The sequence below is a fragment of the Neolamprologus multifasciatus genome, chromosome 18, assembly GCF_963576455.1.
Source record: "Neolamprologus multifasciatus chromosome 18, fNeoMul1.2, whole genome shotgun sequence".
Taxonomy (NCBI): Eukaryota; Metazoa; Chordata; class Actinopteri; order Cichliformes; family Cichlidae; genus Neolamprologus; species Neolamprologus multifasciatus.
The window spans coordinates 30,118,196-30,178,817 of NC_140456.1; the positions used below are offsets into that span (position 1 = coordinate 30,118,196).

General features: G+C 39.8%; 5 protein-coding genes across 6 annotated transcripts; 3 read left to right on the top strand and 2 right to left on the bottom strand.

Annotated features, from left to right (window-relative positions):
* Positions 1 to 28,858: 28,858 nt before the first annotated feature.
* On the bottom strand, positions 28,859 to 30,990 carry tmem53 (transmembrane protein 53). Its single transcript, XM_085141071.1, has 3 exons — positions 30,681 to 30,990; positions 30,350 to 30,453; positions 28,859 to 30,203 (listed from the first exon to the last, which is right to left on the bottom strand). Exons 1-3 carry the CDS (start codon positions 30,733 to 30,735, stop codon positions 29,502 to 29,504), a joined length of 861 nt encoding a protein of 286 aa, XP_084997197.1. The 5' UTR covers positions 30,736 to 30,990; the 3' UTR covers positions 28,859 to 29,501.
* A 1,276-nt stretch (positions 30,991 to 32,266) lies between these two features.
* On the bottom strand, positions 32,267 to 39,210 carry toe1 (target of EGR1, exonuclease). Its single transcript, XM_085141069.1, has 9 exons — positions 38,977 to 39,210; positions 38,750 to 38,897; positions 38,590 to 38,630; positions 38,391 to 38,487; positions 38,010 to 38,168; positions 35,949 to 36,062; positions 34,809 to 34,957; positions 33,409 to 33,571; positions 32,267 to 33,227 (listed from the first exon to the last, which is right to left on the bottom strand). Exons 2-9 carry the CDS (start codon positions 38,861 to 38,863, stop codon positions 32,472 to 32,474), a joined length of 1,593 nt encoding a protein of 530 aa, XP_084997195.1. The 5' UTR covers positions 38,864 to 38,897; positions 38,977 to 39,210; the 3' UTR covers positions 32,267 to 32,471.
* Positions 39,211 to 39,317: 107 nt separating this feature from the next.
* Positions 39,318 to 44,886, top strand: LOC146498344 (uncharacterized). Its single transcript, XM_085141070.1, has 5 exons — positions 39,318 to 39,757; positions 40,003 to 40,162; positions 40,605 to 40,780; positions 40,964 to 42,292; positions 43,342 to 44,886. Exons 1-4 carry the CDS (start codon positions 39,608 to 39,610, stop codon positions 41,345 to 41,347), a joined length of 870 nt encoding a protein of 289 aa, XP_084997196.1. The 5' UTR covers positions 39,318 to 39,607; the 3' UTR covers positions 41,348 to 42,292; positions 43,342 to 44,886.
* Positions 44,887 to 46,429: 1,543 nt separating this feature from the next.
* selenop2 (selenoprotein P2) lies at positions 46,430 to 51,557 on the top strand. Of its 2 annotated transcripts, none has more exons than XM_085141072.1 (5): positions 46,430 to 46,554; positions 47,169 to 47,427; positions 48,148 to 48,360; positions 49,225 to 49,333; positions 50,559 to 51,557. In XM_085141072.1, exons 2-5 carry the CDS (start codon positions 47,201 to 47,203, stop codon positions 50,823 to 50,825), a joined length of 816 nt encoding a protein of 271 aa, XP_084997198.1. In that variant the 5' UTR covers positions 46,430 to 46,554; positions 47,169 to 47,200; the 3' UTR covers positions 50,826 to 51,557. The 2 variants fall into 2 exon arrangements, with proteins under 2 accessions (XP_084997198.1, XP_084997199.1); XM_085141073.1 differs by having other exon boundaries at positions 46,457 to 46,554; positions 47,173 to 47,427.
* Positions 51,558 to 51,638: 81 nt separating this feature from the next.
* elovl8a (ELOVL fatty acid elongase 8a) lies at positions 51,639 to 59,274 on the top strand. Its single transcript, XM_085141074.1, has 8 exons — positions 51,639 to 52,008; positions 53,958 to 54,024; positions 54,122 to 54,309; positions 55,050 to 55,130; positions 55,754 to 55,810; positions 55,900 to 56,014; positions 56,133 to 56,260; positions 57,990 to 59,274. The coding sequence occupies exons 1-8, from the start codon at positions 52,003 to 52,005 to the stop codon at positions 58,155 to 58,157; spliced, it is 810 nt and encodes a 269-aa protein (XP_084997200.1). The 5' UTR covers positions 51,639 to 52,002; the 3' UTR covers positions 58,158 to 59,274.
* Positions 59,275 to 60,622: the final 1,348 nt, after the last annotated feature.

A 60,622-nucleotide genomic window follows, 5' to 3' on the forward strand; every position in this document is an offset into this window, starting at 1 on the left:
TCTCTTTCCTCCTCTGTCTCTCTCAGCTGGAGTGCCAGGCAAGCTGCTCTGCAGCGACCCAGAGATGAGGAGTGTGACAACAAAGAGGTGGAGGACAAGGAGGTTTTAATGCACACACACACATGCACACACATACAGCAGTGTGCGGTAGTTATGGTCTCGACAGCTTTAGCACCCCCATATTGTAAACAGAGGGGTGGTGACCGCCTCCCTGTGCTTGTTAACATCATCTCCGTCATTCAGCAGACGCGGCACTGTCAGCACCTTGCTGTGCCCCGACACAATCAACATTAACTATGACACACACACATACTTGCACAGACACACTGACTATGTACGTTGATACAACAATGCATTCAAATTTACACACACACACACACACACTCCCAGCAGCAAATTTTTCCACGTATACTATGATAAATTTACACACAAATATTCACACACACACACAGAACTGCATATATGGCAGACCCCATGCAATCAGCATTATCCATGTGAGCTCTTTAATGGGCACCTCGTAAAACACACGACAGCTCTGCTACCAAGAACATCCACAGGAGAGACAAACTACCTGTGCTGACACACACACACACATGCAGCGCAACTGTGTGTATATTTCTGTATGTGTGTTTTGGCTATCATTGTTGTACTGTAGTTACACTACTACGTTGTTAACCGAATTTAAAACCTTTCGATAGCCATATGTTCTTCTCATCTTATCTCTTTTCACTGTGTGAAAGGTACTCGAAAGGACCACCATCAGTGGCAGTGACAGGTAGTGTTGCCAATGTTCCCAAATCTCAGTAATAATTTTGGAGAGAAGTGGTTGGTGCGGCAGTTAGTACTTATTTTTTAGATTATTTTTACTGTGACAAGGCAGGCATTATGAAGCCTCTTTTATTTTATAATCAAAACAATAAGTCTTGTTTTCATGGACCACAGCAGAGCATTTTGAGACAGGCAAAAATGATGATTACCAACTAGTAAAAAGTACACTTTTAAAATGTGTTGTGACATTCGCTTTCCCACAAGCCAAAATTAAAAGGCGCAGGAAGGACAGAAAGTCAGCACCAGTGATGCACTTCAGGGCTCAGCTGAGCGGAAGATGCTATCAGGTAAAGCTGGTCCAGCTCCACCTGGTGTGTGTATGCTTGTGTGCATAGGAAACTATGATTACTTTGACATCAAAAGGGAGCATGCCACCCATGTCAGATATGTTGCCCTTTTTGGTAACGGCTCCAGAGGCCAAAGAGGCTAACTGCCGTTACTGCCCCCACCTCTGTCACCCACAACCGCGCATAGCCTCAATCCCATTGTCCAATGCACACTCACACACTGGGGCATGCTCAGGGCTGGCTGCAGCCCTCACAGTGATGGTCATTCTGTCTCCAGCCAGCTAGCGGCGACGCTTTTGCCGCAACTCAGAGTGCATTTGACCTTTATCCTTCCAGCCCTAATCAGATTGTGTCCCTCTTTATGAAATCAGACGCTAAAGGTCAGCAGGCTGTTTAACATGGGATGGAGGCCCAGAGCTATGGAATTTGCCTTGGCAGTAAATTACCTTTATTATGTTTGGTCCGTGTGATTCTATACCCTCCCAAAGGCCGTAGGGCTGTGGATGTGGTGATACATGGAGATGAGTTACATGGCTGCAGTTTTCATCAAAACCCCAAAGAAAGACTTCACAACAAAACCCAAGCTTGAGTTTAGAGTGGTGATACACAGTGGCTTACAACACACTAATTGAAATATATTCTTTCACTAATAATTGCAATCAACAAGTTGACAACAATTTAGTATTGTAAATGTAGCAGCTAATTATATGACATCACTCCAGGAAAACTCCAAAGATGGAAACTTTCAACAGAGATCGATGTGGACCATAGACTCTATAGAAGATAGGTGTAGCCATCACTGGTTTGTAGACTACTATTTTTAACCCAATAATTCCCTGCTTTATCATTCATTTATGTTAAACAGGAATACTGTTTATTTGTTTTGTTTTTTGGAACACCCTGCTCTATTAAGTAAGATTTTTAACTAGATCAAAAGCATAAACTCATGAGGGCATTGCTTGCTGTGAATTTAAATCAAGTGAAAAGGAGTTTTCTTTTCTCATAGGCTTCTATAGATTGAGTCTTCATTTTGCAACCCAAGAAGTTGCTCCCTGCATATAATGGATGTTTAAGGACTTGAGCTTCGGCTTCATTTCTTCATGCTACAATTGTTAGTCTATGGGCCTGATGTCATCTTAGCATTGGAGATGGATGTTTGATTGGAATTCCAAATTATTATTAAAACAGTTAAAGTAACTCCCTGATAAAAAGCCACACAGTTTGCCCAAAAAATTGCTTGAAAGTGTTTCATAAGTAATAACGTATAGGCTATAGGTTAATTATATACCTAATAATTTAAATGCTGTTTAACAAAGCTGGCAACTTCCATTGGATCTGCTTTATCATATATTAGCACTTGCTATCCCAAGACTAATTTGAAAAGAATCCTCCATTCACCAAATTTCACATTAAAAAATTCCATTTCATCCAACAATTTTTTCTTTAAATACTAACGTGACCTGCCATCTTTTCTCACACTCACATAGAAAGTTAATTAATATAAATGAATGAATGGACCCTGAATCATGGCAGCCACATGTGCAGTCTCTGTGGATTTTACCTTTTGTTCTCAAGCATTGCTCCCCAGAGTTTGCAGACTATGTTCTCTAGACAAAGTTATGTGCCACCGACCCTTCCCTCACATCAACTCTGAAACCTCACAGTCATTAGCAGCCGATTGATGAGGGAAATGGTATTAGTCTGGAAACATTTGCAGCTCATCCTGAGAAGGAGCCATTTTTACAATTGGTTTAGGGGGTTATGAATGTGCACATGTTCTGTTTGAAATAGGCAATGTTCATTTTTTATCTGTAATTGTTTCTGTAGGAGGCTTTTAGTGAGAGATGAGTAAAGATTCTATTATAATCCACTATCTGCTTTCTTTCTTTCTCGTGCTTTTTCTTTTAAAAAAAGAACAAGAAAAGCCCAATTCTTTTTTACTAATTAACAAGATAAAATAACAAATATATGCATATACATCAAAAAAAATCCAAATATAATTAAATCAACCACTGAACATAAGGATAATGATGTTTCACACAATAACTGTTGTCTTCGGTAATGCTCATCACCATCTGGCTTCTTTTATGTTACTCACTGTGTGTAAAAGGCCATCAAAGGTTTCCTCTTTGATGTCTGCACGTATCAGTTTCATCTCCATCATCATTCTGTTAGTGGCCCGGAGTGCAACGAATGTCAACCTCAATATATAAACCTTATCTGTTCATTCGTGACACAAACACATGTATTGTGTACCACACACATACATATGTCCAGTTTAAGGTAGGTACAATGTCACGTGAGTGACGATCACCAGGTATGAAGGGATGAGGTATAAGGAACTGTCTTGTGTGATGGATCAAAGGGTTACATGACAACCAGGCAAGAACTTTCTGCTTCACGGGAACATTTTTCAAATGGACATCACGACAAATCAGACATGATGTGTGTGCATGTGAGAGAAACAGATCAGCCCCTAAAATAGACAGAGTCCAGTATCTGGGATGATGTGTTTTCTTCATCTCAGGTCAGTCTGTCTGTCTGTGTCTTCATCACATCTTTCCTTTTGTCTCTAAGTACAAATACACACGTGTGTATCCCAGGACATTTGACATGCAAAACTGTCTTTTTGGTATTATTTGAAGGTCCATGTACTTTGCTGGTCAGCTGGACATGTTTTTAACCAGTCACTAATACTGCAAGCCATAAGTAGCCATGTGACAGTTTTATTTAACGGGTAAATTGCAAGTAGTTTGATCTCATGTAAGCCCTACAGTATGTATCATTTTCAAAAAGCTCTGATAAACAATCACAGTGAACATTTTTGTTTTCTAGCTTAACCTCTTAAGCACACACGCACCCAAAGATGGGCGCAAAAGGGAGGAGATCGTGGAGATCAGAAACCGCTTGGGGCTTAGCAGGTTAGAGGGCACCGAGTCCTTTTGGACAAATAAAACGATTAAAACCTGTTAAAAGTCTGTTCAAACTAACCTGATTCAGATGTAGGGGAACATTTTATCACCATTTCTGGAAAAAAAAATCTGTCCACACTTAAAAATGTATATGAACATTCACACAGTGTGTGTTGGTGTAAATGGCAGTAGAGAATTGGTTGCTTTGTTTTAGAAATGACTTTGAAAGAAGAACAACAATAAAAAGTAAGGCTAGATTTTGACAACCAGATTTTGATAATGTAATTTCATTTCCAGGCCATCAAATAATGTCACTAAGGTGTTCTGTGGCTTTGGCACCATAACTACAACAATACTGGGTCGGTGGCACAAGATTGTCAACCATGAGGCCACCGTTGATGTCTTGTGTGGGAGCTTTGTTTTAGACATCCCAAAAAGTTGATTCACATCATCTGGAGGTTGCATTTCCAGTGGGCGAAATTCATCACTCATCCAACTGACTTCTTTAATCTCAGCTCACTGCAGGTTTCTTCAGTTGGATAACGATCCAAACAGATACCATTTCATAACAATGAGCCAAAAGATCAGTTTCATGATCACTGATATGCAAATTGCCATAACCCATAGTTTGTATGGAAGATACCAACTGGGGAGTGGGGAGTGCAATCACTGTATTGTAAGACATTAAAACTGTTAGACCCTTTCCTCAATTCAGAGATAGCTGTTTCATTTTTGCCTAAATGGACTCCTTGACTCTTCGCACAATCTACCTTTACTCCCAGTCCAAGAGGTGTAGATCCTCATCACTGAAAGAGTGGCCTCTAGGTATAAATAGATGGCAGTCCTGGACAGTTACTTCTTCTATTTTCTCCCATCCACTTAGCCAGAGGTCTTTTGGTTTCCCCAGTTTATAATTCACAGTAATCCCCTTGACAGTCAACTCTGTACACTATTTTGCTCTGTTTGTGTCAGGACCAGTTTCCAGTGTAGCGGTCACATGCCACATACAGGATTACCAGTGGTTTTTGTTTAGGCAGCGGTTGTCCTTCTCCCCGGGATCATCTGGAGCATTACTTAGGAGTCTTCCCTGCTTTGACAAATGTCCAGCTGGGATAATTACATTTACAGGGCCCCTGAGATGACTGACCATGCATCGCTTTACTTGCTGGTTTGTTCGTGCTTAGGCACTACAACTACTTGGTTCAGTTTAGGAAAAGGGTTTGGTTAAAATGTTAACAATGCACATTAAGAAGTGACAGTAAAGAGTGCCCTTTGCTTTCAGGTCACATCTAGGCTTTGACAAGGGCCTTTGACCTATTTTGCAAGTCCAGCGGACAATCTTAAGACCGAAGAAATTTAAGGCCAAACTACATTTAAGGGGGTTGATTTAAAGGGTAACATTTTATAGTAGAAACTATGCTTATTTAATGTGTTTAATGCGTAAAGTGACAGAAGGTGAAAGCTTCTCATGGTGGCAGAAATCCAAGATATCATGGGTCATTAATGAAAGACCAAACCATGAAGCCAACGTGTGTGTCCACACCACCATCTCCGGTTTCTGCCAATACAGGCTAAAATGCATTCATGTTAAAGGTTTTCCAAAACAGTGTTGGCATCACTTCCACGAGTGTCAGTTTATTATGTCCTTCAATAGGACACCATAATAGGACGCAAAATTGTATCTAAGGTTATATGTGGAAAAAATGAGTACATATGAAACTGGTCGCAGAAGGTGATGTCCCCAAAATCTCCTTGTGATTGCTTTAGTTGCTAGAAGATTGCCTAGCAGACTGTTCTCTAGACCTGTGCAACTGAGGCCTTAGTATGGGCATAACCTGAAACGATGGCTTCACCGAACCAGTCAAATTCAATAAATTACAAGATGCTTGGTTTTTCTCTCTCAGCACTTCACATACAAGTTCTTGAATCAGGCCCCATCACATCTTATAAACCTCATAGGACCATAGAAACCAAATAGAGCATTTTAATGTCAGACTGCTGGCTTACTTGTGGTTCCGAGCATATTAAAAAGTAGAATGGGAGGCAGAGTCTTCAACTTTGAGGCCCCTCTTATGTGGAACCAACTCCCAGTTTGTAATTCGCAGACAGACACCCTCTCTACTTTTAAGATTAGACTTAAAACTTTCCTTTTTGATACAGCTCATGGTTAGGGCTGAATCCAGTGACTCTGAATCCTCTCTTAGTTAGTCTGTTTTCTCTATTGTAGGGGCTCTTATATTGAAAAGCACCTAGAGGTGATTGAATTGAATTGAATTGCATTCAATTGCATTGAATTGAACATGATCTTTGCTTTGACTAGACCAGTGATTCACAGCCTAGTGCAGGAACAGCAAATGAGGCAGAAAAAGTTTGGCAAAGCACAACAAAACACTCATTAGTCTGTTTCACTCATAAAACCAGAATACTCTAACTTGAATTTGAAAAAAGCTCATTTACACATTAAACGCTCTACACTTGTTAAGCTTGGACTCTGTTATCATTACAAAGTCCACCACTTAAGCCTACAACATAAATACAACTACAGCGGGCTGTACAGTAGACACTTGAGTGCATATGCCTTCCATCAAAAATTAATTTGAGTAGCTTTGATAATTATACAAGGGCGTAAAATATTTAACAGCGAGTGGTGGGAGAGCTGTTTAGGAGAGCTAGGATGAACATCAACTTCATCCAGAACAATAATAATTACAAACTGCTGACTGCTCTCTCTCAGCCGCTGTGCATCTCACTGTGTCTCACTTATTCAGCTCTGGTTCTCTCGCTCTTTGGTTCTCTGTGGACATGACTCTTTCTGCACCTTTCTATTTGCATCTCCCTCCCGCTCTGCAGCAAAGAGGCGGTGGGTGGGGAAGGGAAGGAGATGATTTAAGGTAATGAGAGGAGTAAAACATCATTAGTGCAAATTAACTTTTGTCAGCTGAGGTGATCTTGGTGGGGGCACTTCTGCCACCGGCGGCAGCTCGGATAATGGCAATTTATGCATTAATGTGTGTTATAGTGTGTGCGCATGTGTAGGTGTGTGTGGTGACGGCCACCAAGGACGCTTTCAGTCTTAAAGGGCAAGTCCAATCTTTTCAAAGGCCCTTCTCAGACACCCTAAATGTTTTCACGAGAGTTTCTAATTCTCTAAGTATTTTCCACTCTGTTAGTTCCCATTTTATAATATCAGTATTCCTAAGGGGGCTTTTTTAAGTTTAAATATGTTACCTCCCTTCGTGCTCTCAGCACTAAAATGCCTTGTGAATTATTTATGTTACCTTACAGCACCAGTTACAAGCCAGCTCTTGCATTGCCACATTTTGTGAATATGAATCGTAAGCCGACACGGACTCATGCCTGCAACTTAACTTAAGCCAGCTTTAAGCCAACTATAAAACAAGCTGTAACCTCTGTGGCTAAAATGTGAAGCCAAAAACTGCAGTTCTTCAGTGGCTGCAAAGCAAGCTAATCACCATGGACTCGCATGTTAAAACGTCCAACCTAAGCCAAGCAAATAACATGTTTGCCTCTCTATGACACAGATGGTATACTTTTATACCTCACTTATTTAGATTCTGCTTAAAGTTTAAAGTTTGAGGTGTGGTCACCAGAGACACTGCAGTGGAATTATTTGTCATTTCATTTCTTGCTGTGTGGTACAACTTGTCCAAGAAGTTTCAGTGTTGGTAAGTGAAATTTTAGGAGTCTGTTATTTAGCATTTGTGTCTTTGTATTATATCCGTTCAGCTTTTAGATGTGGTTGGCCAACTATGTCAGCTGATAGCTTATTACTCCACCCTCTAAATATGATCATTTCTGCTGAACATGCTTCTTTTACGCACTCAGTCTGCACAATACAGTTGCCTGGAGAGAAAATACCTAAAGTCATTATGCACTTCTGATATTCAGAATCAGTTGTTGGCATTTGTATTCCCTCTTTTACTGGAAACGTAACAGGTGCATGTAATGTCGCTGCTCTCTCTTGCTCTTGGTCTCCCTTACTCCCTCTATCTCTCTGTCTTCCTGGCTTTGGCAGCACAGGGGAGGCACGGTCATGTTTAATGCATGTAGTTTGTGTTGCACTCAGTGCTGGAGAATGGGCTCCAGTCCATTAATTAGTAACAAACGGCTGTTGGAAACAAGACAGGCCCAGCACAGGTCAACCAGCTCCAAGGTCTGGAAGGATGTGGACACTGATGTCCGCCCTGGGCCATCCACTGTCTGCAGCTGTGCTTCATAGCAACTCCTTAACTCAATAACTTACTCTTAGTGCTGTATTCATTTGTGCATGTTTACACGCAGCAAACGGTTGAAGAAACGATCTAATCTGCTGTGTGTAAACCGAAAACAATTAAGTAAAATACCAACTAGGCTACACATACACAACATACACATGAAAATGTAGATTAGGTGAGATGGAGGGATGTGATGACAATGACTTCCATCTACATACAAAGAGCAGGACTGGGGCATACCCATTGCTAATAAAATCAAGTGATCAAACCTCTGCTTAAATATGGTTTATACTGCTAATGTAGTCATTTTTACATTTTTAAAATTTCTTTTTTGTTTCAATTTGAAATGGCCGTTAGGATCTGGGCTGTTACAATTAAAAGCTTTTTCTTTTGGCAAAATCCTTATTCACCCACTTGAATAGAGAAGGGAAAGATTCCTTTATTCAGTATTGTCTACAATAACCGAAACGCAGGGTCAAGATGAGATCATGTGACTGACGTGGACTTTGAAAAACATTTCTTTGTCTTGAGAAACTCTTGGGTTGTTTTTGCAGTATGCTTTGGATCAGTTTTGCAACATTTAGCTAAATTTGAGCAGAGTGTAGACTTCAGTATTCATTTGGCTGCTTCTACACTGTTAAAAAAAACATCTTAAAAAAACGGTAATATTCCGGCAGCTGGGGCGCCAAAATACTACCGTAAAATAACAGAAAATAACTTCCTCATAAAAATATGGTTATTTCCAGTAATGGCAATACAGTTTGTTGTGCTAATTTTACATGGGATCTTGCCTTTTTCAAGTGATTTTAAACATGAAATTAGGAACATGTTAATGTGATTAAACAATGAAATTATCTATAAATAGGAAGAAAAAAAATCTTAAAAAAACGGTAATATTCCGGCAGCTGGGGCGCCAAAATACTACCGTAAAATAACAGAAAATAACTTTCTCATGAAAATACAGTTATTTTCAGTAATGAAAATAGAGTTTGTTGCGCTAATTTTACATGGGATTCTGCCTTTTCCAAGTTTTTTTAGACATTAAATTAGGAACATTTTAACGTGATCAAACAATGCAATTACCTATAAACAAGGTCAATGAATGTGGCAATATGAACCATAATACATAAATATACAGTTAACAGTTGGTTAATGGACTGTATGCCTTGGGACAGAGGCGAGGCTGCCATATCGCACCATCGGCCATCACCAATAGGCGGTAGGTGAAGAGTCTTGACCACGGACACAATACCGAGAGTGTCCGAGGCGGGGCTCGAACCGGCAACCTTCTGATCACAAGGCGAACTGCCAACTCTTAAGCCACGATCGCCCAAAATAGCAATGATAATAATACTAATGTGATGTAACACAAGCTTATAGGAATCATGTCATATACTTTTCCATAGCATTACATTTGAATTCAACAGTTCGATCTTTCAAATAACGAACAGATATTTGTGAAATCATGATACATTTGTGAATGTATTTTAACAATCTAAATATGCATATGTACAGACAGATACATTTAATAATCATGAAAATTATGTTTTATTACATTACAGTGATTTAACGTTACTTTACATTTGAAATGTGAAATCACAGTCTATTTACGTAACTTTAATGATATTCTAGAACAGGGGTGTCAAACTCAAATACACAGTGGGCCAAAATTCAAAACTGGAACAAAGTCGCGGGCTAACGTTAATATTTATTGAAAAAAAATCTTCCTCCCTCTAGATATAAGAATGAATCTTTTCTTATGGACTCAAACAAGTTTTGCTGAAAAACTGAATGTGGAACAAGCAAAGCTTAATACTAAACAATATATATATTAGCTGTATAATACCAGTAGGCCAGCTCTAATAGTAATTTGGTATGGCTTCACGGGCCAAATGTAATTAGGCTGCGGCCCAAATTTGGCCCGCGGGCCAGAGTTTGACACCTATGTTCTAGAAGAACAAAACAAAACTGTAAAATGCAGTAAAATACTTTTATATTAGGATTTTTTCCTACAGTGCAGCCCACGACCTTGTGGTTGTTAGTTCACATTCATTGACCGATGCTTAGCGTCATGTTATTATGTGTCCCAACATCCAATGGCATGTCACATTGTTTTCATGGCCACACCCTCACCCCAGGTGCAGAGGCCTATTTCTGTTCAGGAATGTTGTGAATACTTTGAGATTCATATTAATTGCAAGTCCTACCGCTACATTTATTTTTTAAAATATATAATTAGCACAGCGTGGCCGTGCAATGTTTTATATGGGTTTTTTTTAGTTTTTATTCCTATTAATTATATTTTCACTTGTTACCTCTGAATTATTGAATCAGACCTAGATGACATGTAATTTTCAGCAAAATTATAATTCAAATACTCCTTTAATTATTGATTATTCTCATTAATTTTCGATCATTTTATATAATTTTCCATGGTATTACATTTGAATTTAACAGATCATTCTCTCACATAACAGACAAATATTTGTGAAATTATGATACATTTCTGAATGTATTTTTACAATCTAAATATGCATATGTACAAAAAAATATATTTAAAAAACAAGTCAATTGTGTTTTACTATATTTACAGTGATGTTATGTTATTTTACCTTTGACATGTAAAATCACAGTCTACTTATGTAAATTTCATGATATTCTAGAAAGACAGTACAGAACTGTAAAATATACAGTAAGATACTTTGACATTACTATTTTTTGGAACAGTGTATCTATCAGCAGTCATATCAACAAAACACACTATTCACCTGATTGCGGTGACAGTCACACATGCCTACCATAACACTGCTGCCTCCATATTTCACTATAACACATATTACACATACCGTATTTTTCGGGCCATTAGGCCCAGCGGATTATAAGGCGCACTGTCAATGAACCGGTCCATTTTCATACATGAGGCGCAGGCGCATTAACTGAAAAAAAAAAACCAGTCAGATAAGTCAAACTTTGCTCAACTCATTCTTCTTGCTTCCTCCACCTCTGTACCACTGATTCACTAATGTTGAATGCTCTTGCAGCTGCTCTATTCCCATGTTGTTGCAGTATATTAAGGACTAACCTTGTATGGATTATCTCAGTTGTTCTCCTGACTGACATTTGGTCCGTTTACAGCATCCTGCCATGCGATTGCATTTGTCCCTCACCCTTGGGAACCCTCGCGTTAACTTTTATTGTGTGGAAAAAAGTTAGCGTTCATCCTCCAGCTCCACTGTGTTTATGTTACGCTAACATAGCTGTGTCGCTAACAATCACGTAGCACATCATTATATACCAGCTAGCCCAACTTCAGTAACCTTACAAAAGTCACTGCTGTTTAGTTTTCTGTCTTCATTTATGTCAGAAGTGATAGCAGAGCTGTACGTTTTAATTTTTTCAGAAATCTCTAAGTCAGAACATGGTATATCATGTTTAGGTGGAAACTAGCGAGCTAACTTCCTGCTAACTTCTCTGTCTACACGTACCCGGGTATTTTTGAAAACTTTTTAAAAACTCCGGCCAGGGTGGATATTTTTGAAAACTCAGTTTTTGCATTTACGTGTGGACAAGAAAAACGGAGAAAACGCAGAAAACGCAGCATCAAAGGTGTGCGCCTTTTTTTACGTCACACTGTGCGCCATGTTATTGTTTCGGTGAAATGAATTTCTACAATACTGTTACTGTTAATTGTACTCTCTGCAGTGTTTAAATGCTTACATATACACACACAGTTACTGTCCTTCCACACATTCGACTCGGTTCTGCTTCTATGCCCCATCCTTGTTTACTATTTCCCACCGAGGCTTCTAGACTTCTGATTGGCCAACATTTCTACACGGTTAGGAATATATCGCCACCTGTTGCTTTGGCATGTTCCTAGCAGCGTTTTCCTTCATTTCTGCGTTTACTTGTGGATGGGATTATTTTTTAAAACGAAAACAGAAAATCTCCGTTCCGGCAAACAGGTCGGTGGATGATGCAGTGAACATGGGGCTGCATTACATCCTGCAACACCTCGACCGCCCGGGAACTTATGCCAGAGTCCTGTTTGTGGACTTTAGTTCGGCTTTTAACACCATTGTGCCTGAACTTCTCTCCTCCAAACTCTCCCAGCTCAGCGTGTCACCAGCTACCTGTCAGTGGATCACCAGCTTCCTGACAGACAGAAAGCAACAAATGAGGCTGGGGGAGATCACCTCTGAAACTCGGTCCCTCAGTATTGGTGCCCTTCAAGGATGTGTCCTCTCACCACTACTGTTCTCCCTCTACACTAATGACTGCACCTCCAAGAACTCAGCTGTTAAACTCCTAAAGTTTGCAGATGACACCACCGTCATTGGCCTCATTCAGGTTGGTGATGAGTCTGCATACCGGCAGGAAGTTGAGCGGCTGGTACTCTGGTGCAGTCAGCACAATCTGGAGCCGAACACTCTTAAAACTGTAGAGATGACAGTGGACTTCAGGAGACATCCCTCAACTCTGCTCCCCCTCACCATATCAGACAGCCCTGTGTCGACTGTGAAGACCTTCAAGTTCCTGGGTACCACCATCTCCCAGGACCTGAAGTGGGAGACCAACACCAACTCCATCCTCAAAAAGACCCAGCAGAGGATGTACTTCCTGAGACAACTGGGGAAGTACAGTCTTCCACAGGAGCTGCTGATCCAGTTCTACACTGCGGTCATTGAGTCTGTCCTGTGCTCCTCCATCACAGTCTGGTATGGTGCAGCCATTAAACAGGACAGGAGCAGACTGCAGCGGACTGTACGGGCAGCAGAAAGGATCATCGGCGCCCCCCTGCCCTCCATCCAGGATCTGTACCTCTCAAGAACCAGGAAATGGGCAGGGAAAATCATCACAGACCCCTCACACCCTGGACACAGACTTTTTGATCTTCTGCCCTCTGGCAGACGGTACAGAAGCCTGCAGACCAGGACCACCCGACATAGGAACAGTTTCTTTCCCCTCGCCATATCCCTTCTTAACAGTTGACCTGTCACACTGCTCCTACTGCCAGACTGCAACTGCACCTTATGTAAATTCTGTAGTATTCATTCCACCTCATTTCATTTCTGTATTTTATGTATTTAAGTTTAGATTAGTTATTTATAGTTGGTTTACACAGCTTTGTGTATGTATGTGTATGTATGTGTAATGTGTGTATATAGACACGTGTGTGTGTGTGTGTGTGTGTGTGTGTGTGTGTGTGTGTGTGTGTGTGTGTGTGTGTGTGTGTGTGTGTCAAACAGGAAGTCTGAATACAGCTAGTGAGCTGGTGACAGACGTTGCAACATGAAAACAGAGGAATTAGAGACTGAATGTCTTAGAAAGTAATAAAATGATATTAATTACATGTTTTAGTGTGTCAATACAGGTGGACTCTTCTCAACCTAAAAACATGAGTGCAGTGGCAAAAGGATAGATTAACAGAATTGGGAGGAGAAACAGGCCAGGCTTTGGCTTAAAATTTTACAGCTTGACCTCTCATTCTGTCCTTATCCTGAGAAGAAGCGATTTACATTGCTGTGCTTGAGAGCCACCATCTACCGGAAACAAATTCCCTGTATGTGTCTGCACATATACTTGGCCTATAAACACAATTCTGATTCTGATTCTGATTCTGATTAACCTCTGATTGGTTCTTTGATTAAGTCAATGCCTCCGTCTTTTTTAAAAGACCATTTCTTTTCCAACTTAAATTGTTTAATGGCTCAGGTTAAATCACTGAGCTGCCATAAATATCTAGATTACCATATATAACAAAACTTACCGCTCATACATGCAAGCACAGGTCTTAAGTTTTTACACCAAATTTAACGAACATATCTTTACTCTGGGCTACAGAAAGTGTTTCCTTTATTCTCTACAAAGAACTTGGGTTCATTTACCAGTGAGAATAAATTATTTGTAATTATCACCACAGGAGCATCGTGCCGAGAGAGAAAGAGAGGGAGATAAAATCTTGCGTGTTAATCAAGCCATGATGAATTGTCCATGTTCGTACAAACACAGCCTCTTCATGAGTCCCCTGTGCATTCTTCACACACACACGTAACCAGTACAACAGAGTGGGCGGAGAGGACAGAATTAATTCTATGAAGTGAGCTGGCAAAGAGACAGTGTATGTAGATAAGTGGCAGGAGTGTAGACTGCGTGTATGCGCTTCTATGTGTGTGTTCAAATGCAAAGAAAGTAAGGGATTAACTGAGCTCTGAGTGTGTGTCTGTTTGCGAGTGGGGAGAATGCCAAGCAGAACTGTGGCTGTGGACGATATATTCGGCAATATGTTACGTTCGGTCTGTGACTGTGTGTGTGTCTGAGAACATAAGGAGATGTACTATTGTCATCCTGGTCGCGGTGGCAATGACATATCTTAATCTACTTAGTTAGCGGCCAGGGGTCTTTAGCTAACGGATTATCAGCCAGATTTGAGTAATAGACTCCTCATTTAGCTTTAATGCGTTTTGCATAGAGAGCAACCTTCCCTCATCACTCTTTAAGATGAATCGGCTTCCTGGCTACAAGATTAAGGGAAAAAAAACTTCTAAAGATATTAGTCTGCCAGCAACTGCATAAATCATAACATTTTGCTAATGCAGGCAAAGTTAAAACTCTTACATAGCTTTTGTTGTGTACAAGCAATACAATATGGGAATTTAGGTATTTCCCAACCATAGAGTTCTGCCCTTATATACAGTCTCAAGTTAAATATAGCAGCAACACTGGTTTTAAACTGTAATCTCTCTCTTAAGCTCTCACTGACCTTGACCCATATTCCAGGTGAAAATCTCTCCAGAATCTAGCCTTCACTCCACAACTGTAATTATAAACTCTGAAATGAATAATTTGATATTTTTAGCTATATATATTTTTCCACTTTGACGCTCAGAAGATGCATATTAGTTTGATATCTGTACAATAAATATAGGTCAAGGTTTAGCAGTAAGACTTCACCAAGGAGAAATAGCTAGCCTTACACTGTCCTCTGTTTTTCCTTCATAGGAATCTACTGTAATGGAATTTTTTTAATTCTTTTTTCTTTAATTGACAGGATTTTGTGCATTGAAAATATAAAAATATATAATATATATAAAAAAGATTAAATGGCACAACTGGCAAAATAGCACTAAGCTAACACGGGGTTTAATTCTGGCACCTTGTGTTGTGTTTGTCTTTTGAGGGGATCGCCTGTGTTTCAGGAGAAAAACATGACTATGGCAATATTACACATATTAGAATCATAGAAAAGAAAAAAATTATAATATTCTTGTAAATGTTGCGATCATATGTTTAACTTTTGAGCTTGTTTAGCTGATGTTTCTGATAAATCTATTAATGATACACAGCAGGAATTCAGGCTTGAGAGTCTGTAGGACGACTCTGGTTCCTGAATTATTCTAAGCAGGCCACTGAACTGGATGCTACAACATAAAATGCACTAATGTAACTCTTGATATGAAAAAGCACTATCAAAACTAGAATAAGAATAAAGAGAAACAGGAACACTACGATTCACTGTAGTGAATTGGTCAAATTCATTTCAGTTGATTATCTTAAATAAATAGTCTAATTTTGGAGGATTTTTTTTTTGTCTTTTGATTATGTTTAGTCTTTGTGGGGTTAAACAGTATTTAATACTCCCAACACAAACACACACACACACACAGCTGGACATCCGATAAATGATGAAGATTCCCCATATGACGACGGCATATATATACATCTATGTCGACTGCCCACAGGAGAGAGGTTTCCTTTTTTTCATGATTTATCATCAGATACTCTTTTAGACTTCAGTAGGAGAGTTTTAAGTTCATACTTTTGCTTTCTTATGTTTTTCAGTTGGGCAAAATTTACTGACTGTAATGTAAGCATTACTGCTTATCTCCCATATGGAAAAAAAATATAAATATAAATCTTATAAAGTTTGTATCTGTCTTGTGTGAAACTTGTATGAAAAGCATACAAGAGTGAAAACAGATATAAGATCCCTTGAAAAATTACATAAATGAAACTTGTATGTTTTGGATACTTACTAAAACAATATATGAAGGTGGCCACGTTCATGAGTAAATCATATAAGCCTTATACGATTCACTATATGAAGTAGGCCAAATCTTATGCAAGTCTTTTATCATTTTTTTCTATTTCTTTTCCACATGGGGTATCAAAAATAAACTGCTGGTTATTTATGCAAAACATCATCCTTTAGCAGCCTGAGGTCAAAATGTGTACACATATTTTACACTCTAGTTTCATAGTATCGTATATATTTTTCTTTTTAGATACATCAGCATCCTCAACCGCAGTAAAGTATGTATGTATTTGTTTACTGCAAACAAGCAAAAGATTTATGTAAAAAACTACTGCAAAATCCCAGTCTTTCTTTCTCATGTATATGAACACACACACACACACACACACAGACTTTCACCCACCACACAGACAAACACAGACAAAGCAGCCCTAGGCCTACCACTGTCATCATACATGGGACTTGGCCTGTCTGTGTGAGACGCACAGTTTGTTTGGTAGTTTTAATTTGACAGGGCTCTGAATAGAGCCTCTGAAACACACACTAACGCTTGCACACACAGACCTACACACACACACACACACACCTTTAATTTGACAGCGCTCTAACAAGAGCCCGCTGCTTGTCAAATGTTCTCCAGTGGCAGCAGGGATGCGCAAAGCCGAGGGGTTTCTGTTCAAGGACATCTGTGAAGAAGCACACACACTCCTTCAGTACCACACACTCGCTTTGAATAGGCTGAGAGAGGCAGCCCGCTGTACGGCGTGATGGGAGAGAGGCTGCACACACGCTGAGGGGTTTCTACACTGCTGTTCCTCTCACTCTCCATCTTCCTCTCCCTCTATGTCTCCCTGTCCTTTTTTTCCCTCTTTATCTAACATTCCATCGTTCTTTTTTTTTTTTTTTTTTTACTCTTTAGGTCTTAAGTAGAGGGCTGAGGAGCTGAGATAGACCAGGGGAGATTTTGATGACGGCTCCCCGTATGGTCCAACAACCGCTTCCCTTCTTTAACCACACACAGGCACTTACACACAGACACACACAATATTCTCTTCATTCTTCAATCCAAACACCATGAGACCTTTTAAAGTTACTCAAAGGCAGAAGGGACTTTGGTCCTGATCCTCTGGATTTCATCCTATTGAAGGTGTTTGTTCGCACACATGACGCACTCCTTCTTGCGTGTGCATGTGTGGGAGCTCCCATGCTGTCTCGGACTTGGCGTCCACAGGACGCTTTGCTCATTAGAGGAAAGAGAGGGTGACTTGAGTGACTTCTATTCGGCTCCCCCGCTCAACTTGATCACAAGGCTGGTCCTCCTGAGCGAGAGAGAAAAGCAAGGTTTCAGCACCACATGCGTTACACGGCGAAGACAGCACAACCCAGCGGAGCACGGTGTGAGGAAGATGCAATAATCACTGATCAAATTAATACAAAATCTGGCACAAGCTCCTATTAGTGGAAACATTTAACTTTCTCTTTGTGCTACTTCACAAAAAGGGAACACCACCCCCACCCCAGAGAATAAAAATCACTGTTATCAACTGGAAAGATAGTATGTCAGACGTAAAATCAAAATGTCAAACATTATATAAAATCAGTCCAAATCACCAGAGAGGAAGCCACAAAGATTTGCCATTAGATGATATCTCAAACAACGTGCATCTGTGGGTGTACGTGTTCCTGTCAGATAAAATACTGCACATCCCCATCCAATGATCTAGAAAGGGGGTTTACAGGGTTGCATCCAAAATGTCAACATGTACATAAATACAAACATTTCCTTTCGATTCAGAGTGACATTAAACGGATGGGAAATTGTTGCCGAGAATAAACCGAATCACCGAGACAAAGTTCAATGTTTGGCTTTGCATGATAACCAGCAATCCAAAGTGCAGAAGGGAAGCATTCGATTGCATTTTCTGATAAAACCGGCACTAATGTGACTCCATACCGGAGATGCTCGCAGGTTTTTTTCCGATGATGAAAAGCCGCTAGGATTATTTGAATCCTGTAAATCACAGCTAAAAGTCAACGTGTAAAGCCAAGGTCTATGAAACTATCAGCCCAGAATAGAGAACACAGACGATATGTTACCGCATTGCCAAGTGCTACCACTTAATACCATTAATCTTGGTGCTCTCCCCCTCATCTCTCACTTCATTTCTGCGTTGGAGTGCTCGACGTCCTCTAAAAGTATGGATCTTGACCGCAGCCATTTTCCTCGGAAGAAGGAAAGGCTAAAGAGAAAGCGCTGACCCCTCTTCACTGCAATTTTCCCCTCATCAACTTGTGAGACTTCATTAACTTCCTTGGGGTAATTTCGTCTTTCAGTGCGTTTCTGAAAGGGTAGCATGACGTTTTCCTCTCACCCTCTAGCTATTCTCTTTTCTTGCTTTTATCTTCCACCCTAACCACAAGCGATTTCTCTTGAGAGTCAATTGTAATCTCTGAAAAAATTAGAAAAGAAAGGGGGTAGTAGTGTTTCAGGGATCTGATGTTGCCGTTCACCTGCAGAGGTCATTCCAGCACCAACAGTATCCACTTTTATTCAACTCAAAGCAGTCCCAACATGAACTGAAGTAGCTTCTGAAGATAATGTTCCCCTCAGGAACCAAGAATAATATATCCACTGTACTCTAGTTGGCTTAGTGCAAAATTCAGGCTTTACTGAGAAGCTGCAGCATGGAAATTGTGAGACAATGCTGCCCTCTTCAGGAATATTTGTGTCACTCCATGGAACAAAAGGCTTGCAGGTTTGCCTTATGGATATTGAGAGTTTCCAATTGTCATTAATGCATCATTTACATACTGTTGATATTTTTTTTGTTAGTTTTTATTTTTGTACTAAAACAAATCTTAACCTCAGGCAATCAGTATATGTCATTTTCCTTTTATTAAATTGTTCTACTAATACCAAGCAGTGGTGGTTTATGTTGGTAAATGTCATTTTAAAGTTGGTATGCAGATTCTTAACTGCCAATGTGGTGGCTGACATCAGCTGTAGTTAGTCATGTTAGGAAGGTTTAGACTGCTTTGATAGCACAGAAGAGTTAGAAATAAAGGCAAATCCTCTCTTGGTTTTAATCTGCACAGCCATGAAGGCTGGATGAATAAACTGTACAGTAGCTCTTCCCTTTTTTTCTGTGCTTCATAGTAGCATGAAACCATACCAAGGTTGCTATCACTGGCCTTTTACCACTATGTAACGTTGCAAAATTTGTGTTTTAATTACGCTGTATAATTATATAAATGTAGTTGTAAATTCTTATATTTTTATGCGACCGTGGCTCAGGGGGTTGGGAAGCGTATCTGTAACCGGAAGGTTGCCGGTTCGATCCTCAGGCTCTCTGTCCTGGTCATTGTGTCCTTGGGCAAGACACTTTACCCTACCGCCTACTGGTGTTGGCCAGAGGGGCCGATGGCGCGATATGGCAGCCTCGCTTCTGTCAGTCTGCCCCAGGGCAGCTGTGGCTACAACCGTAGCTTGCCTCCACCAGTGTGTGAATGCGAGAGTGAATGAATAGTGGCATTGTAAAGCGCTTTGGGTGCCTTGAAAAGCGCTATATAAATCCAATCCATTATTATTATTATTATGCCATCCAGTAAGAAGGTTATGTCACAAATGGCTCAAAAAGTTATGAGTGGGTTTGTGGGTTCAATTGTGGATTCTTTACCATTAAAAAACTGGGACATTTTTTAACGTGTCAATTCATATCCTCACAATTACATATCAGAAAAAAATGGTCCACATTATCATGACGTTCTCAAGAAAGTATCTCAAACTAATCTTATAGTATATTGTTGCTAAATGGCTAAAAAAAAAAAGTTTAAAAAAAGTGTAATAATAAGACAGCATCCTCCTTGCAACTTGTCATCAGAGTAGAGTTTAAGCATGCAAGACCCTCAACCTCAAGCAAGCACTTTCAATTTCCTGGTGAGAGGCCACCTGTTTCCAAACAACTGTGGTTTGACTCCAACTGATTTCAATCACTCTCAGACAGACTCGTTTTCAAATACATGCTGTCTAATTTTTGAAAGCAGGCAGATTGCCAATAGGTTGCAATCAGTTTGAGTCAGTCTGCACCACTGAGCGCAACTCATCTGCGCTATGTCTCTTTGTAATATCGGACTCGACTGGTTGGTGACTGGTTGTCTTCTAGATATACTTTTAAATAAAAGCATTGCTGCTGAGCCCCAGTTTCATTTTGCAGTTAAATTGCTGGCCTGCAGCAACTACGTCACTATTTTGGAAGGATTATCTTTTCACATCTATAAGATTTTGGCTGAAGGCTGAATGTAGTAAATAGTTCATGTTAATTTTTATCAATGTAGATGTCATTCAATTTGCATTTTTTGCAGATTTATTCTATTTAAATGCTATATTATCACAAAGTAATGTCCAACTTAACCCAGGTCAGTTGCAAACTGATAGTCAACTAATGGTGTCTTATTGCAGTCTTGATGCATCAAAGTTGTTTAAAGGTGGCGACTGACTGTGAGTGGTTGGAGACCAGGTCTCTGTCTTTAAGACAACCAATTTAAAGGCAACAAGATTGCCAGTTTAATGCACACGGTTGCATTATTTTTGGAATCGGTACTATCAGAATAGCTCTACCATTCTCAAATCTTCTTCTCAATGTTTCTGAGGTCATAGAAATACAGTCTACTGGTGTTGATGTAACTTTGAGAAAGAGAAAGTGAAAATTAAATATCACAGCATTTTGACTCAGAGTTATTGAGGCAGCCATTGCAGGACATCAGAGAGAGACTAACAGCGCATCAGAGCGGCCTGTCTCACAACGTGCACTCCAGTAAGCGATGTTCATCTGTCTGTGCCGATATGTAAACTTTCCTCTTTCTCCCTTTCCTCCAAGCAGTTCTTCATGATACATGAAGTGCCAGAGCCTGGCCTGGCGCAGAGACAAATGCCAGCCACTTGCTCTTTCAAATGTCAAATCTGACATGTCGTAGACATTCAATATCCATCCCTGCCGGACCATTTCAGAGCCATGCTCTTCAAACAGGCCCTGATGTCTCATGACAGGAGTGCGGGTGAAATGGTTGGATTGCATCTGATGTCCTCCCTTCAGTAAGCCCTGCTGATAAAGTTTATTAAAGTAGGTTATCTGTTCTTCACCAAGTACAAGAGGTGAAGGAATCTGGAACTGACATAAGACAGCCATCTGAACCACTCAAAGAACGGTTTCTCCAAATTAAAATCCCCTATAATAATCGGTTTTGATAACGCTGCGATTAGGATAACATTTTACATGAATAATTCAATCAGAAGATTTGATTTATAGGTGAAAGGAAAGACTCTTCGAGGGCCTGGGTGCAGACAAAAAAGCCGACCACCTTCCTGTAGAGGACTAAAACACAGAGTGTAAAATGACCACCGACCATGCAGCTGTGGTGTGTGTAGCCATTTCATGTTTCCAGTTAGGTGCCTTGCAGATTCTTTGGATCTCTTTGTTTTATATTCAGCCACTTTTCTTGCCCAGTGCCTTCTCTTTATTCAATGCTTTCCTAAAAAGTGGCCATGCCACAGAGAAGTATTCAGGCTGGTGGTGAATTTCTGTACATTTCAATTGGATTTATATTCCTCAATTTGGGCTGGTGCTCTAGAGGGCCAACATTGAACGTCGTTAACCCATCAGCAGAACCATTATCTGCTCCTTTGTGCAAAGAGGAACTGGATGAGCACTGTCAGAGCTACAAAATGACCTCCAGCAGGACACTGGTGTTAATGTCTCTGACCAAACAATTAGTAACAGTCATGAGGGGGGCCTTAGGGCCCAACATCCTCTAGTCGGCCCCGTGCTCACTGCCCAGATTCAAATTATCAATTCAAATTCAAATTATTATTATTATAGAAGAGTGTGTGTGTGTGTGTGTGTGTGTGTGTGTGTGTGTGTGTGTGTGTGTGTGTGTGTGTGTGTGTGTGTCAAACAGGAAGTCTGAATACAGCTAGTGAGCTGGTGACAGACGTTGCAACATGAAAACAGAGGAATTAGAGGCTGAATGTCTTAGAAAGTAATAAAATGATATTAATTACATGTTTTAGTGTGTCAATACAGGTGGACTCTTCTCAACCTAAAAACATGAGTGCAGTGGCAAAAGGATAGATTAACAGAATTGGGAGGAGAAACAGGCCAGGCTTTGGCTTAAAATTTTACAGCTTGACCTCTCATTCTGTCCTTATCCTGAGAAGAAGCTTAAAGGACAGTCGATCTCCTGATGAAGACAGAAGACAGACAGAACATCGTGGACTTGAAGAGTTGACAGCAGGCAAAAGACCATGCAACTGACCTAGGGTCAAGGGTCAAGCAGCAGCATGTATGAATACCACTGATGGAACATGAGCTTTGAATTACAAGCTGGAAACTTGACGAGTGACATGACTGTTTGAAGGCACTGGACGTGATATTTGCCATGCTGGGAGTTAACCTACAAGAAAAGACTGAAAGATCAACAGAGAAGAAACAGAGAAGAAGAAACAGCTGAGTTGGGCCTGTGTTTGCTGGAGATTTGAAGGCCACACAGGACATTGTGAGAAGAGGGACAGGGACCAGTGAGAGGTCAAGCCCAGACGAGTTCGAGTGAGAGAGTACAGGATAGAATTGGATTGAAAATGGAAGCTGAAATCATGGAGGTTTAGAAATGTCCACCACATCACAACAAAAAAAAAAAAGAAAAGAAAAAAGAAAAGACCGAGAAAAATAAATACATGAACTAACAATTACGTGAATGAATAGAAAACACACATACACAAATTGTTACATGTGAAATTATTTTTGGAAAGAATCAGAAGTGAGACTGTTTGAATCCACAGTTCAGTGCAAAGAGGCATGAATTAAACCTGATTAGAAAATACACAAGCAATGAAGAAGCAGCTTACACTCGACATTAATATGACCACATAACATAAATGCAATGAAGAACACGCTTACACTTAGGAATGAGCAGACCTTGATCAATTTTCCACATGCAGCAGTCGGAAGAAAGTTATAGGTTAACATCACTGGAAATGTTCAGGCAAGTTTCTGGTTGAAGTGTTTACAGCGCCATGTGTCACTAAACCTCACCAGTGAGCTCTAACTCCTGGCTGAACACAGAGGAATGCTGTTATTTAATGTGGGAAATCAAAATTTGGGTTAGCAAATTTGGGAAAGAGAAAACTGACTGTTTAGTCTGAAACACTGCGAAAAGAAACATATACACAATCACACACAAACAGAAAGTGCATTAACCTTACAAATACAAGAGAGCTCATGAAGATTAGACAGCATCTTTAGCACGTGAGAAATAAAAATAATTTAATAAGGTGGTAATGTTTAAACATGCATTTCTTTTGTCACGGCAACTTCTTGAGAGATGACTTAGTATGCAAAGTAGTTGAATGACTGGAATGACAGGAAAAGAAAAAGAGGAACTTGTGTTTCCTGTCTGACTGTAGGCGTGAAGCTTGCACTGGAAGAGACATTGTGACTGTGTGGCGTTTAACAAGATTTTCTGTGTATTGAGCAGGTGAACATGTGGCAGGTGATTTTTTTTTGTGCTTTGATGAGCTAATAATCAGCTCTCTTTTTTCTCAATTTTGTTCTAAGCAGGCCTGCAAGATTGAATTAACAGCACTGTAAAAATTTCCGGGAGAACAAATATAAGGTGACCTTTTCCAGATTACAACTGGCTGAGGAGAAGGCTACCTGTGGGAACCTGATCAGGTTGTAAGTCCTTGTCTAAAAGGATTGCTGTCATGCGGTGTAGTAGGACCCAGGCGCAGAGCAGAGTTCAGGGGAAAGCAACGTTTATTTACACAACCACCAGGTGCAGATATATACAGTGAGGGGAACGGAGGTCCTAGGTCCGAAAGGGAGGTCCAGGATTGGAGTCACAAACATGCTGGCTCTTCTTCTTTACAGCAGTAGAAATAACAGGTTAGTCACGGGTCCGGGGAAAACTGTGCACAGGAGAAAATAAGGTTACACGGAGATCGCAGCAAGTCTACAAAGCTTAAGGATTCGAGGCAGAGGTTCACTAACGTGTCTAGCATAATCATCCAGCGGTGAGGCTGTCTGCATCCCGGCCTTAAGAGTCCAACCCGTAATCAGAGCCTGACGAGATGCAGGTGTGTGCCAAGGGCGGGAGCCTGCAGTGAGCTCCGCCCTGGCAGGGAGGAGAGAGGAGAATGTACACAAAACACATGGGGCCTTGTGGAGCTGGCCGGGCAGACACGGGGACCATGACAATTGCGGTCAATCCAGTCCAAGAGCATAAAGAACTCTTTTCCTAAAAAATAAAATAAAACAAATGAATGAGCTCATGTTGCTGAGGGTGGAGAATCTGATTATTTGCGCGGGAGTCTCCACTATCCGCAATATCTCGTGTGAATGCGTGTGAGTGAATGTGTGTGACTGGACCAAGGTTAGGATGAATAAATGTGGACCAACAATTTACCATGCCAGCAAGAGAAAGGGGAAGCTTTGCTTTGCTTTGTTTTGCTTTTGCCATGAGCAGGAGGAGTGGGAGACTTAATTCTGGGGATGCTGGTTTTGGGGTGCTGATGTTTGCTTTGAGAAAATTTCTGGGGTTAGATTATGGTATTACATTATATTGTTGGGAGAATGCCAAATGCTAAAGGGGAAACATTTTTTGAATATAACTCATGTTACCATTAACTGAAGAAACACATGACTGATAACTGTCCTGTTTTAGGTTTTCTTTCTTATAACACAGATTGGATCATAAGTGGGGAAAACTGAGTATGAAATGTGAAGTTCAGGTTAACACACAGGTTTTGTTTCTAGGAAGTTCCAAGGATGCAGGCTCTGGATGGAGCCAGGAGTTCGAAAAGATTTGACATGATGATTAAATTGATTTCATCCCTTAAACACAGGTTTGCAGGCCCGGAGCAGATATACCTGAGAGGAGGATCGCTGAGGTGTTTAGTCAAATAATATGACTAACCTTTTTCTTTTAATTTCCTAAGCTCTGGTGAAGCATTTTCAGTTTGTGACACATAAGAGGTGTCAAAAGGGGGGAATTTCAGACTCCAAAAGATTAGGATAACATTTTACATGAATAATTCAATCAGAGGATTTGATTTATAGGTGACAGGAAGGACTCTTCGAGGGCCTGGGTGCAGACAAAAAAGCCGACCACCTTCCTGTAGAGGACTAAAACACAGAGTGCAAAATGACCACCGACCATGCAGCTGTGGTGTGTGTAGCAATTTCATGTTTCCAGTTAAGTGCCTTCCAGATTCTTTGGATCTCTTTGTTTTATATTCAGCCACTTTTCTTGCCCGGTGCCTTCTCTTTATTCAATGCTTTCCTAAAAAGTGGCCATGCCACAGAGAAGTATTCAGGCTGGTGGTGAATTTCTGTACATTTAAATTGGATTTATATTATCCAATAATATATATCCAATTTAATAAGGTGGTAATATTTAAACATGCATTTCTTTTGTCACGGCAACTTCTTGAGAGATGACTTAGTATGCAAAGTAGTTGAATGACTGGAATGACAGGAAAAGAAAAAGAGGAACTTGGTTTTCCTGTCTGACTGTAGACGTGAAGCTTGCACTGGAAGAGACACTGAGACTGTGTGGCGTTTAACAAGATTTTCTGTGTATTGAGCAGGTGAACATGTGGCAGTGATTGCTTATATGCTTAAGCTTAACTGATTGAAAATCTCTGACTTGGGTTGGATGTATTTTAGTAGATTAAGCATTTATAATCATTGTATACATACATTGCATGATTGTGCTCATTAACAGAGTTGATGTTCAGTCCATTTAAGGTCATAAGCTTCAATGAGCGTGATGTCTCAGTCGATATATTGTGTAAGTGACTTGCAGCATAGAAGGATAAACTGCGTACACGCTTACAAACACACGATTTAAACATAGGAATTCATTTAGCTTTTAACTGTACAGCTTTTAACTTGCAGGGATGGCGTGGAGTGTAGTGAATGAATGCATAACAGGCTTACATACACAAAAATCACATAGATTTATTTTCTAGGGTAAAGGTGGAACACATCTTGCTTTGTCTTTGCTTAGCAACTAGTGATGTATAGAAGGTGTTAAAGATAAGCATGCCAGGAATAAGTCAACAGGAAACGTGTGGGGGTGAGAAACAAAACAAACAAAAAACATCTGAAACAAAAATGTTGCAGATAACGGAAACTTATCTGTCTTAGCTGTAACTTTAGCACGTTATGTATCTGCTGGAAGCAAAAAGAGGCGTAAATCCTGATAGACAAAATTTTGGAGTGTGCTTTCTAGCGGAGATTTATGCTGATATGGGGATGGTGTATATTTTACCCTGGGTGTGTTTAATAAAATTAAAAGTGTTGCTCACACACATAAAGAGCATTGAGATTAAGTAAATTAAGATTAAGTAAAGTTAATATAAAGGATAGAGCCCAGAACATGATATTGTGAACCAACTTTGAATAATTAAAGGACTTAGATGAACACAGTAGATTAGTGAGGTGTAGCAGAGAGAGGCATTTTGTTTTCTATCCTTTACAGGAGAAGATTTCAGGACCACAGCGACACAGGGGTGGCGAGAATCCTGGAAGCCCCAGACCGAACGGAACCAACCAGAGAAATGGGAACAGAGCACAAAGACACCTAGTTGTTTACATTGCAAAGAAGATCAAAAGCTTGTTAGACACAGGTTATAATGGGAGCATAAAAGTAATGAGAGGGATTTTAGGAATTGTTGCAGGATTTTTATGTTATGTAAATTGCCCAAACAGTGTTCAGGCCGGATAGGAGCTACCCGTTAAAGGGAGCGAAGAAACCAGGCCTAAGTTTAAAGAAGTAAATTTTTAAAGAGGAAACAGGTTAACTTTATAGAGGCTGTTTCCAAACCAGTGACGAAAGTAAAGTAGGACCTTTTACCAGAAAAAGCTAATTGTATCTTTTGGAGTTTACAGTGTGCACTGAGGGAAGTCAGGAGTGGTTTTAAACTGGCATTGAAAGAAATTTAAACTGGGATTCTAGTTGAAAAGGGGGTGTCGGAAGTAGATTTAGGACAGCTCACAGCCCGGCGCAAATGCAAGGTGCTGTCTCACACCCTGATTTATTTGTTTGATTTATTAATTGTGGATAGAAGTAATTATGACAAAATAATAAGGAATAAGGAAACATTGAACACATACAACCCGTTGAGGGGACAGATAGGGTTGGGCAGTTGAAAGGTTTCATTTTGTTTGGCATAATCACTTATGTTATACCCTAGGCTTTTAACATGTAAGTAAACTTAATGGGATAAATAAGGAATTAGTTCATTTCTCAAGAGAAAAATGAAAAAGGAGGACTGTTAAGAATTAAACAGATATTTTTTAAGGCTTATCTGCTCATTAGAGTGTTTTATGAGAGGCCCAGACTTGACTAGGCCACAGGCTGACCAGAAACTGCATGTTTTTTGTAGAATATGAGGAACAGAGTGAGACTAAGTCTAGACAGGTTGCCCTGGCAACAGACCTTAGAAAAGGGAAGTTATTGCAAGCTGCACACGAAGTTTTAGTGCACATGCATACTAATAAATCAGACACAGAAAAGAGGAACTGAGTAGAAGGAGTTCGTTTGTAATGAAACTGTGTGTGACGTCTGAAGTACCGAAATAACACCACATAAGATACATGTGGAGCTTCAAATGTTAGAGATCCTGCAACTGGCGTTTGGGCTGTGCAGGGGTCTCTCTCTTCCGGAAGATGATTGAATAAAAAGAAATATAAAATGTTTTGACCACTATGAGTCGGGTTTTCTCTGTTCTATCATGGGGACAAAAGAATCAGGGCTAATTACCTAATGATGTTCTTGGGGATTGTGGCTGATCCACCACTTTTTCCATCATCATCTCACTCCATGAGAAAAGATCTTGCATGGAGCGCCAGGATGAGGTTAACTGATGGTCATTTTATATTTCTTCCAATTGCACAAGCAATTCTCACCTTCTTGCTGATGATCTCGAGCCCATTCTGGTCTTGTTAGGGTCTACAACTTTATCTCCAACATCCTTTGACATCTTTGGTCCTAAAAATGGATTCTGTGGACAGGTGTGCTTTAGACACAGAGAGGTGAGACTAAGAGTTTGTGTAATTGATTGATTTTTACGTGTGCATCATATGGACACAACCAATTTGGGGTAGCAAGAATTCTGACTTGGTTGTAGGGGATCAAATACTTACATTGCTTTGCATCATTGGGAGAAATAGCTTTTATGTAATGTGTCTTTCTGGACTTTTGGTGGATGTTTTGTCTCTCACTGTTAAAATGAAACAAAAACAAATGAACAGAGACTTTTCATTTCTTCTTGAGCAAAGTAAAATAGTGAGCAGGGGGATCAAATTATTTTCCCCACTGTAGACGTTTCATTGGCAGCTTTTGTTCAATGGAACATGCTGCACTATGGCCACCATGTTGCTCAAGAGGAATCAGGCTTCATAATGGTTTGTAACATGTAACACAACATCGTTATGTCATGAGACCTATTATTTGGCAAAAAATAAACGAGGCATCTTACCAAAAGAAATTTACAACATGTTCTGAGCATTCAGGTTTATTGAAGGCACGTCAGTTAAAAAGAACACATTAGTTGCAGAGGACATATACATTCATTGTTAATCAGCTTTGTCCTTCAATTAAATTCATGTTAAAACTCACATATTAGGGCTGGGTATTTACTTTTTTTCTTGCACAGGAAAATAAAAGGAATTTACTCTACTGGCAACAATTTTCAAAGTTCCATTAATGAAGAAAACATTCAATCACGTTTAAAATCTGCCTTCCTTGAAGCACCCTTGCATTCTCATTCGATATAAAACCATTAGAATATAACCCCGTATATATTAAATGTAATAAATAGGAGATACAGATCAACCAGATTTTTCATTTTCAAAACTGCTTACCACTACCGCTAATCTACAATAAATCACATTTCACATCAATATTAAATATATTTAAATTATCCTAAAGGATAGAGTTCAAATTCTCCAGTGTATAGCTACTGATTGGATTGTATTCATCATCAGGTTCATGTGGTATATAACTGCTTCACATACTTCATCAGTACGTGAGTTAGTGTCTGATAAACTGGCAGGATTTCACACCCTACTGTCACACTGACTGACTCAGCAGTCTGGTTTTCTTCCCTTTGTCATCTGCATACGACAGCTTTGCAGAAATTTCAATGACTTTGAATGTGTTGTCTCTTTTTTGTTTCGGTCCCTTCCAAGTCCTTCATGCAGGCAACCAGGAAGTCATGGCACTTGAGAGTATACTCTTCAGGAAAATACCGTAAATGGCCAACATGGGGGCTGGAGACAAAATCAAAACTGTCCACAGGGACACCTTTCTGCTTCAAAGTCTCCAAAAAGCCCTCAATATCTTTGTGCCTAATCACCTGGTCATCCCTGGAGTACAGGAAGAAATGAGGCCAGGCGGGCGGCCTGTCCTGCACGGCATCGTAGTGGTTCTTGTGAATGTACTTGGTCAACGGGTACAGCACAATTCTCAGAAGGAAAACAGTCACAGCAAAGAGAACTAGGAGGATGTACCTTAAAACAGGACTTATTTTTGGACCCAAGGTGGCCGTCAGTGCACGCAGGGCCCCACGGACGTTCCCGCTACCTGGAGCACTGTCCACGATGGCCCCGACAACAGACAGCGAACTGAACTGTTTGTCACTGTGTAGCAGTTCTACAATGTAGCGGTAAAGCATGAAGCCACCATTGCTGAACGTGTGAAAGAAAATGGGACTGTTCTCCACCTCGTAGTCATAGAGGATCTCCAGCAGCTTGAGAGCCGTGTTTCTCAGCTCCTTGTATCCAAACGACTCGGAGATGAAGACAGTCTTCAAAGGAGCCGTGTAGCGGATGGTGACGCAGCCCTGCAAGCATGAAAAAAAAAGACAATGAGCATGAATGAGAGAAGTGGATGTATAAAAAACTGGCCAGTCCTGTGCAACATTTATAATGGCACAATCCTCATGAAGGGATGAGAGCAGGTGATTTGCTCGTGTCATATAGTTTGAACCTGTTCATTATAGATGGAGCTGTATTTCGAGAGGTGCTTGTCTTTGCATCCAGCCCAGCCCAACAGTATCACAACTGGCTCCTTTGTCCCCTGCCAGTGTCTCTCTGAAAACAAGGCACACGATTAAAACACACACAAAACAAAGAAATATAGAAAATAAATGAGGCAAACAGTTACAGAAAGCTAGGCTAAATTAGCTCCAACTGTCCAAACAGTTGGAGCTAATTTGGGGGAAAAAAACACATTTTTAACGCGGCTTTGTAATTCACAGCTAGCGTGTAGGCTAAGCTAATAGAGGCATGAGCATACAGTACAATGAAATGTTGCTCACCCGACGTCCCTGCATCTGGAAACACGATGTTGTAGTCTATTTCATCGGCTGCCATTTCTGATTGCTAGAGTATCAGCTGCGGTTCTCTGACGTTAACGTTATCTCGCTCATTTGGCCGTTACAGAAAAATAACTGTAACTGTGCCACAGAGCGCTGAGGTGACGCCTGTGTGAACCAAAGGAGACACGCACACTAAAGGTCCGCGGACTGTCACCAGCTTCTCCACTACACACACTCCTTCCTCCCGACCAGAGTGTTTCTTCTTCGTTGCTTTTTTCAGCAGCGTCAAGATGACCTTACTGCCCGTTACCGCCCTCTTCTGCATTCCAGGCGCAATTGCGTCTACAATTTTGCACCTGCTCGTTCAGCTCGTCTTTCATGTCATTTCTCAGTGTGTGTCCCATAAACGAAAAACTACTTGAAAAAGAAAGAAAAAAGTAACAAGTGTGCATAAAATACTGTTGTTTTTTTTCAGATAACTTGTCATTGTAATAGGTTTTCAAATCCCCTTATAATTTCTGAGGAAAAAAAATCTAAGAAGTAACACAATCATTTGAAATATTAATTTTTAATTAAGCTAAGTTCAGTTCCTAACTACTGATTGTTCAATATTTCATTATCATTCATTCATTCATCAAACTTAACTCTCTATGTGTGTTTAACTGAATGGCGAAGTCCATATATGTTATCATTAAGTAGAACCTAAATGCATAATTTATCAGTTCACTTATCACATTTCAAATTGTTCATAGATAATCACCCACAGGATGTTATAACTTAAATTATTTAAAGTAGTAAAAATCTGATTAGATGATTTGGGGGCTGTCTTATTGTAGCTCAGCTAATAGCACTTAAGAAACCCAATAGATTTTCTTCTTCTGACAACTCCTTTAGGATTGCTACAGTACGTTTGCTTCCATATCACCCTATCCTTCTCATACCAACCTTCTGCATGTCCTCCTTCCCAGTATGCATAGATCCTCTCTGTGAGCTTCCAATGTTCCTCCTGCCTGGCAGCTCCATATTCAAAATCTTTTGTTCACTGTAGCCACTATTCCTCCCCTGTACCTCCAAACTTCCCTTTTAATTATAAATCACACACCCATGGATTGTTTGTATCTTAATTACTGACGATTGCCAACTCACATTTTAAGAGCAGAAAAACGCATTTAATCTTTTAATCAACTGTAAGCATAATATGGGATATTTTTTCAAACGCGAAGCTGCATTGATTTTAAGAAACTGGGTGCTCATTCACCATTGTTGTTATAATTCCTCGATACTCAAGGGATCTTAAATGTAATATTTTACAAATGGATTAATGATTGCATTAGAAGGTGGTGCTCTATGAGAGTTAGGTCAGTGGTATCAATTCCTCCATCCTCCAGGAACATTTCCCCATTAGGATAAAATGATGATTACACCAGAACTGTCCTCTCATTCACAGTCAGGAGTCAACCTGCCGTTCACTCACAGCTTAGCGCTGCTGTGTTTAGGGCTAACTGCTAACTGCTAAATGCTGACAATGACTTAGCATGCCAACACTGAAATAACACAAATTAAGCTGAGGCTGAAGGAAAAACTAATATATTGACACTGGTATTTATTGGATTGATTTGATCTGGACAAAGGTTTTGACAAAGTATGGAGACCACCTGATTTGGGTGAACCGTGGTATTTACAGAAGGTCAATTACGAGCAAATATATTTCAAACAATAAACATCCCCAATGGTCACTGGATTCAAGTCCAAGTCTGTGGGATTTATTCCTTACGAACCAAGAGACAAAATTTAACACCTTCTGCCCCACACCATCTCCATCTTCTGCATGTGGGCCTTGGACGACTTGGAGAAGGTACTCTTTACCACATTGAGAGGCGCTACCTTGCCGCTCAGATAGACCTTGTTAAGACAGGTAGGAAGCCACGACTGCTCCTCCTCCTCCTGCTCTTTGTCTGCTTCTCCAGCTTCTTCCTTCCTGATGACGGTACAGGAGTAGGCGAAGATGTATCCTGTCATAAAGGCGTCAAATCCTGCCCGATGTGTCCCTGCGTCAGCATTCTTCTTCTGGGTTTCAATCCCAGCTGAGCGGTCATTCGTCTTTTCTCTCCCTGCTCCTGTCCCACTCCCTTCGCCACTTTTTCCATCATTTGTGTTGTTTTTTGTGTTCCGGCTGTCATCAATTGAGGCTGTTGTTATGTTCTCATCACACACACTGTTCCCCTTGCTGTCAGTCTCCAAGCTCTTTCCTTCACTCTGTGGGGTGTTTCCATCACTGTCCATTGCTGGCAAACCATCTGGGCACATCTCAGCCACTGTCCCTCGCTGGTCTCCTGGAGGATCTTCTGGATCCACTTCCATGTTGGGGATTTTATTTTCCGGAGCACCATCAAAGATGGAGGAGCCCTCTCCTTCACTTCTCTTCTTCTCTCTCTGTCTCTTCCTTTTCTTCCTCTTGTCCTCCTTATTTTTCTCGTCCTGGAGGATGATGCGGTCTGTGTCATGGGATAACGGACATTTGGTGCCATTCGGACACCAACCAAATGCCTGGCAGACAAACAAACAAACACAAAGTTAGGTAAATTAGTAAAAACACACACAATTTCATGATATCTATTTGGCTCCTGCATTATAACAGACATACAAAAAACACACACACACACAAGAGAGAAAAGAGCACTTTAGTTTTCCACAACTGTACAACTGAAGATCCAAGGTTGAAACTTACAGAGAAGCGCTGACAGATGTCAGTCTGTTCCTCAACAGAAGCGACAGCTGGACACTCCCTGTAGTCCACATAGGTGGACATGTGACCAGCATACTGACAGAACTCTATGTGAACATGAGGTCCATTTGTTCCGGAGTCCACACTGCGACCATTATCCAGCTTACTGGGAAGAAGAGAACATGATATGAAAGAAGAGGGACAGGTAGCTGATTTTGTTTGGCTTTAAAGGACAAACAGGGTTAATGTTTCAAAGACAACGTACGCTGACATAATTATGGACACCAGACTTTTCTGCTCTGCTCCAAATCTTAGCACCTTCATCATCGACTTAGCCAACAGGTTAAAAAAAAAAAAAAAAAAAAAAAGAGTTATCAATTATTTTAAGAGGTGTTAAAGGGCTTTGTTCTTTGGTTTTACATACTGGTAACTGCTGCATTACATCACAGAGGACCAGGGCTGCACGATTTTGCATAAAATGAGAATCACGATTTTTTGGCTTAGAATTGAAATCACGATTCTCTCACGATTTTCTTTTCCAATATAAATATTTATTGCACTTATTAACTGCACATCAACTTCGTAACAGTTGAGACTGAATATAAAAACAATAAATAAACATAAAAACAACAAATGTCTCACGTTTTGTCGTTGCCGCAAAATGTTGTACTGCTTGAAATTCCGTCTCCACCGTTGCTCGACACTGCGTGTATAGAGCAGGTAGTGCAACAATAGAAAAATAGTTGCGGGACAGCACTGTGTAGCGTTTGTCTAGGGTGTTGATCATTTTCCTAAATCCCTCGTTTTGCACAGTGTTGATGGAGCCATATCTTTGGTCAGGTGATAAGTAATAGCCTCCGTAATTTCTTTGTGCCTGCGGAAGTTCGACGTGTATAGGGAAGCGCTGTATAAGGTTCCCGTTATTGATGTTTGGGTGGTTGACCGGGACGGATTTTCTCCTGTCACTTTCTCGTCACCCCTGACGTGCTCTCCGTTGTTTTTTCCCTGCTAATTTTAGCATCACACGGCACAGCTTCTGTATCACGTGGTATAAGGCTCCGCCCTTGTCATTTGTTGAGCAGGAAGAGTGAGCGCTTGTTTTCATGCAGATTACGTCCCGGATCAAAAAGCGGTACAATCGTCGTCTTTTTTTTTTTTCTTTTTTTTTTTAATCGTTGTCATTTGGAAATGAGATCGCACATAAGTATGAATCGAGATTGCGATTTTCTAACGATTAATCGTGCAGCCCTACAGAGGACACACGTGGAACAGTCCTGTTTACCTTTTAGAGAACTTAATTAGCGTCAAGTTGTGCAAATTATATCAGTGGCAAATTAATGTCCACTATAAAATTCAATAAAAAAACACAAAAAATAAAAAAAAATAAAAAGAACTTTACTCACCATTTCTTGTAGGCGTACTCAAGATAGGAGGCAGAGAGTCGAAGCTCAAATTCTGTGACATATTTGGTGTCGTATATCCCAGCGGGAAACATCTCTGACAGGTCAGCAGTGAAGGTGGCCAGGTGCTCGGGCAGGTGAGCATAGAAACTCTAACAGAAAAAAAACACAAACATTTGTCAATCTTCTCAAACATCTCTTTGACCAGGAAGTCATTCGAAATGTTGAATCAGTTTTTTAAAGCATATCCAGGCCCAAGACAGGCAGCATTAACCTTGGAGTTTTTCCTTTTATTGTAAATGCTAGGGGTGGGGAAAAAAATCGATACTGGGTAGTATCGTGATATTTTGTTTGCTAATAATGTATCGATACAGGGACAGCAGAAATCGATATTTTGTTACAAAATGGTTTTTGTGCTCTGACTTCAGAGCATGTTGATCCTTTTTCTGAGCAAGAATCCTGACATTCCTTCACTGTCCAAATGTGTTTAACTTTTTTTTGGCAGCAATAAACATGACAGTTTACTAATTTTAATTTAAGACATGTTTTATTTTAATTAAGTTTAAAACTTTTTTATTTAACGTAAAATTATATTTTGTTTTAATTTACTTTCAAATTCTTCAGTTGCTGAAGGGGCTGCATAGTTTTCATAAATTTCATAGTTCAGAATAGCTATAATTGTACCAGATGGTTGCGTTCAGTTAAGTTGGACTAGACTGTAATACAAACCGTTCAGTTTGTCAACAATAAAACTGACTGAAATGAGAGAAAGACTGAGTGCGAGACTTTGATATTAGATAAAATGAATATTGATAAAGTTTACCTTTATGTACAGAATCTGAATATTGCAAAATACTTTTAAAAATTGCAATAATATCGTATCGTGCGTTAAGTATTGTGATAATATCGTATCGTGGGATGTATGGTGATTCCCACCTCTAGTAAATGCACACTACACAGACGTGCTCTGGCTGTGAACCCAGGACCATCTTGATGTGAAACAACAGTGCTAAACATCAGTCTTATAGAGTAAATATAAGAGTTATATTATTATAAATACTTTAGAAATGTTAAAGGTATTTAGAAAATGTCATAAACAGATTTCACATCTTAGGAAAGTGAAAACAAGACAACAACTTTCACCTGGTACAGAAAAGCCATGTCAATGAGACCATTGTGTAGCACCAGGGGTTTCCGAGCACGCAGCAGCTCAGTGAACAGTGCTCGGATGTGAACGCCACGGTCATCTGCACCTCCCTTACAAAGAACAAAGAACAGAGAGGAAAATGAACTGACATCAGAGGCAAACCTACTGCTACTCCCTGGCGTGATAAGTTAGACACCTTTTATTTTATTTTTGTTAAGAAAAAGGTCAGCATACAGTGGGGCAAAAAAGTATTTAGTCAGCCACCGATTGTGCAAGTTCCCCCACTTAAAATGATGACAGAGGTCAGTAATTTGCACCAGAGGTACACTTCAACTGTGAGAGACAGAATGTGAAAAAAAAATCCATGAATTCACATGGTAGGATTTGTAAAGAATTTATTCGTAAATCAGGGTGGAAAATAAGTATTTGGTCACCTCAAACAAGGAAAATCCCTGGCTCTCACAGACCTGTAACGTCTTCTGTAAGAAGCTTTTCTGTCCCCCACTCGTTACCTGTATGAATGGCACCTGTTTGACCTCATCATCTGTATAAAAGACACCTGTCCACAGCCTCAACCAGTCAGACTCCAAACTCCGCCATGGCCAAGACCAAAGAGCTTTCGAAGGACACCAGGAAAAGAATTGTAGACCTGCACCAGACTGGGAAGAGTGAATCTACAATAGGCAAGCAGCTTGGTGTGAAAAAATCAACTGTGGGAGCAATCATCAGAAAATGGAAGACATACAAGACCACTGATAATCTCCCTCGATCTGGGGCTCCACGCAAGATCTCATCCTGTGGGGTCAAAATGATCATGAGAACGGTGAGCAAAGATCCCAGAACCACACGGGGGGACCTGGTGAATGACCTGCAGAGAGCTGGGACCAAAGTAACAAAGGTCACCATCAGTAACACACTACAACGGCAGGGAATCAAATCCCGCAGTGCCAGACGTGTTCCGCTGCTGAAGCCAGTGCATGTCCAGGCCCGTCTGAAGTTTGCCAGAGAGCACATGGATGATACAGCAGAGGATTGGGAGAATGTCATGTGGTCAGATGAAACCAAAGTAGAAGTTTTTGGTATAAACTCAACTCGTCGTGTTTGGAGGAAGAAGAATACTGAGTTGCATCCCAAGAACACCATACCTACTGTGAAGCATGGGGGTGGAAACATCATGCTATGGGGCTGTTTTTCTGCCAAGGGGACAGGACGACTGATCCGTGTTAAGGACAGAATGAATGGGGCCAAGTATCGTGAGATTTTGAGCCAAAACCTCCTTCCATCAGTGAGAACTTTGAAGATGAAACGAGGCTGGGTCTTCCAACATGACAATGATCCAAAACACACCGCCCGGGCAACAAAGGAGTGGCTCCGTAAGAAGCATTTGAAAGTCCTGGAGTGGCCTAGCCAGTCTCCAGACCTCAACCCCATAGAAAATCTGTGGCGGGAGTTGAAAGTCCGTGTTGCTCGGCGACAGCCCCAAAACATCACTGCTCTTGAGAAGATCTGCATGGAGGAATGGGCCAAAATACCAGCTACTGTGTGTGCAAACCTGGTGGTACCTATAGTAAACGTTTGACCTCTGTTATTGCCAACAAAGGTTATGTTACAAAGTATTGAGTTGTATTTTTGTTATTGACCAAATACTTATTTTCCACCCTGATTTACGAATAAATTCTTTACAAATCCTACCATGTGAATTCATGGATTTTTTTTTTTTTTCACATTCTGTCTCTCACAGTTGAAGTGTACCTCTGGTGCAAATTACTGACCTCTGTCATCATTTTAAGTGGGGGAACTTGCACAATCGGTGGCTGACTAAATACTTTTTTGCCCCACTGTATGTAATATTATTTGAAAAAGTAAGTATGCCTTTTGACTGAGCAAGCTCTACATCCTTGTAGAGCTTTTGCATAAGTGCGTGTTAGTCACTGTACATGTGATGAGCTGGACAGAACATAGTTGTGGTAAATAACAGAGAAAAGCAGCAGAGTGAACACAGCGGGTACAGAACACTCAGAATGGACAACACAACTCAAAGCAGCAGGAAACGTTACCTTATTGTTGCCCTTGCAGTACGGGATTCCGTGGCCGTACTGCTTGTTGAAGTCAAATCCGTGCTGCACCAGGAAATGCACTGACTGGGGCTCTATGATGTACTCCTCTGAACATAGAAGGGTGAGGTTATACACCTGCACCAGGTACGAGTCTGCAGGCTGGGGGAAGAGAAGGAAGGATGAATCACCTGTGGCATTTGTGAAATCTGCAGTGGCTGTTTGTGTAATTTGATACAGATCTAACAGCGTTATTTAAATGTGTATAACAGTCTAACTGGCACTGCTGTACAAACATGTTACACTTATGAGTACGGTGTAATAACTGGTTTAATGTGTAGTACATGACAACATTTAAGCCACTCTAAAAGGATCATTTTGCACCTTTTGATCATGTTTCTTGTAGCAGGCGATTCCCAACGAGAGGATGGAGCGGGACCGAGCTGCATGACATATAGCTTTGTATCTGTCCTCAATGGATCTGAAATATTACAAGAGTCAGAGAAAAATACAAGCATCTACTTCCCAAGGCTTCTTGCACAACCTACTAATACTATCTCAGCTCAGAAAGACATTTACTCACTCAGCCAGCAAGGACTTCCTGTTCCCAAGACCGCTCAGCTCCTAAAAAAAAACAGGAATGTGAATTTTCTGCAAAATCCCACATTACCATCTGTGCATCTAAAGTGGCGAGAAACCTGGAAGAAACCAAATTCTTTCAACACGTAAGAACTTGTATTTACCGTGTCCAGTGCAACGAAGGACGCCGTTTTAATAGCCACGACCATAGCAGGCCAAAGCTCTTTAAAGTTTTCATTCTGGACATCAATGACAGGAACTACCAGCGAAGATGCCATGCTTGTCTTAAACTGCAAAGTTGCTGACGACTACCTGAAATATGAGCTAGTTTCTCTCAGGAAGAGTTTTAATTAACAGCTGCTGGATTTCCAAGACATTACTCGTTGCTTACTTGTTGCAGTGTCTTTAAAATCGCAGTGTTTACTTTAACTACTGTTGTTTTTGGGAGTATTTAATTGTATCAACCGCTAACTTCCAAAAACATTTCAACGTGCTTCTTTGGGTCCTATGACAAAATATCTCACAGCAGTTCGACTGTTTCCTGACTCCAAATAAAGAGCACTTGCCACTAAATACTTGCAAAAAAAAAAAATTAAAATTAGTTAGCGTAAAACGTTATCAAGCGTGTGTGCTTTATGTTTTCATTTGACCGCTTCTGTTTCGCTTTTTGCGCTTACGTGGTATTTTCAATCAGGCATTCCTGACAGACGAATACATACAGTGCGTCACTATACTTGACCACCGTGGGGAAGTACGCCATTTTGGCTCAAACAAAGTCAGCTATATTTTATCCCCGTTAAGATGATATAAGTTGTTTTTGTGTTGTTGTTTTTTCTGTTAAAAATCTACAGGGCATGACTTTGCTTTCCACAAGTTAACGTTTGATGCAAGTGTAACATTTTCTCGTTTTTAGAGCGTGCACGCAGTTAATAATGATTAAAAGTCACAGCTGAGCTGTACTGTAAGCCAAGCTAACTTAACATTTAGCTTTGCTGTTGCTGTTTGTTGTGACTGTGTGTGCAATGGGTGGCTGCTCCGCTCCAAACTGCTCCAATTCAACCAGCATAGGCAAGCAGCTGTTTCGGTTCCCCAAAGACCCTGTGCGGAAGAAGAAATGGGTGGTGAACTGTCGACGGGACTTTGAACCAACTCCTCACTCCAGACTCTGTCAAGTAAGTTTACGACATAGTAGTAGAAAAAAAGTAGACCCAAATCTAAACAGACTAGAATCATGGATTAATTGAATAAATAGAATTAGGATTTATATATTTATTCACGGATAATTATCTTCTGAGTTCAGTTAATTGTCAATCTTTAACCCTTTGTCATAATATCTATAATTCATGTTATTGTCTTTTGGTTTTCCATTATCTTTATTCAGTGTATGTCTTCTTTGCACTTGCTTCATTTCTTTAAGGACCATTTTGAGCAAAGCCAGTTTGAGGAAATAGCCAGGTCTCCAGCTGGGGGGAAGAAGCTGAAACCTAATGCTATCCCCACTCTGTTCAATGTTGGAGAACCTCCCTACCCTGCATTCACGGTTCCCTACATCCTGCACCCTTTGAAACCTGAGCCAGGTACTGGAAATTTAAGGTGTAAAGTTGCTCTGGATCCTTTTTACTCTGATTAGAATTTAATTCAATGGATGGATTTTTGGTGAACTACAAAATGCTTGCTGTGTGTGAAAGGTCACGACACTTACTGTATAGTTGTCTGTTATGTCTTACTTTTCACATCATGAACTCCTGTAGAAAGCATTTCTATTGGAAAATACAGTAAAAAAACAGCCCAGCAACACGTTGCACATAAGCAGTGTTGTCTGGTTGCTCGTAAATGTAGATGAGCATTTTGCAGAAAAAATAGAAATGTTTGCCTCAACAGAAAAACCCAGAAGTTCTATGTACAGTTATTGCTCCCTGTCTGCAGAAATATTTAAGAAGATGTCTTCTTGTTTGGATGTTTTTCTACTGTAATTCTCAGAAATTTAATTGCACTTTTTTCCCTTGTGTTTTGGTGTAGTGGAGAAGGAGCTGAATTTCGGGGATCATGGCTATGCCAGACGCACCCCTTTGCCTGGCTTAGAGGAGGAAGATGCGGACAGAACATCTGAAGATCAGCAGCCCTGCACACATTGCCAGCTGCTTAGGAAACAGCTGGAGCAGGAGATGCAACACACTGCAAGGCTACAGAAAGAGGTAGGACAGCTGATGACTTCCCCTGCAAATCAAAGCCTGGTCTGTTGGGCTTCTTTTGTTTTTTTGGAGAGCATTGTAAGGTTTTATTGCATTATGCAAATTATTATGAAAGTTGTTACAAAATAATGAGTGTTATGTGCAATAAAATGGCCCAAACTAACCATACACTCCTGTTTCTGTCAGGCTGAAGAGATGAAGAAGCGTCTTTATCGACTTGACCGGCTTGAAAAGGGTCTCCAGAATTTTCTGTATGAGGACCAGATCCGAGCCCTGTCACTCACGAAACGCTCCCGACGTGCTGTCTGGTCTCCAGAGACAATCCTGAAAGCCCGGAATATCCGCTGTGCGGTTGGCACCAAGGGGTACGAGTACCTGAGAGAGATTGGTTACCCGTTACCCTCCTATAGGACTCTGTGTAACCGTTTGGAGACTAAGATCATGGTGACGACTGATATGAGCTGCGAGGAGCTGGCAGAGCTAGGCCTGGGGCTCATGGCCACCTGCGACAGTCCCCCTGAAGTTGGAGATAATGATGAGGAAGAACTGATAGGTGTTTTGTCTTCTTAGCAGTGTGTGTGAATTGCTAAAGACTAAAAAGAGGATTTGCTGAATTGCTGTGAGGGACATTATGCTTTGTATCTCCTCCTTGAATGACTTGATGTGAATTTGCTTTTGTTATGTCAACTGGTTGCACTTGCAAATGCTTATATGCGTGTGATCAGCTGATAAGAGATCCTCAGGCTAGCCTACAGTTTTACTTGTAGTATTTTCTTCCCACCCTGCTGTTATCCCATCTAGAATCAGATACTGATGATTTTTTTTCAGGTCCCTGATGCCAAAGAGGTATTGATAAAAATATAAGCTTTGGTGCGTGGCATTAAGAGAATCTATTTGAAACAGCTTAAATCTCAGCTTCCCTTAGCTTGACTAAAATGCAGAATAGGTGCTCGGCAAAATCCAACTATCATCATGAGACCAGAGGTGGTAGGGGAAACAGTGAAGCTTATTACAAGTGAAACAAGACTTTCCACCAGAAGACTGCATTTCCTGCTTTGGAGCGAGATGTTTAAAATCAAATGAGCCCTTAACAATGATAAGCATACACATTGAGACGTGGGGCTATGAGTATAGTGTGCATTAAAATCTGATATGTCATTAGTTGTTAAACGATTCTCGATATAAAAGCAACGAGCACCAAAAGCAAAGGAAAGTGCTACCCCAGAACAGCAGGAAACAGGGATGGACTCGCCACCTCTGAAAATGCTGACCCACTGTGAGCTTGAACATGTGCAGAGCATGTGTACCATGTAGCTTGTTACTGATTGTAGTTGAGAATTGTTTAGAGGAGTCATTTGCACAAACCCTGACAAGTTTGATGCATGTGTTTTTAAAGTCAAGTGTCTCACGTCTGAGCTTGGCTGATATTTCCTGGCTCTGTTTACATGTATAATAAAATTAGCATTTGGAATATTTAACTTTATTTAAGTTTCATATAGACACATCTAGGGATGGGTATCGTTTAGGTTTTATCTGATACCGGTGCCAAACCGGTACTTTTGAAACGGTGCCGGTGCTTAAACGGTGCTCGAACCGGTGCTTAAAGAATGGAGAACACAAAATTGGTCCAAAAACCTCTCATGTTCAGCTGTTTTTTTGTAAAAAGATAACAATGTTAGCCTTTTCTGCAGCTATAGGGCATATATGGTATCACTCTTGGCTGGAAGCAGTGCTTAAACAATGGAAAAAACACAAACTTTGTCCAAAAACCTCTCATGTTTAACTGTTTCCCACTTTTTATTTGGTCATTTTAGCCTTTTTGGCCAGGGTGAAGGGAGCATCTGCCATCAAACAAGAAGACAGCCGCATGTAGCTATGATGATGTTTGCTAGTTCACCTTACATGCATTAATGTAATAACGTGGTTAGCCTACTCAACGTAAATTACACACGAGCAATATTAAGCGACTCACCCAGAGAAGAACGGCTGCTGCTGCCATCATCATCCTCATCATTTCTGCTACACTGGCAGGGCTAGGGGCCAGGACTCTACTCTTCAGCTTTTTGGGGGATGTTGTTAACTCTTCGTCCGATAACAGGCACCACACCTGCAGTAGATGCGCTCGGTGTGAGGTCTCGCAGCAAGCTATCAAATACGGCGCATTTTTCGGCTTTTAAAAAAAACGCTATGCGTCGCCAGGTGTTTCATCGGATTTGAGGTGTTACCTCCTTTGACAGTATCACCTTAAAGCACTTGTTGCAGGCTGCTGAGTTTGCATCTTTTGCTGTGAAGTACAGCAAGACTTTTGACCGCTTCGCCTTGGGCATTTTTAACCTGTAGCTCTGCTCTAAAAGAACATACGTACCTGGACCCGCCTACTATCCCCGGAAACGTAAAATGATTGGCTAGAATTCAAAGTGTATCACATCTCAGGAAAAAAAAGCACCGAAATAAAGCACCGAAATGTGCGCTGCTTTTCGGTCTGGTTACTACCGTTTATGTCAGAACCGGTGCCATCATGGCACCGGATACCGGTACCCATCCCTAGACACATCTCATTACAGAGTGTTCCCTCGACATTGTGATTTTTTTTTTCTTATTTATTTTCAATCTTTTTGTTTTGGTTTGTTTTTTTGGTTGTTTTTTTGGATGGGATGTAAAGCACATGATTTATCTCTTTAACCATAACATGGGTTTAGTATCAAACTATATTGTTCAATCATACCTCTCCAGTTTAAGCATTAATAAAACTGAATTTCTGTACCTTACTTTGGTCACATGTACAACAACACGTACAACTGAGACCCTCGCTGTTTTTCAAGGTTCCAAAAACAATGTATGGAAAAGGAAATAAGAGTAAATCCTGCACTGGTGAATAACCTAATTTTGCACTACAGCGTAAATTTCACTCTGAGAATTTCCCCTTTGCTCTGTTTTGAAGTGTTCAAATTTTCTGGATAGTTTAAGTCAACCTCAAAATTTATACAGGAGCTTGAATATATACATACTTCAACTAATATTTTATTAAATGTCCCTTAGCAAGTTGTACCTCAACCAGACACCTTTGGTAGCTGTTTCCATTGGTACGGACATGACTTTTAAGCACAATCCACAAATTGTCGATACTGTTGAGTGTCTTGGGAAGGCTATTCTGGCAGCTTAATGTTGGCCTGCTTTGTGTGTTTGAGATCATGTCATGTTGAAACAACCAATTATGTCCATGTTTCAACCGTCTAGCTGTTAATTTGTGATGTTGAGACTCCGATACATTTGGGTCCATTTGGAGGCAGTCCTCTCTCATTATTCGGTCCACTTTGTGCAAAGTACCAGTACCACTGGCAGTAAAACAAACCCAGAGGATGATGCTACCATCACCATGCTTCACCACTGGTACAATGTTCTTAAGTTGAAAGTCTCTCCTTTACTCCTCCAAACATACCTCTTGTCACTGAGGCCAACAGGCTCAGCCTTTGTCTTGTCTTACCATAAAACCTTTCTGCAGAAAGCATCCATTTCTCATTCATGAGTGAGGTTCAAGTTGTTGATTTTGAAGCAGAGGCTTCTTTCTTGGTTGGCATCCACTCCCATGGCAATGTAAAAATCTCTCCTCTGTGGACAGTGACCCCGGTGTTTCAGCAGTTCCCAGTTCATAGCAAATGCGAACATTAGTGGTTCTTAACCAGTTTCCTCTCATTTGAGGGGGACAGTTTAGGTCTACTATCAGACCTTAACAAAGCAGTCGAACAACTTGTACTTTTGATAGTTGTTTGCAAGGTTATTATAGTTCACTTAAACTAGATGTGGAAACACACTTAACAATTTTATTAACTGAAACAGAAATAAAAACTTGCAAAAAAAGATTAAAGTAACATGATTTTGAGAATTTGGAAAACTAGCTAAAATATACAGTAAATAAAAAAACAGGAAAATACTTAGTTTTGGTACATTGCTTTGGTAAAACTCGACTATTGAGGTATTGGATGGGGGTCTGTGGTTTTTTTTGTGATACTCATTTTCCTAAATCTTGCCTCTGATATATACCCTTTATACAATAATAACAAAAAAGACTACAAAAACTAATAAAAACTCAATTAAATTAAAAGCGAAAAGTTAAAATAAAAATAAAACCTAATGTATAAAATACATAACTATAATACCTGAGTTCCTGAGACCTTCCGGTTGGGAGTACTGGCCAATACAGTAAACATTACCTTTTTACACCAGCAAAGAGAAACTCCCAATTGTGCTCAATTATGATCCCCAACAAGAAGTCGAAAGACATTGTAGAACCTTGAGCAATACTTATTAAAAGATTTAAATGACTGCATGTATCTATTTGAGCCTGTATGTATAATTTTGATCCTGTGTGGATCAGAGAAAATCCAATAAATTTAAACTTGTGCACCGGAATCTTTTTTTCTAAAAGTCAAGTAATGCTGTAACTGTAAGATCATCCGTATAACAGTTCAAAGAAGTCGTTAAAAGCCCCAAATGACTATGACATTCATGCTCATGAGTGGATGGAAACTTCTGACTGCAACTATACACGTTCTCCATGTCAGGCAGCTCACAGTAACAACATTGGATGCTAGAATAAAAATGAAAGCATATTAATTTACTAGTGATAAAACTTAAACCCAAGTCTCATTAAATCCCAATGTTGTAACTTAATCTCAGGTCATGTGTGTTACTTTTCCGCACATAAAACAAACAGCTGCCCAGGTTGGACTTTGAGCAAATCGGTAACATAAAAGCCAATATATTTATTTACATTGCAACTGGCTTGTTAACCTTCAATGGCAAGAAAACTTTAAGTCAGTGTAAACAGATGATCTTGTTTTTTTTCTACATTTTTGAAGATTACCCATCAACTTTGCAAAGTTCACACAAAGCATGGTCTTCGTGCTCATTCCTATTTATTGATCAAACAGCTCTTTTTAGTACATTTTTTCAAGTTGAGTCTTTCATGTTGGTTATCATTGATTTTTGACCTTTGAACTCTTTCTTAAATGGTGCCCTGTGTTTGTTTGTCATGGAGACATTCACCTTTGCACACTCTAAAGCTTGGCTCGCATAGGTAGTTAACTATGATTGAGCAGCTGAAAAACTGCATGTTTAGTGTGTTCACCAGCTTTTTATAGTGTAATGTGGAGTTAACATCTGATATTTAACACCACACACAAAGTACAACAGAGGTGGGTAGTAATGTTTTCAGTTTTACAGAGTAAGAGTGGGCTCAGTAAAAACCTTTGGATAATAGTCTTACATGCAGCACCAAGGGTAGATTTCATTCTCAAGGAAAGTCTGCACTAAATCTCCCTCATCGTAACTAAATCTAAATTATCCAAATATTATTTTGACATTTTTTTTCAAAACCACATGATCTTCACATAGTGCTACAGCATAGATGAGTCAGTGCTATAGCCTAGAAGTCGAATTACCAAAAATGTGCAGGGAATCGAGGAACCATGAATATCATGTTTCATATTGGTCCACTCAATAGTTATAACCACCTAATCAATAACTGCTTGTTCAGTCAACAAGGTAACCAGAATTTTGTGGTAGTACATTAAATTAATAAAGAGTGTGATTTTACTCAAATTTACTTGCATTCAAATAAAGTCCTTTGTTTAGTCTCTCTCTCTCTCTCCCCCTCTCCTTCTGTCTCTGTCTCTCTGTTTGATTTGGGGGAAGTGCTTAGTCAACCTCAAAGGCTTTAAAAACAACAGGGGTTTACTGTCTGCATGTGTGGGTCGCAGAACAGAGACAGAGAAAAGGTAAGATCATCTTTTTGGACTTAAAGTGTTTGTTTTTAAGGCTTTAAGTCTTTTGTTCTGAAGGTCAAACATATTAACTATTGTAGGGGTGTATTTTGTGGAATTCCAACTAATGCAGTTTTACCACAGAGATCTGTTCCTGTCTTGTACACTTTAATACTTGTTATGCATCTAAACATTTAAATTAGGAGAGGAAAAGAAATGGCGACTCAAAAAGGCTTTAATTATCTAACAAAAGTGATCCAGATCACGTTGAAACAGAGAGACAGTACACTCTGAGTCTGTCTCTGTCTGTCTTTGCTTTGATGCTTGCGTGCTCTCCATGTGCCCCAAAATACCTCTGTGTGCCCGCTGTTTACCCCGGCTCTTTTTGCACATTATCTTCGCATGTAAAGACAGACACAATGATGTTTTGCTCTTTTAATTATTTTTGGATCAGACTGAGCGCTGCTGATTGAACCCCAGACTGCCTAGTCTGCATGTGCTATCTCCTTTTCCCTGACTTTGTGCCACAAAGCCTTGGAAAAGATTTTTCCTCTTCACCTCTTCACATTAGGTGCAAAACATTTGTTGTTTTTGTTTTTTCAATTATTGCACAATGTCTTTCTTGTCAGGTAGATACAGTCCAGCCTGCCAGGGAGAGACAATGGGCTCTCTCTTGACGCTGTGGCTGTTCGCAGCATTGCCAGGCCTGCTGTGGGCCTCACACAGCACTCTGATTGTGGAGGGGGACAATGATGCCTCCAGGATCTGCAAACCTGCCCCCCAGTGGGACATTAAGGGATATGCACCCATGCAAGACCTGTTGGGAAACGTGGCTGTGGTGGCGCTGCTGAAGGCTGCCTGACAGTTCTGCCTCAGGCAGGCATCCAAGTAAGAAAGTTGTAATAGTTGAAACTCCTATTTTTAAGTTTTATTTTGAAGAGTAAACCCATTAACCAGTTGTATGTATTTTTTTATTGGCTTCTTAATAATACAATTTTCTCTATAGTCTTGTTATTTTCTGAAACACTATTTCCCGATAGTCCTCAAATTTGTATTTTAGTTTTTAAAAAGTCATTTTAAATAGACTACTAGATAGCATGTTGTTAAAGGAAAAACAGAAAATGAATCCACACCATCTTTATACAGACCTTAAATCTCTCATATGTTTACAGAAATTGCTGGGATACAACATTACAGTATACTAATATTAACAATATAAGAAGAATTATGTATTATTAGACTATATAATCCGATAATCCGACTATATATAAAGCTGATTTTTTTGTCTTATTTTGAAGAGTAAAATTAAGAAAAATGTAAAACAAACATGATCTATGTACAAAAGGTGTTCTTGTGGAGAGACAGTTGCTCAGAATTCCTCTTATAAGCCTCTAAACATGATTCTGCTGCAATTAGTGTAGTAAAGATTTATCATCCTTTTATTTTTTTCTCTTAAAACTTGAAGACAGACCAGCCCTCCTTGTTCCTTGAGTCGAGGCTTTGACGTCCTGTGATTCTAGAAAAACCTTTTCCAACTGTCCAGATTAACAGCGATGTGAGATTATACCCAGCTCTCTATCTTCTCTTCCATCTGTTCATTCATCGTAGAATTGGAGGCCTGCGTGATAGGCTGAATCGCAGCAACATGACTGAGGTGTCTTTCATAATAGTAAATGAGCGTGACGCTCATTCCAGAGCAATGTATTGGGAGCTGAAGAGAAATGCTCCCACCGGGGTCCCAGTGTTTCAGCAGCAACCTCTTCAAAATGACGTCTGGGAGGCTCTGGACGGAGACAAAGATGACTTCCTGGTTTATGACAGGTGAGATGAACCTGCCCTTCATGACATTTACCCCATATTTTTGATTTTATTTAGGGCAAAACACTTTAAATTAGGGATGCACCGATACCGATACCGGTATCGGGTATCGGGGCCGATACTGTAAAATGTGTATGTACTCATACTCGTAAAAGTTAACCGATACCATGAACCGATACCAACTTATTTCATTAATCAGAGGGTGGCTTGTCATTTCTGTTGTAGTTTTTTAGATTGGCCACTAGGGAGCCAATTATTATTTTATTTATTATTTATTTAATAATAATTATTTTGTTTGTTTGGTTACAATATGGACACTGCAATAATTTAACAGAAGTGCTTATTTTTCACTTGAAATTTTTTTGTGGTCATTTTTATTAAGATTTTATTTCTTATCGACAGGGAATATAATAAAACCTGTCTTCCAATTAATTGTATTTGTGTGTGTGTGTGTGTGTGTGTGTGTGTGTGTGTGTGTGTGTGTGTGTGTGTGTGTGGTAGAAGTATCGTTTTTTTGTACTCTGTATCGGCAAGTACTCAGATCCAAGTATCGGTATCGTATCGGTTTGAAAAAATTGGTATCGTTGCATCCCTACTTTAAATGTTTGAACTTTGCTTTAAATCATGCATGTGAACGGTTACATAGATAGCAGGGTGTAACTTAAAACAGGGTAATGTAGATAATGGTATGATGTGTACATCAAGGAATAGAGGAGAGAACATGTATAAAACTCCATGCAGATGGAACAAGTTGTTCTTCCTTTAGTTCCACACACATGTCATATTTGTATGCATCATGTGGCCATTATGAATTTGCGTTTCAATTCTCCCTCTCTTTCTGCTTTCTCTCTTTCTCTCTTTCTCCAGGTGTGGTCTCCTCACCTTTCATATAGTGATGCCTTACAGTTTTCTGCATCACCCATTCGTAGAGGCTGCAATCAGAGCTACTTATCAGAAAAATATCTGTAACTGCACGGTGAGTGATCAGTGGCAAAATGTGTGCGAAATGAATGAAGTCCAATGTTATAGTTCACAGAACTAATCAACAGACCTGGGCGTACCCTGTCATTTATTCTATGACATCTGGGATGAATGGATGCATGGAAGGATGGATGGATGAATGAATGGAAGGATGGATGGATGGAAAGATGGGTAGATGGTTGGATGAATGGATGGAAGGATGACTGGATGGATGAATGAATTCATGGAACGATAGATAGATGTATGAATGAAAGTATGGATGGATGAATGAAAGGATGGATGGATGGTTTAATGGATGGATGGATGGATGGATGATGGATGCATGGATGGATGGATGGATGGATGAACTGAAGGATGAATGGATGGATGAATGAATTCATGGAACGATAGATAGATGTATGAATGAAAGTATGGATGGATGGATGAATGAAAGGATGGATGGATGGTTTAATGGATGGATGGATGGATGCATGCATGGATGGATGAACTGAAGGATGAATGGATGGATGGTTGGACGGATGGATGGATCGTTGAATGAATGGATGAATGAATGGAAGGATAGATAGATGGATGAATGGATGGATAGATGGATGACTGGATAAGTGAATGGAAGGTTAGATGGGTGGATGACTAGATGGATGGATGAATGGGTGGAAGGATTGATGGATGACTAGTTTGGTGGATGAATGGATGCCTGAATGGTTGGATGAATGGATGGATGGATAAACTACTCAATATTTTTATGTTCTGTAATGTTTCCTTTTCATAGTGAGGGACTGACAAGGAATTGTTGGCCAGCTTCACATTAACTTGACTGGGATTTATTTGTACATTGGCCTCTTGTAGTTAGTTGAGTTGTCTTGAGTTGGCCCTCAGTTTGGGTTCTCATCAGCCACAGGAATAAATGTTGGGAATAAAACTGGTTTGATTGAAAAAAAAAAACCCAGAAAAAAGTAGTAATTGGGTTTTAAGAACAGCAGAACATTTCACAGAAATGAGGCTGACTAAAAACAAGGTAGAGATTATTAATCAGAAACATTAGCTAATGTTAATGATAACTAATAGCAAGTTGATAACATTTTACTACATCAGTGTTGTGCCATTACTTCAATGTGCTGCCCCCAAGTGGCCGAAATAAATGTGTCAATTGTGAGTGTGATGCAGCTTTAACTCAAGAATAATGAATATGGTGTGTGTGACTGTGTATTCCTCTTTTCCAGCATAATTCTACTTCATCTGTCGGTGGTAACAACATCAGACAGAATGGCACAGCTCAGCTTGTTGACGAAGGTTCAGAAGTGGCAGACACAGCTTCTGGAGGGACTCACCACCACGACCATCATCATGATTACCCCCGCTCTCATCAACACCACCACGGTCAACATTCCAGTCACCAGAATCAGTCGCTACATCAGCAGGATCAGGGTGATTCTACTTCTCATCACCACCACCATTCCGCCCATCAGCAGCACCAACATGGTCATTAATCTGGCAGCAACACTGATAACTAACATTTGTAATTTGCTTTAGTGTAGTTTGATTAGAATCAGAATGTTTTTTGTGCATTTTTATTTTATTGTATTGTCTAATTATAAGCAGTGATTATACTGTGGTTTGTCTCCTGGCATTTCCACACTCCACATCTCTGTGTGGATAAAGTAACCATTCTCCACCATCTCCTCACATTAATGAAGTCCGCAGTGTAAAAGCTGCTTGCAGAAAACTGTGGATGGATGTGTGTGGTGAGATGGGATGGATCAAGAGTTACTGTCACCCACACAGAGCCAGGGGAGGGTGTGCAATGCTGCTGAGCAAACCTCTGTCAGATCACTGTTTAAAGGGGATATGACTACCATTAATAGCATGTTTCATGATGAATATTTGTAGTGATTTGTGTGTGCTAATTGTTCTTTGCTGCAACTTTTCATTTAAGGAATACAGGAGGTTATTTAAAACTGAGTATACTAATCATATGTAATCATTAGACACTGTGTTGCATGTAGAAGACATTCAGAGTATTCGCTTCTGTTTGACCCACCTTATCCACTACAGGCTTAGCCCACACTGTTATTCACTGCATGTTTGCTGTGTGACTCACGTTTCTTCTTATGAATTCAGAGTGTGGAAAGAAACTATAAATTGTTTTGTTTAAATAAGCAGATATAGAGACCAAGTGATTTTTATTAAAAATTAACATTAAAATTGACTCTTCTGTGTTACGTCTATGGTATGTGTCCTTTTTAACTTTAGTAATAACAAAGTAGCAAGGCAGTGTTAAATGGATTCAATTTAATTAATTAATTAATTAATTAATTAAATTAATTTAATTTAATTAATTTAGTTTAACTTCTTCTTTTCCCTTAAACCAATGGTCTGTTGCTAGTTATGTAGACACCGAGTGATTTATTATTTTATCTATTAAGTGAAAATTCAAGCTGTATATTGAATTTATTCAACATTTTGTATCATATGATTTTGAATTTTCTTCAGTCACACTTGCAGTAGCATTTTCAGATAGGATTTAGCTGGCAGTTACACACCGTAGTACTGTATTTTAAACCGCACACACACACTGATTGACTCAGTCTTGCTTAGGACTTGACTGAGCCGCATGCTCTGACAGGACAGAGCTGAAGAGAGAAATCACAGCTATAGACCATCACAATGAAGGTAAAGTGAATGTTATTTTGAATGTGAATGTTATTTTCAGCTGTGTTTATTGTAGATTCTCCTCACATTGTTGGAGGCTGCCGTGGTTAAAAGCTGTTATCTTAATGATAACTGCTGCATAAATGAAGATGCATAGGCTCATGCTGTTATTTTGAAATACTGTATATTTCTGGTCTTGAAAGCATCTTCTTGTAACTTTCCCTTCAGTACTACTCTACATGTTAAACCTTAGCACATTGAAGTTCTGTTCAGCTCTGTTAGGGATTGTTTTCCGTAAATCCTTACGAGGACACAGGTAAGGCTTAACTGCTTAGAGTAGCTTTGGCCACACAGCCTGCTGCTTCTAAATAGTGCTTTAACTTACATTAAGTAGCAGAGTGCATTTTATATAAACAGACTGTTAACCTCTTAAGCCCCAAGCCTACCTGATCTCCTGCTTTTTGCCCCCGTATCAGGGGGCGTTGGGGCTTAAGAGGTTAAAGAACAAATTTATCTCCTCACTGCTGCATATTATTGGTTATTGATGAATAGACTGTATATAAAAGATGTAATTAGCCACTGATTTCGGGGCTCTGCTTTTGGAAGACCTTACCGTTTTATCCTGTGCCCCATTGCATTTTTTGAAACCAGGTGTTGGACATGAGAGTGCCATGCTAAAGTCATCTGCTTGGCTAACAAGCTGCATCCATCAGCAGTATAGGTGCAACACAAAGACATCAAAACTGGAGCACCAACTTGCTGTAGCCACATTATTTAGCTTAGAATTTCAGTAAAAATACTATTAAAGGCACCAACACCACATACATGCTCAAATTCAATACCAGTATAGTTGCCAGGCTGGATACCTGTTATTTTAATGAGTGACATTTTAACATGGCAGTCTACTGGGACTGATACTCTTTGGAAGCCATTAGAAGAACTGCACTTTCGGACTCTTCGGCATTGGCTTCATTGATGGTGGATGAAGCATGTGTTAGCCTGGAAAAAGTAGGGTTGTTAATTTATTTCCATTCTTTGATCCCATGGCAAAGTCCAGTAGGAGGTTTATACAGAGGTTTATATATACAGATTTCCCCCTTCTTGTATTTTTTTTTCTTTTTTATATATATAATAGTGCAACTAATAAATCAACTCTTCTGAGACATAGCAGTTCAGAGCAGTAGTGATCTAGTTTATCTGTAAAAACACTAAGTTCTACTTGTTCTAAGTTCTACCCAAGCCTGAGGCAAACATGGGGCAACACCACAAGATGAGTCTGATGGTGAAGTAAAGAGAAACACACCTGCTGTGCACACAACTTTTATCTTCAGACACTAGATGGCAGCACTGTAAAACTTTAATCACACGAGGACACACGTCACCCTGTCGTCCACATCAGTCAGCCACTCATCAAGAGGATTATTAGTTATCATCCATTATCAAAAGAGATACGTTTGGATTAGTGCACATAATCCTTAAATTGTAATCCAGATTATCTCCTGGTAGTTTAATCAATTTTGCAGCGAGGTGTTGTTTGTTGCAAAGTACTTTTGAGAAGAGTACTATTTATGAGCGTGCAAAGTGCTGGGAACAGTTAGTTGTACTGATATAAAAAAAAGTTTATATGAGTACATTTTATGGTTTGTACCAAAAAACCTGCAAATGACTTTATGTGTAGTCATCATCTTATGATGAGGGTTTTGAAACCCGACCTCGTCCAGTCCAATAAAACAAAATGAAACTTTAATGCAGTGACAAATCATGTTTGGCCTTACCTTTGCAGAATGAACACAATATTAGAAAAATCAATAATGTAGAACGTATAAATGCCATATAAGCAAGTGTGATCTTTATACCAAAAAAGGTGTTTGATGTTTTCTGTTTTTTTGTGAGAGACTTATATTATTTCATTTTAAAACGTTTGTGTTTGCTTCAGCTTTGCAAGTTTCTCTTGTTTTTTTCTGTTTCAGGATTTTCAAGCGCTCACTGTGTGGCAGAAAGTCCAGTTATTTTACAATGGGATTTTGGAAAAAGGAGGCATGTAAATTAATTTACCCATTTTTTTTCTCAGAGATTAGCAGTTTATTTTTTTCTAAAGGTCTTTCTGCTTTTCTCTCACCTTCTTGTCATTTAGACAAAAGGACAGACAACTGGCTTCTGGTCTATTCTCCTGTGCCAATTAGCTGTGTCTTCCTGTGTTACTTGATCATTATATGGGTGGGGCCAAAGCTAATGGCAAGGAGGCAGCCAGTCAACCTCAGACCTGTCTTGATAGTTTACAACTTTGCCATGGTCTGCCTGTCTGCCTACATGTTCTATGAGGTAAATACCATACTGCTTGAAGGAACTATCGGAAAAGACAACGGGGAGCGGGAATTCAGAGCAGCTAAAAGGAAGTCAGTATAGGATAATACAACAACTTCCAATGACACTAAAACCACCTGCTTAATATTGTGTAGATGTTAGTCATGGGACCAAAAGAGCTCTGATGTTTTGGGGGATGGACACAGAACCACTGGGGGTGTCCTTCAATCCCTGCTGTATCTCTCTTCAGAACCTTCCACTCTTCTGAGATCATCACTGTAACTCATTTCACTTCCCAGTGGTTTCAGTTTGTAGCTGGTGGATTCTAGTACTTGCATGTCAACTCTCTTAAAACAGTTATTGGCATATAAAACACACAGACCAAATAGATCATAAAAAAAAAAATAAACCATCCAAATGGCTGTCAAAGTTTGTGAATCTGTAAAATCCTAATGTGAGCTATAAAATAGTTTAATATAGGTAATTTTGGACAGAAACACCGCCTAAAGCAATCCACATCTGTCGGAGTGTAAACAGACATTTTACTATCGGCTCTGTTTGGGAGTCTGTGCTGCGCATCAGTGGCTACATTTTCACCGTGTACAGTATGATTTAAGGATCAAATGGTCCCGCATGGTTCATGTGTCCTATTCCTTCACGGAATATTTGGTAAAGGATTTTTAACTATTTAATGAAACGTCATTTTGCTAAATGAAAGAAAAAACAAGCAGAGATGAGAGCATCTTTTCTCTTTACAGTTTACAGCCTCTTCCTGGTTGGCAGGATACAGTCTGCTGTGCCAGCCAGTGGACTACAGTGACAGCCCATTGGCCATGAGGGTAAATGTTTTTCACTAAATTAATTTTGACATGTACACTACTGTGAAAAAACTGTCGAGCCATTTCTTTGGATTTTGTTTCTGAGCAGCCAGACTGTTTTGCAGAGCAATAGCTCTCCAGGCTTTCTAAAGTTTATCTTTGGACATTGGCTGCTTTTTCACTTATTTTCAGTCCAGTCCTTGTACCTGACCATTTTCAAAAGAAAGTTTTTTTGTTTTTTTAACCCACTTAACGCCAACTGATGAGACAATGTTTTGTCTACACATAATAGACAATTTAGCAAAGAGCCAATTTTAAATTGGATCCTTTGTTACTGACATCATGTCATAATAGAAGAGGTGGCAGGCCTAAAAAGCTGTCTACATCAGATAAACAGTATTTGACAGTCCTGTCTTTGAGAAGTAGGAAACATTATAAGAAAGTATCCTAAGAGAGTTGAATTGTTTCGATTTATGTTTGCATATTTCAGTAAATCTCTGCAATTCCAATTTTCACAGAAAACTGTAAAGAATGCTCATGGCTCAATATTTTTTACAGAACTGTGTATATATATATATATATTTTAAATTGTTTGAACTGCAGTGCACGAAGGTTAATAATGTGCTTTTTATAATTTTGGACAGATGGCCAGAGTGTGCTGGTGGTTCTACTTCTCCAAAGTTATAGAGCTCTGTGACACTGTGAGTTTCAAGCAAGCTTATACGAGCATGTGTTTTCATGGCTGCAAGACGCTTCTGCCTAACTGACTTTGTGTGATTCTGTGATTCAGATATTTTTTATCCTAAGGAAGAAGAACAGTCAACTGACCTTCCTCCATGTCTACCATCACGCCACAATGATCTTCAACTGGTGGGCTGGGGTTAAATATGTGGCTGGTGGACAGTGTGAGTACAACCCACTAGTCCAGTTTTACAAAATATTGTGATTAAAGAGTCTTTGAGCAGCAAACAGAAATATTCAAGAAGATAATATATGGTTCTCATTCAGAGTATCTGTCTACAGCTTTCCTGATAGGTCTGATTAACTCCCTCGTCCATATAGTGATGTACATGTATTACGGCCTGGCAGCTGTGGGACCAAGCATGACCAAATACTTGTGGTGGAAACGTTACCTCACCACCCTACAGCTGGTCAGTATGCATCTCATTCACATTCATTTTACAGGGATCATCCTCTAACTTAAAAACGATCTCCTTTTAATTTTTAGCTCCCTTTTATGTTTTTGCATAGTTCATTATGGTTCATTAAGCTGTCAGTCTGTATTTCTATCTGTAACATAAAGGCAGTCACCTTCCTGATTCTGCTATGTGTACTTTAGGAGCTTGTACAATAACAACAACTACTAAGCCATCAAAGGTGATAATCCTGAAAAAGCCAGAACTGTCTTTTTGGGGAAAAAGTATAAAAAGTGGTGGATGTGTGTCAGTTAGAAATATTTTCTTTGTTCTCTCACACTTAAATAAGACCAAAAAGTCCTTATTCTGATAGGCTTAGTCATCACCAACGACGACTTAGATCTCAGAGGCTTAATAATTTGGTTTTGATGAGCTTAACGTGTAGGCTTCCTGATTGGTTTGTCATTGTTCTGACTGACTGCTGGCAAAACGAGACAGATTAGCAGCACTGATGCTCCTCAGCTAACTACTGGACCATCTGTTTTCTACTTATAGTCTAATGAAAAGACAATGCATCCTGTATTTTTTTCTTTCCCTTATGGCTTCAGCTTATATAGGTCAGTATAGTGCCTGACTGCCATTCTGTGACAATAATTGCACTGACCTTCAAAACGACCCCCAAGCCATCATTAACACTTGTCTTTACAATTTAGTTAACTGAAGCTGAGGTAGTTCACTCGTGACTAGCTTTATGAATCCAATGGACACCTTCACATGGTGACTTATTTTCTTTTTTTAATGAGTACTTTTGCCCGTGTTACTCTCTGCTGACAACCCTACTCTGGTTTTTTAAAAGAAAAAGAAAAAAAACAGTCATATTGCATAGTATCTAAATGATATGTATATGGTTACACAAGAAATATCAACATTACTGAGAAACGACCAAAAAAATCACCACATACTGCAAGATAACTAATCTTTACTATTTTTGTTTCCATGTGAGCGTCACTGGGTGTAAGATTAATAATGACATCATCAATATTACATATAATTTCATTCCTTTTTACGAGTAACTAAAGAATAACTTTGGAGTCATTTCCATAGACTGTATGTAAAAGATGGGCTTAAGTAAGCATTCTTTTTAATGGCCAGCAGAGGGCAAACTTCTCTGGTTTCTGTAAAGGTCAATGGGAAAATAACTCTTGCTTGTCTTCTCTGGGACAGTTTATGGTTTTAACCACTGATTTCCAGTCACACTGAAGACAACTCAATTTTAACTCAGTTTTTTTTAATATAAAATATAATATTATATATAAAATTGTAACTTATGGTCCAGTGAGAGAGTAAGCTTGCCCGTGTGTCTGGCATGTCACTACCCTATAAGCATGTAGTGCCCCTCTGTTTCACTCCTTTCTTGTTGTTTGAAAACAGCCAGGTAAAAAAGCCCCTTCAAGACAACCATTCACTAATTCATTATTCATTATTCACTAATAACTTGGTAACATCAACATGGCTTTGTCCATTTTCTATATACAAGACTGTGGATGTTTCTCCAACCACTCTACACCCAATATACAGAGAACTTGCTGAAAGTGTTCAAGCCTATATAGCTCATATAGCAAGTATGAAAATTGCCTAACTGTTATCCCCTACTGCTTTCATCTCTTACATGACCATCCTCTTGTAATTTTCTTGTCCTCAGTGCCCTGAAAGTCTACCATCATGCTATTGTTTCTCTTTACAGCTCCAGTTTTTCATAGTGACTATCCATACCAGCTACAATCTGTTTGCTGACTGTGACTTCCCTGACTCTATGAACATCACTGTTTTGGCATATTCTCTCAGCCTCATCATTCTCTTCAGTAACTTCTACTACAGAAGCTACCTCGTCGAAAAGAACAAGAAAACTTAACTCAAACTCAAAACTGTTATGAGAGAGGAAAAAAAGGAAATAAAAAGAAACAAAAATCCATCTCTGTTTGCTATCCTGATCATTTAATTTTAGCGACTGTGTGGATGGTAATTCTTATTATGTATGAAAAACGGGATATAAACTTACAATATAATGTAACACCAGACAGGTGAAGCATGTTTACCCCCATAAAGAGATGTTTGTTTCACAACAGTGCTGGTTACATTCATGTGCAGTGAATAGTCCTATTTTTTCATCTAGCAAGATCCCAAACACACTCAATACATGTTAACTGTGTTTCCTCCCCCAGCTGCTATTAGAAAAATACTTTTAATCTCCATTGGAGGTTTTAAAACCTACTGGATGGCAGTCAGATGTAGGTTGATGTTGGCCATACAGAATGGCACTCCGTGCTCTCTATATATTTATTCTACTTGTGTTTGCCTCCAAAGTTCCCAGCACATAATCCCCTCTTACCGATGGGGAGACACCACACCCACCACCTACTTATCCACCCCATCTGTCATGATGTAAAAATATAACTGGGCAGACAAGTGAGACAGTTCCATTCTCCAACCTTTGCAGACAGTAATGAAAGGACCATTAAAGGAAGAAATAGATTAGCCAAATATGCAATACCTTATAATAAATTCTCAGACTACCATATCAGTTTTGACTCTCCTATGTTTAAACTCAATAAGAGATGACAATGAACATGAAAAAGTTGCTAAATCAACATTACAAAGGCAACATCTTAGCCTGTTATTAGTGATATAGAATCTCACATTTTTATGTGTTTTTCAAAGGAATATAACAGAAAGGAAGCAGAAGGGGAACAATTGCTTGCTACAAAGGAGAGTTTTAAAATGCAAAGCTGATCCCCGATCGATATTAAAAATTAGAAATTATTATAGCCACAAAATTGCATTAGGCAGCAATTGATCACAGGCTTTTTAAAAATGATCTAGCCGCAGCTCGAAACACTTTAATGAAAGAACAAATGATGGTTTTAGTTGCATCATCCTTTCTCCACAGGCCTCTGTTATCAGCTTTACATTTTCACATTTTCACAATTAAACGCCTATTTATGTCCAAGTATGGTGCAGTTTTAGTACATATACTATATGTACTAAATATATCCTGATGATGATGGTATCATCATCAGGAATGATACCATCTGATGATGGTATCATTCCTACAAAAACTACGAAAAACTAAGGTGGTGATGCAGACTGTTGATCATAGACTCTTAACTGTACACCAGCAGCATGAATTCAAACTTTTCACTTGGACCACTGAAACGTTGCTGCAGCATTATGGTAAGTGCTGCAGATAACCCCTTGATCCTTCAAAGAACAACAGGCTTTTCCATCTGATTAAACATGCACACACACATTTCTAGAAGGATGGGGAGAGGCGGCTCCTTGGCGAGGTCCTGCACCTGTTACATTAATTGTGACTGCATGATTAGATTGCCAAAAGTATTAGTGTAAAGTGCATTAATGTGGAGCATTTTGCTGAACTTCTTATGGTGTATTACGGTTCCTCTGAGAGGCTAAACGGACTGCAACTTAAGAAAACAGCAGGAATAAGAAAAACTCTGCCAAAGCACACAACGGAAATAGGAAAAATGACAACGGAAATAGGAAAAAACAGATTCCTAAGAGCACAAGGGAAGTGTTTCTGGGGAGACAATAACCCAACGGACCAGTTGCAGGAACCAAAATATGCTAAGAATTGCACTGGGAGACACTTAAAAGAAGTGGAGGATCTATCGGTTTTGTGAGGAAAGAAAAGATGAGAGGTAAGTGTGTTAGCCTAACTATTAGCCTAAAAATCCATCATCAGTATTATATGAATCATGATAAAACACACCTAGGTCGTGTCCAAATTCATGGGCTGCATCCTCCTGAGGACCTGGCCTTCGCGGTCTACGCGGGGTCCTCAGAAGGTCGGGTAGGCCAGATAAACGGCTGTGAAATTGGACAGTCTAGCCTTCAGATTTGCGTCACCGCTGTCTCGGTGGGGTTCCTATTTAATCTAATAATCTAATAACTTTAATCTCAGCCAAACAGATTTACTCACGAACAAATAAAACACTGAAAAAAGCCAAACAATAACATTTTTAGGTTATCTAAGTGACTTATATATTACGTTTAACCTGAGTAGCAAAAGACCGCAGTGATCTGAAAATGATGTGCCGGGAGTTGTGCCGGTCTCAGCGGCTCCAGTGACCCTCGAGTTCCTGGGTAGCTATCGAGCTGGTGGATTCCTATTTCCGTTGTTGTGTTGTGTTTAGTGTGCTTTTGCAGCATTTTGCTTATTGCTGGTGTTTTCTTAAGTTGCAGTCCATATGGCCTCTCAGGGCCACTGTATATTTCACTGGAACTGTCAAAATCCTGTGCTTATGTTCAAAGCAGAGCCCAATAAGTCAAGTTCAAATGTCAATAAGTTTACATGAAACT

What these genes read in the sequence shown, in the direction of transcription:
- tmem53 (XM_085141071.1), bottom strand. Translation starts at nt 30,735, where the DNA reads ATGGCAGCCGATGAAATAGACTACAACATCGTGTTTCCAGATGCAGGG. An exon ending in TCCAGATGCAGGGACGTCGG is followed by an intron (nt 30,454 to 30,680) that starts GTGAGCAACATT and finishes CCTTGTTTTCAG; the next exon opens with AGAGACACTGGCAGGGGACA. An exon ending in GCTCCATCTATAATGAACAG is followed by an intron (nt 30,204 to 30,349) that starts GTTCAAACTATA and finishes TCATGCTTGCAG; the next exon opens with GGCTGCGTCACCATCCGCTA.
- toe1 (XM_085141069.1), bottom strand. Translation starts at nt 38,863, where the DNA reads ATGGCATCTTCGCTGGTAGTTCCTGTCATTGATGTCCAGAATGAAAAC. An exon ending in CCTTCGTTGCACTGGACACG is followed by an intron (nt 38,631 to 38,749) that starts GTAAATACAAGT and finishes GTTTTTTTTTAG; the next exon opens with GAGCTGAGCGGTCTTGGGAA. An exon ending in ACAAGAAACATGATCAAAAG is followed by an intron (nt 38,169 to 38,390) that starts GTGCAAAATGAT and finishes CTCTTCCCCCAG; the next exon opens with CCTGCAGACTCGTACCTGGT.
- elovl8a (XM_085141074.1), top strand. An exon ending in ACAGCCCATTGGCCATGAGG is followed by an intron (nt 55,131 to 55,753) that starts GTAAATGTTTTT and finishes AATTTTGGACAG; the next exon opens with ATGGCCAGAGTGTGCTGGTG. An exon ending in TTATAGAGCTCTGTGACACT is followed by an intron (nt 55,811 to 55,899) that starts GTGAGTTTCAAG and finishes TCTGTGATTCAG; the next exon opens with ATATTTTTTATCCTAAGGAA.
- LOC146498344 (XM_085141070.1), top strand. Translation starts at nt 39,608, where the DNA reads ATGGGTGGCTGCTCCGCTCCAAACTGCTCCAATTCAACCAGCATAGGC. An exon ending in CCCTTTGAAACCTGAGCCAG is followed by an intron (nt 40,163 to 40,604) that starts GTACTGGAAATT and finishes GTTTTGGTGTAG; the next exon opens with TGGAGAAGGAGCTGAATTTC. An exon ending in CTGCAAGGCTACAGAAAGAG is followed by an intron (nt 40,781 to 40,963) that starts GTAGGACAGCTG and finishes TGTTTCTGTCAG; the next exon opens with GCTGAAGAGATGAAGAAGCG.